The following is a 72,089-nucleotide window of genomic DNA, read 5'->3' as shown; positions in this document are numbered from 1 at the left end:
CTTGAAAACATTATGCTATGTGAAATAAGACAAAAACACAAAAGGACAAATACTGTATGATTCCACTTATATGAGGTACCTAGAATTAGCAAACTCAAGAGAGACAAAAAATAGACTACTACTCACCTGAGGGTTGGGGGAAAGAAGGAGTAGTAGTAGCTATTGTTTAGTGAGTACAAAACTTCTATTTGTGATGATGAGGATTTAGAAAGTTCCAGAAATGGGTAATGGTGATGGTTGCCCAACACTGTGAATGTATTTAGTACCATTAAATTGTACAGAACTAAATTGTATTGGCTAAAACAGTAAATTTCCTTTCGTATATTTTTGTTAACAATAAAAAATGCATGTATGTTCATTACAGCTTTATTTACAACAGGCAAAACTGGAAACAACCCAAATGTCCTTGAATGGTAAAGGGATAAAAGAAATTGGGATAATATACTAAATGGAATACTATTCATCTATAAAAAAGAACAAACTGTTGATATATTCAAGAACTTGGATTAATCTCAAGGTCATCATCGTGAGTGAAAAAAGCCAATTTCCAAATAGTATATATATGATTCCATTTATACAACATTCTCAGAGTGAAAACATTATATATAGAGATTGCTAGAGGTTGGTGAGAAGACTTGATGATAAAGCCTAAGGGAGTTCCTTGTAGCGATGGAACATATTTATTTTGTGGTGGTAATTTTATCCATATATACATATGAAAATATTTCATATAACCATACACATGAAAAAGGAAGTATAAATGATAATTGATGAAATCTAAGTTCTGTGGTCTACTTAATAGTATTGTGCCTATGTCAATTTCCTGGTTTTGATAATTCTCTATAATTAACTAACTAAATGCACCATTAAGGGAAGGTGGGTAATGGGTACACATGATCTCTCTGTACTACTTATTCAACTAACTTATGAGCCTATAATTATTTCAAAATAAGAGTTTTTAAAATTCTGAAAGGAAAAATAATTCCTTTATTTAAAAAAGAACACATGAAACTTTGTGTCACATACTATAATAATTTAAAAAGTTCTTGGCTTCTAAAAATGCAATTATGTTTATAAGTACACAGTTCTATAGGAGGTGTGGTAATTAAAATTCTAGCAATAAATGATTAAACAAGATAATTGTTTATATAAAAGAACATATAGCTAAGGAAGCCAGAAATGCTCTAAATTTCTGTAATAGTAAATTTTACTGTTTCTAGATATGAAGGATAGCTGTATCTTTCATTTTTGGGAAAAAAATTTTTAAAAATTGATTGCAGTTTTCAAATAAATATTAACTAATTACTATAGGAAAGTCATCGTCCAAAAAGCAATAAGTAAAAAAAAATGAATAAATTTACAATTTAGTAATAAAAGTGTAAAAATAAATGTAGTAATATAGGGGCAGAATATATAGGAGTTCAGAGATAAGATATTTAAAACTGAAAGGTTCAGATAAATTTCATGGAAAAGTTTTATTTATATTTATATAACTTTATAAGCTATAGCTAAAATGGAAAAATTTTGATTAAAATGGACTGGAGAGTTTCCAGTTCAAGATGGAACATAGATCCTCAACTGACTTCCTCTTACAGGCACATTGAACCTACAGATTGTAGAATAATTTTCTCTGAAGAAAACTGTCAGAACAGCTCCCTCACATTGGGCAAGTAGGAGGGAAGCAATATCAAAGCAAGGTAGGGAAAAGGAGAGACACAACCTCACCATAAATCTCATCCCAGAACAGTTAACCAGAATTGGGAGAGAATTCAAAATGTACAGCTTCTCCCTGAGGAGAAGAGAGTCTGTACCCCACATCAGGCACCCCAACTTTTAAAACCAGCATCTGAGGGACAAGCTCCCAAAATATCTGGCTTTGAATACCAACAGGACTCTTGCCCAGGAAACCTGTGGGGGCAGTGGCCAACTGAAGAATAGTTTTCAAAGGGCTCATGCACAGACCCAGGTGTTCCAGGGCCCAGCACAGAAGCAACCTTTCACAAAGAAGACTCCTTAATTTTAAAGCACCAGTCTGAGGGTCAGGGGCTTTCTGGAATACTCTGCAGGGACAGAGGCTAGCAGGTGCCATGTTCTTGCTCTCCACCTGCCTTGCTAAAGTCAGTGAGTATCATCTTTTTTTCTTTCTTTTTTGCAGCAGGTGTGTCATCTTTGGCCTTTCTGCCTCATTCCAACCAAAACGTCTTTGTGTTCTCCCTCTGCCACACTCCAGAGTGGCAGTATCTCCTGGAATGGAGCTTCCACACATCTGGTATCCTTACGTTTACAGCTGGTGACAGTGTTTGTGGTTGCCACCCCATGCTCATCTGGTGCTTGTGGCTGGTTGTGGGAGGCAGGGGGAGCTTGGGGAACTTGGGATCCTGGGTTCTCTGGGACTGTAACAGTCAAAGAAACAGAGAAACAGTTCTTCGGAGGTTACCACTCCAAGAGCACTGCACTGATAGCAGACTAAAATACAAATAAAATACCCCCAGGCTTTCTGTGGAAGAGGCCTACTTACTAGTCCTGGAGTTTCAACCTTAGTAACAGGCTTCAGGTTTGGTATGTCTAGAGGCTACAGAGGTCATTTCAGGGAGCATAAATTGGAGAACACGGTCATTGCACTCTATCCCTACCTTGCTACAGCTCACTAGTATCTCCCAGAAAGGAGCTTATACACTTATTTGGAACCCCAATTTTTATGACTGCTGCCCAGAAGATACCCCCAGATTACCTGTCTCTGGGGCCAGCAGGACTTATGCTTGTAGTCACACATGACTATATATATTTATACATACATTTGAAGCTATTGCCTGAGGGGCTGGCTTACAATGAGATTTGAGATCCTCCATTGAGACACTGAAAGGTTTTAGTACACCCTCAACTACTGGGAGCTATTAAAAATAAAACAGAATTTCAGTAATGTACTGAAATAAAGCATACTTTGTTTATATGTGTGTGTGTGTATGTATGTGTGTGTGTGTGTGTATATATATATATACAGATTATATATATATATATATATATATATATATATATATATATATATAAAGTTTCCAGTAGTTGATGGTGTGCCATTAACTGGAATCTAAACAACAACTCAAAAACAAACTAAAAAATAAAACAAACAACCTTTAAAGAAATAGACTGCTTGGACAATCACAAAAGCTAGACAGTAAGAGCTAAGACAAGGTTGAACGATAAGTTTCATCCCTTACCCGAAGCCACTCCTACAATACTGTTTTATTTAATACACAGAAACCAACCAGAGATTCAAAAAAAATGAAGAAACAAAGGAGTATATTTCAAATAAAGAACAAAATGAAACCTCAAAAAGTCCTTAATGAAATGGAGATGTTATTTACCTGGTAAAGTACAAAACAATGGATATAAAAATGCTCACTGAGCTCAAGAATGAAAAAACAAAGTAAAAGTTTTAACCAAAGGGACAGAAATATATAAGACAGTACCAAAAAGAAGCCAGAGAACTGAAGACTACAATAAGTGAACTGAAAGATACAATAGAGGGACTCAATAGCAAACTAGGTAAGGCAGAAGAAACAATGGGTGAATCTAAACACAGGGCAGTAGAACCCACCCAATCAGAGCAGCAAAAAGAAAAAAGAATGAAACAAATTATGTCAGTTTAAGACTTGTGGGACAATCTCAAGTGGGCCAATATCTGCACTGCAGAAGTTCCAGAAGGAGAAAGAAAGGGTAAGTTATATGAAGAATAATGGCTGTGAACTTCTCCAACCTGAGGAAAGAAACAGACATCCAGACCCAAGAAGTCCAAAGAGTTCCAGCTCAGGTGAACCAAGAGAGACCACACCAAGACACATTATAATTAAAATGTCAAAACTTCCAGTCCCATCCATATGAGATTATGCTGAGTGAAAGAAGTCAAGCAGACAAAGTCAATTATCATATGGTTTCACTTATTTACATGTGGAACATAAGGACTCACAAGGAGGACATTAGGAGAAAGAAAGGAAAAGTGAAACGGGGGAAATTGGAGGAGGAGACAACATGAGAGGCTATGGACTCTGAGAAACGAATTGAGTGTTTTAGAGGGAAGGGAGGTAGGGGGATGGGTGAACCTGATGGTGGGAAGGAAGGCACATATTGCATGGAGCACTGGGTGTTATATGCAAACAATGAGTCTTGGACACTACATCAAAAATTATTGATGTACTGTATGGTGACTAACAACAATAAAAAATGTCAAAACGAAAAACAATCTGAGGGGTTTGAAGTGGAGGGGGGGTGGGGGTTGGGGTACCAGGTGGTAGGTATTATAGAGGGCACGGATTGCATGGAGCACGGGGTGCGGTGAAAAAATAATGAATACTGTTATGTCGAAAATAAATAAAAAATAAATTAAAAAAAAAAGTAGCAAGAGAAAAACAAATTGTTATGTATAAGGAAATCCCCAAAAGAGTATCAGCAGATTTTTCAGCAGAAAGTTTTGCAGGTAGAAGAGAATGGCATGATATAGTAAAAGAGTTGAGAGAAAAAAAACTTGCTAACCAGAAATACTCTTCAAATTGTTCTTCAGAATTGAAGGAGATATAGTCTTCCAGATAAGCAAAAGCTAAAGGATAAAGAAGTTCATACCACCGAACACCCTACAAGAAAGTTTAAAGGGATTTGTTTAATGTATATTAAAGGTAGTAGATTAATTTTAAGGATAAGATGAAGATTAAAAGACAAAAGTGGGAAAAATAACTAACTACAATAATTAGTTAAAGAATAAAAAGACGTAAGCTGTGACATCAAAAACATATAATGTGGGTTGGTGGAGTAAAAATGTAGAGCTTCAGAATGCTTTCAACTTAGGTTGTTATCAATTTAAAACAGACTGCTATAAATATAAGTTGTCATATATAAGATGGATTGGAGATACTGTTCTCACAGAGTTGAGGGAAGAGTATTAGACAATACAGCAGGAAAGACAGACTATATTTTTAAAAACCAGAATTATTCTAATTGGCTAAAAAACAGGGTATTATTAAAGAAGTGGGAAGTAGTAAATTAACTGAGTAACTGTGGTAGAATAAAAAAAAAAAATCAAGGATTTCCAACATGATAAAGAACACTGAAAGCAATGCCACCACCATATTTTTCAATTATCAAATATAGTAAAGTTTGACAGTGTCAGAGCTATAACATTCAAAGTCTAATTTGCAAATGATGTAAGACTGTACTTTTAGGTATTTTTCAATTAAAGAAATAATTTAAAAAAGTGGATAGAATAAAATTACTAAAATTTTGGAAAAGCGTCCACAGATGTAGCTTAACTATATTAAGTCGTATGTCCAAACAATTTACATATTAGAATGCTTCTTCTCTAACAGTGAATTTTCTCTATATTACAGTCAAAGTGCAAGGTAAAGCTCTGACAAGCATACTAATAGATGTAGAACAATTAAAACTATAACTCCTAGGAAATAATTCATTTTTAAGTTTTAAATGGTAATACCAACCTTCCAGGATCAGTATACCCTTTTCCTCCACGATTATGTAACAAATAAAAATTTTAGCTTCTATGAAAACAGAAAACAATCCAGACTTCAAATACTCATAAAGAAAGACAATTCGGGCTCAGCAGAATTTTTAACAGAAAGGTGTATGTTATTTCCAAACACAAATGTTGTTTTGGTCATCAGGATGTTCCTTCGGTACTACTAAGACAAACAAAATCAGTTATTTTTGGCATCTATTATGACATAAGAAGTGACAGCTTAAACTGCATTTTAAATCAACTTAATTTATAGGATGGTAACAGGATCAAAAGTTTGCTAAAGAGGAAATTCTCATGTTTCCTGTTTACCTAACAATATTCTTTTTCCTTTCTCACATCAATGAATGATTATCTTTATCTAGGACCATCAATTTCAGCTCATTCTAAAGAAAATAAACTTGCATTTGCATGTAATAGTGATTCTTAATTAACTGTCATTATAAAGCTTAACATTCATATCTAGTCCCCATCAATATTTTCAAAGTATTTGTACATATTTAATACATATATTTTACTCAAATTACTTTTCATAAGGTTCATCTAAGGCTTCCTTAAAGTAATGTTCAGTTGTGTGACTTAACCTTATGCGCAAAATGAAACAGAATTATCTAAAAGTACCACCCAGGGGCACCTGGGTGGCTCAGTGGGTTAAAGCCTCTGCCTTCGGCTCAGGTCATGATCCCAGGGTCCTGGGATTGAGCCCCACATCGGGTTCTCTGCTAAGCAAGGAGTCTGCTTCCTCCTCTCTCTGCCTGCCTCTCTGCCTACCTGTGATCTCTGTCTGTCAAATAAATAAATCTTTAAAAATAAATAAATAAATAAAAGTACCACCCAACCAAGAGCTTCCTTTTTTTTCCTTAAAGGGTTTATTTATTTACCTGACAGAAAGAGAACACAAGTAGGCAGTGGTAGGCCGAGGAAGAGGAAGAAGCAGAATCCCCACTGAGCAGAGAGCCCAATGTGGGGCTCCCTTCCAAGACCCTGGGATAATGACCTGAACCAAAGGCACACACTTAACTGACAGAGTCACCGGGGTACCCCTCCCCCCACCAAGAAATTGTTTCGATTGTTTCTAACACAGATATAAACAAATGTCTGTTCTATTCCCTAGAGGTAGTGGTTTTTTTTTTTTTTTTTAAGATTTTATTTATTTATTTATTTATTTGAAAGAGAAAAGAAAGCACAAGCAGGTAGAGCAGCAAGCAGAGGGAGAGAAAGAGAAACAGGCTCCCCTCTGACCAAAGAGCCTGACGTGAGTCTCAATCCTAGGACCCCGAGATAATGACCTGGGTAGAAGGCAGATGCTTAACCTACTGAGCCACCCAGCTGTTCCAGACAGCCTTAAGACATGATCAACACCACATTTTTTATTAAGAAGTTTAGGAAGCTGTGACCATCAGGACAATATGGTACAGGCACAAAAACAGACACACAGATCAATGGAACAAAATAAAGAACCCAGAAATGGACCCTCAACTCTATGGTCAATTAATCTTTGACAAAGCAGGAAAAAATATCCAAAGGGAAGAAAAGACAAATTTCTTCAACAAATAGTTTTTGGAAAACTGGAAAGAAACATGCAAAAGAATGAAACTAGACCACTTTCTTAAAATCATACACAAAATATATTCAAAATAGATGAAATCCCTAAATGTGGGACAGGAATTCATCAAAATCCTATAGGAGAACACAGTCAGCAACCTCTTTGACCTCAGCCTCAGCAACTTTCTACTGACAGTCTCCACAGGCGAGGGAAACAAAAGTAAAAATGAACTATTGGGATTTCATCGAGATAAAAAGTTTCTGCACAGCAAAGGAAACAATTAAGAAAACTAAAAGGCAACCTATGGAATGGGAGAAGATATTTGCAAATGACATATCAAATCAAGGGCTAGTATCCAAAATCTAAAGGGAACTCACCAAATTCAATACCCCAAAACAAAACAAAAAAAACATCCAGTCAAGAAATGTGCAGAAGACATTCACAGACATTTCTCCAAAGAAGACATACACATGAAAAAATGCTCAAGACCACTCATCATCAGGGAACCTGAAATCAAAACCGCAATGAGATACCACCTCACACTGGACAGAATGGCTAAAATGTAAAACTCAGAAAGCAACGGATGTTAGTTAGTGAGGATACAGAGAAAGGGGAACCCTCTTGCACTGTTGGTGGAAATGCAAACTGGTGCAGTCACTGTGGAAAACAGTATGGAGATTCCTCAAAAAGTTAAAAAATAGAGCTACCCTATGACCCAGCATTGCACTACTACATATTTACCCAAAGGATAAAAAATAAGTGATTATAAAGGACATATGCACCCCAAAGTTTATAGCAGCAATATCCACAATAGCCAAAATATTGAAAAAGCTGAGCTATCCATCAAGGGATGAATGGGTAAAGAAGTGGTGTATATATATAGATACACAGATATGGGAATACTACTTAGCTATCAAAAAGAATGAAATCATGCCATTTGCAACAACATGGATGGAACTAGAGTGTATCATGCTAAGCAAAATAAGTCAGAGAAAGACAAATAACACATGATTTCATACATATGTGGGATTTAAGAGACAGAACTAATGAACAAATGGGAAGGGAAGGAAAAATAAAATAAGAGAGAAACAGAGAGGGAGGCAAACCATAAGAGACTCTTAACTATAGAGAATAAACTGAGGGTTGCTGGAGGGGAGGTGAATGGGGAGATGGGGTAACTGAGTGTTGAGCATTAAGGAGGACACTTAATATAATGAGCACTGGGTGTTACATGCAACCGATGAAACTAATAATACAGTGTATGTTAACTAAATTGAATTTTTTAAAAAATCTTTAAAAAAAATTTAGGATGCTGTCTTCTAAATTTTTCATACCACGGCACAGACAAGAAAATGGCATTATTGAACATAGGGGCAACAAAAGTCTGCCTAAGGCCAGGGTTGACTGTCCAGAGCTCTAGCTATCCCTGGCACTACAAAGATCCTTCACAGAGTGAATGAACACTAAATCTCAATTCATAAGCTATTTTTTATGCCTAGATTTCAACTAATAACTGGGTTAGATTGAAGGTGAAGCCTGACAAAATACAGGCCAGAATGTTAAATACCTATGAGTTTGAACTTTGAAAATACCCTGAATACAATCTCCTGTTCTCTTATATTCGCATTCTCAGTGAAACTGCTTTACTTCCACTTAATTCTATGTACTCATAGTTTATTCCACCAATTTTGGCTTGAGCCATTTCAATAATACATTCATATCACCCAAAATTCTCTAAGCAGAGTTGATCGGATTGCAACCAGGCCAATTATCTGAACTGACATCCACTATTCTCCCCCCAAGGTCATCAATATCACATTAGATGGCTCTACTGCAAATTCATGCACTTTGATGAACTATCCATCTTACAGCAAAAAGATCCAAAAAACCCAAACACAGCCATATTAGTCTCACCACCACACTACAAGAAAGAATTGAATTCAATCACTGACTCCAAATCCTCATCTCTTATTTATTCCTTAATTGTGGCCAATCTTTCTGCCACCACCAATGTTTTATTACTGTGCAGGGTGGTGTTTTTCAGTGTGGTCAATGTACTACCCACATCAAATTATCTGCAATAACTTGTTAAAATGTAGATTTGGGGGCTTTTCCAAGATCTGCTCATCACCCTGGAGTGATGCCTCTTCTTAGCGATTAGCTTGGGAAACTGCTATTTTAGCCATTTGTGACAACTGTGGTTGCCAATTCCAGTGATATTTTTGTAGTTCTCATTCTCCTTGACCTGTAGAGCACCTGAGAATGCCTACCCTATTCTTTGAAATTTCTCTTTCTGCCAACCTCACTCTTCACCCATCTGTTGCTTCCTCTTATTTTTCCAAATGCAAAATATAAGACTTTCTTGGGAATCTAGCCCTAATATTTTTTTCATGCTCAAGAAAAAGCAAACATCTTTTCTCACAATTTGAGAACTGCCTCTTTGCAAGTGATTCCTAATTTTTTATCCTTAATCTAAAATTTTCTCAAAGGTCTCTATACCTGTATTTCCAGTTGCTGAGTATCTCCACTTGAGATACAAAATGATATTAGGTTCCAACTGACACAAGAGAACAATATGAATATGAATTGTAATGAGTGAAACACAAATATGTTTGAATTCATAATGATACTGAAAAAATTCTCACTGTGAACTTTAAAAAATGATAGAGAACCAACTATTTCAAAAACATAAAGACAGAGAGCCAATCGAGCCTTTGTGTGCTAACTACACCACAGGTCAAGTCATCTATAAGCAAACATTTCTTTTAACAGAAGCATTCCATCCAATGAGAGAACTTATCAGCTGCAATCTCCATTGAAATAATGGCACTGGGCAATGATCAACGACTGCTAATACTACAAAAAGAGAAAACCCGCACATTGTGTCTTGTGATGAATGTATACAATACTACCTATATTTTTGCAAAAAAAAAAAAATTGAACCTCTATTTGAAAGCATCTAGATTTAACTACTTTTTTTTGGAAATACAGATCACAGAGAAACACACTAAATGACATCATGGAAATGTTAGCAGCAAAAATGAGATCGTGCTTAAGACTGCACTAAAATGTAGTTTGTTTGTTTGTTTTCCAGGAACTAATTAAAAGAAAAGAAGTGATAGGAAATCTGTAGATTAACAGACATTTAACAAAGTCCAACATATGGATATTGGTTTTCATCTTGATTCCAACAATCTATACACCCCTTAAGAGATACTGGGAGAATTACTATTAATTTTTAAGGTGTGCTAACTGGATTTTGGCTATAAAGGTGTGTATGTGTGTATTAAAGAGTTCGTATGTCTCACAGATGTGTATCAAAGCATTTTCAGATGAGAAAGAAACCAAGAAACAGACTCAACTATAGAGAACAAACTGGTGGTTACCAGAGGAAAGTGGGTGGGGGAATGGGTGAAATAGGAGAGGGGGATTAAGGAGTGCACTTGTTGTGATGAGCACCAAGTGACACACCAAAGTATTAAATCACTATATTGTACACCTGAAACTAACATTACACTGTGTGTTAACTGGAATTTAAATAAAAACTTGAAAAATAAAACTAAAAAAAATAACTTGTCTGGCATTTTTTCTAACATAATCCAACATATACAAAATAAGACTGCTATGCTTTAATAATTACTAAAGCTGGGTGATGGGTACATGGGGATTCATTTACTATTCTATTTTTTTATGTTTGGAAATTTCCATAATAAATAAAAAAGTGTTGTGGAATCGTGCCTTAATGTATGTCACTTTCCTACACAATATCCTTCAAGGTTTCCCATCTGACTACCCAAATGAGAACATCTGCTAGACTCAACCCTCAACTTTCCCATCCAGTGTTCTATACTCTAGCCTCAAACACTGTGACACTTCCCATCTAATCTTTGGATTATTATTTCCAACTTTAATATATCCTCTCTCCTATTTCAGCTTTCTCAATTTTTATCTATCCTTTAATGTTTATCTCAGATAACAGAACCTGAGAGCTAAAAGAGGACTTAAATTTAGAAGTAACTAGTTTAGTGGCTTTTGAACAATTTTAAAAGTTGAAGTTTAGAAGTCTGAATTTAGAAGTTTGCTTTTCTTCAAGCAAATATCTCATATGACCATAATACATAAAAGAGGCAATAAGCATTGCCGCTTTTCATGTCAGGTAGTCTAGAGTCCTTTTATCAAGCTTCTACTCTGAACAAAGAATGCCAACAACTAGTATCAATTTGTCTTGCAAAGATATTTTTAGAATAGGCAAAACAAAACAAAAAACTACACAGACCTTAACAGAGATTATAAAGACCCAAGCTAAGAGGAATAAAGTCTGAGACCAATAATGCTTAAGTCATCTGTGAATGAAACTAAGGAATAGGTTTAAGAGGCTGAAGTATGGAACAAACTCACAATTTCACTGAAGATACATTAGCCTAACTCAAGTATAACCAAACTTTGTCTTTTGATCTAATCACTGTATAAACAAATATAAATGTAAAGCTAAATAATATTTTGTTGATTATCAGAAATCCCTACTTACCAAAATTATAAATATTAAATCACATTTGGATGGATCTTACACAACACTTGAAAATGGTCAATCTTATTTAAAGCATTTATGATGACTTTTAATCAGAATAACTAATTTATGAAATTATTCTCTAACATGTTTATATTTTTCTGCATATATATATGTGCAGTTTGCATTCATAAACTTCTTGGACATGAGAAATGGTGTTTTTCACTATCACACAAGCATGGTGATTGGCAAATATTAGGCACTCATATGTTTATTGAATTAATCAACACATGAGCAAAAATTACTATTTGTATTCCTGGATTCTAATTCCTAATTTAAAAAGAAACAACCTGAGTGAGATACCCAGAAAAAATGTTGAATATATTTGCTAAATAGCTTAAAAGAAAAAACTTTAAAGAAATTTTCTTTTAAACTATAAAAAGGGCTTTATAATGCCTGTAAAAACAAATGTAAAATAGCTGCATATTGACTCAGGTAATAATTTTTCCAAAAAAAAAAACAGAAAAAACTCAATATTTTAATATAAATTATTATTTTCAGCAATCTCTGGACACTGCTGTTGCAAGACTCTGGTTTTGAAAGCTGAAAACCACCAAAATTTTTAAAATATATTTACTAGTCAAAGACACCAAAAAACAAAAGATTTTTAATATGACAATGGATTGCCTAAATCACATACTAAATTGCTCTATACAGGGAGATTTCACAATCCAGGAGCCATAGCCATGTTGCTGCAAGTACGATTTCAGCAAAGTTTTAGCTTCTTGATAGGATCCAGACATACACTATAGAAAGAAAAAAAATTGAATTATAGAATATAGGCAGAATTTGGCTTATGAAAAGTTAAGTAACCCTAATCTTGCTTAAGTTTGACATTTTAAAAATTAAAATATTTTTGAATTCCTATTTTTCTCATTGTTTTTGAAACTAAACATTTTCCTTTCCAACACTCCTTAAAGACAACTTTTTGAACATTTCTTATTAAAATAATCATACTCATCACAGAAAATTTGAAAAGTAGAGAAAATATAAAGAAGCAAATAAAATCTGTGTGTAAGGCACAAATAATAGATAATCACCATCATTTTGGTTTCTTTCGTTTTCTAGAAATCAACATATAGATGAACTTTAAAAAAAAAGCTTTACTAAAGTATAATTACATACCATAAATTCACTCACAAGTATACAATTTGATTTCTAGTAAACTCATAAAGGTATGCAACCATACCACAGTCAAGTTGTAAACCAATTCTATCACCTGCAAAAAAAGTTCTACTGTGCCCATCTGCAGTCCAATCTGTTTTCCCAGATCCAGCCAGCCATGAATTTATCTGTCTTTAGAGTTTTTCTTTTTCTAGAGATTTCCTAAAAACTGATGGAACACAATATGAACTCTTTTGTGTCAGGCTTCTTTTGATTAGCATAATGCTTTCAGATTCATTCATATTGTTTCATGTATTTGTAGTTTGATCTATTTCATTGCTGATTAGTACTCCATCATATGGATTTATCATATTGTTTATAGATTCACCAACTGATGAACAACTGAATGTTTCCAGTTCTGCACTATTATGAATAATGCTGCTATAAACATTTATTTATAAGTTTCTGTTCTTCCTAGACAGACACCAGTGAAAATGCTGGATCACATGGTAACTATATGATTATTTTTGCAAGACAGCCAAATTATTTTCCAAGGAGACCACACTATTTTACATTCTCATTGGCAGTGCAAGAGTTCTCCAGTTTCTCTGCAACAATACCTAGTATATAGTGTTTTGGAGTTTAGTGCATGTATAATATGGTCAACACCTACTGACCGATGAGGATGAGCATCTTTTATATGTGTATTAGCCATTTGTATATATTCTTTGCTACTCTTAAAAACTGGGTTGTTTGCCCTCTCAATATTGATTTTTAAGAGTTCATTATGTATTATTACAGATACAAGATCTTTATCAAAGGTATGATTAGTCCATTTTTTCCTCCAGTCTATGGCTTGAATTTTCATTAATGATGACTTTTGAAAAGCAAGTTTTACATTCTGGAGTCCAAATGATCAATTTTTTCTTTTATAGACTGTACTTTTGATATCACACCTAAGAAACTGTTTCCTACCCTAAGAATACAAATATTTTGATACCTTTTGGGAAGTTTTAAGTTTTAGCTCTCTCAGAAATATGATCTATTTTAATTTTTTTGTATGTATGTATAGTTAAATTTTTTTTTGTCCACAAATATCCAACAGTTCCAGCACCATTTATTAAAAATAAAAAGACTATTCTTTCTCCTATTAAGTCACCTTGGCACCTTTATATAAAATTAATTGACCATAAATGTGTGGATTTATTTCTACCTCTTATTCTGTTCCATTAATCTATATGTCTATCATTACGGCAATACATTGTCTTGACTACTGTGGCTTTATGATGAATTTTGAAAGTAGGTAGGGTAAATCTGCTTTTAAGAAATTGATTTGGGGGGCGCCTAGGTGGCTCAGTCATTAAGCGTCTGCCTTCAACTCAGGTCATGATCCCAGGGTCCTGGCATCGAGCCCCACATCAGGTTCCCTGCTCAGTGGGAAACCTGCTTCTTCCTCTCCCACTCCCCCTGCTTGTGTTCCCTCTCTCACTGTGTCTCTCGCTGTCAAATAAATAAAATCTTAAAAATGTTTTGGTTCTTCTATGTCCTTTAAATTTACATTTCAATTTTGATCAGAACAGCTCATCAATTCCTACAAAAAAGCTTGCTGGGATTCTAATAAGAGTTTGCCTTGAATCCATAGATTAGTTTGGCAAGAAGTGACATCCTAAAATGTTTTATTTCCAACCCATTAAATGGTACATTTCTCCATTTATTTAGGTCTTCAATTATTCTCAGCAATGTTTCATCATTTTCAGTGTATAGATCTTATACTTGGTTAAAATCACCTCTAAGCATTTTTTATGCTATTCTGGAGAAAAGTTTTCCCAATTAAAAAAAAAAGTGTTCATTCCTAGGAATGAACACTTTATATATATATATATGTATATATATATATATATATACATATATATATATATACACACAATTTGTTTTTCTCTATTGTCCTTATAATGTGTACTAAACTCACATATGATATAGTTGTTTTTAATAGATTCCATGGGATATTTTGCATACAAGATTACATTTAGAAATAAAATGAGTTTTTCTGTTTCTTTCTGTCTCAACGCCTTTTCTTTTTCTTAACTTGCTGAACTTGCTCGGACATACAGAGTATTGTTGAACAGAACTGAGATGAGAACAGACATTCTTGTTTTCTTCCCTAATCTTGAGAGGGGTGAGGGGAAGAGTATTCTTTCACCATTAAGCATGATGTCAGCTGTAGGTTTTTCATTGGAGGAAATTTACTTATATTTCTTATTCAGTATTTTTACCAGGAATAGCTGTTGGATTTTGTGAAATACATTTTGGACATCTTTTGAGGTAATTATGTGGGTTTTGAACTTGACTTTATTCATATAATGGTAGTACATCCAATAATTCTTTTCTTTTTTTTTTTTTTAAGATTTTATTTATTTATTTGGCAGAGAGGCAGGCAGAGAGAGAGAGAGAGAGGAGGAAGCAGGCTCCCCGCGGAGCAGAGAGCCCAATGCAGGACTGGATCCCAGGACCCTGACATCATGACCTGAGCCGAAGGCAGTGGCTTAACCCACTGAGCCACCCAGATGCCCCATCCAATAATTTTCTGATGTTTAATCAACCTTGTATTCTTGGAGCAAACCTCCTTTGTCATGGTGTATAATCCTTTCTCTGGGCTGCTGGATTTACTCTGCCAATATCTTAAAAATTTTGCATTTATGTTCTGGAAAGATAAAGTTTGTAGCCTTCATTTTTTGTGATGTTTAAATCCTGTTTTGGTATCAGGGTTATAGTGACCTCATAAAAATTGGCAAGTGTTCTTCTCTTCTATTTATTAGTTTTTTGTAGGATTTGTGCTTCTTTTTTTGCATATAGTTTGATAGAATTCACCAGTAAAGCTGTATCTGCACTCTGCTTTTCTTTAGGAAAAGAATTTTTATTTTTAATTCCAGTTAACATACAGTGTTTTATTAGTTTCAAGTACACAATATAGCAATTCAACAATTCCATACATTACTTGGTGCTCAAGACAAGGGCACTCCTTAATCTTCATCTATTAACCCATACCCTCCACACCCTCTGGTAACCATCAGTTTGTTATTTATAATTGAGTCTCTTTCTTGGTTTGTCTTTTTAGAAAAAAAAATTTTAATTAATAATTCAACTACTTTATTTCAATCTGGATATTTTCTTTAGTCACATTTTATAATTTGTCTCTCTCTAGGAATGTGTTCATCTAACTTGTCTTTTTTGAAAAAAAAAAAAAACGTTGCTTATATTGGATGCCTGGATGGCTCAGTGAGTTAAGTGTCCACCTTCGGCTCAGGACATGATCCCAGGGTCCTAGGATCAAGTCCTGCATCTCACTCCTTGTTCAGCAGGGTGCCTGCTTCTCTCCCTCTGCCTGCCACTTCCCCTGCTTGTGTTCTCTTCTGACAAATAAATAAAATCTTTAAAAAAAAAAGTTCATAATATTATCTTATAATTATTTTAGCTCCTTGGGGTCTGTAGTAAGGACTCCTCTTTCATTCCAAATTTTGATTGCTTGTATTATCTCTTACTATTTTATCAGTTAGTCTAAAGGGTTATCAATGTTGGTTTTTTTTTCAATGAACCAACTTTTGATTTCATTGATTTTTTTCTATTTTCTATTTTTATTTTTTGTTTTCTAGAAATTTCTATACCATTTTATATTATTCCCTCTCTACTTTTAATTTGCTCTTCTAACATCTCATGGTGGAACTCAAATAACTGATTTTTACAATTCCCTTCTTTCCTAATATAAGTGAATAAAGTTATAAATTTCTAACCACTCCTTCGGTTACATTCCACAGATTTTAATATGTTGTATTTTCATTCAGTTGATTTTTGATTGATTCAGAAGATTTTTTTTTTAATTTGCTTATAATTTCTTCTTTGACTTACAGGTTATTCAGAAGTTAAGCTGCTAATTCTCAAATGGTTAACTTCCCAGATTTCATTCCACTGCCGATTTCTACTGAGACTTGCTTTATTGCCAATACTGGAGAATGTTCCAAGTGTACTTGAAAATAAAGTATATTCGGTTATGCAGTGTTTAATACAGGCCAGTACAGGCACTGATATTTAAGCCTTTTATATTCTTATTTTCTGTCTAGTTGTTTTATCAACTGCTGAAATAAGACTATTAAAACCTCCTACATAATTGAAGGGCATTAGGAGAAGGGAAAAATGAAGGGAAGGTAGAAATCAAAGGGGGAGAAGAACCATGAGAGACTGTGGACTCCAAGAAACAAACTCTGGGTTTTAGAAGGGGAGTGTGCACTATGGGTGAACCTGGTGATGAGTATTAAGGATAGCATTGGTTGCATGGAGCACTGATATTATACATAAGCAATGAATCATGGAACACTACATCAAAAACTAATGAGGTACTGTATGGTAACTAACATAACACAATAAAAAAATTAAAAAGTACATTTTTCTGGGAAAAAAAACCTCCTCCTGTAATTGTAGAATTATCTATTTCACCTTTCAATTCTGTCAGTTTTGGCTTATGTATTTTTGGGTTCTGTTGTTGCCAAGGCATGCAATTATTACATAACTATTTGTTATATGTTTCAATGCATTAGCCTTTTTACTACTATAAAACATCACTCATTGTCTTATATTTCTCAACATATATTTGATATTAATATAAACACGTCAGCTCTCTTTATTGCTACAGTTTACATGTGTTTTTTCACTTTTTAGTTTCAACTTATTTGTGTTTTTGAATTTCATGTGTTTCCTGCAGACAGCATAGAGTTGAATCTTGCCCCCCCACTTTTTTTTTAACCCACTCTGATTACCTCTGCCTTTTCTCTGGAGCATTTAGTTTAATAGAACCTAATGTGATTATTGATAAAGTGGATTTATGTCTGCCATTTCACTGTTTTCCAAGTCCCATGTCTTTTATTTCTCTGCTTCCTCTTTATCGCTTTCTAGTTTTTTCAAAAATGAATTTCAATATACAATTTTAATTCATGTGTTGATATTTTGAATATAGTTTTCAGTTATTTTCTTCATGGTTACTTTAGGGATTACAATATGTTTCTGTATCTTTTTCTTTTTAGAGATTTATTTATTTATTTGAGAGAGAGAGAGAGATATCACAAGTAGGGAGAGAGGCAGGCAGAGAAAGATGGGAAGCAGGCTCCCTGCTGAGCAGAGAGCCCAATGTGGGCCTGGATCCTAGGACACTGGCACTAGGATCCTAGGACACTGGCACCAAGACCTGAGCTGAAGGCAGAGGCTTAACCCGCTGAGCCACCCAGGTGCCTTATGCTTCTGTGTCTTACTGTATTCTACTTCATATTCATACTGACTTAATTTGGTAAAGTACAGTATCTTTGTTCCAATACTGACTGATTTCTTTCTCTGTCCTTTGGTATACTATCACTGTCTATATTGCATCTACCTTTGTTATAAATTAATACACTGTTAAAACTGTCTTAAAGAATTTCCACTTTCTAAAGAAAATAAGAGGAAACACACACACACCCTTTTATATTTATCCCATGATTAGCATTTTCAGTATTCTTTGTCCCTTTCTGTAGATTTATAGGTCAGCTCATGTTATTTCTTCCAAAATTCAAGGGTTTCCTTTGGGATTCCTCTTAAGGAAGTTATACTAAAAACAAATTTTCTTTATTTTTGTCTGCCTGGGGATTTTTTTATTTTGCTTTTAAGAATTATCTTGCTACCCCTGGGGATAAAAATATATTATATGTTTATAAAAAATTAAAAATTTAAAAAAAATTAAAGAAAAATTATCTTGCTATACAATTCCTGGTTATCAGGCTTTTCTTTCAGCACTTTAAACATATTTTTCTTTTCTTTCTTTTCTCAAAATTGTATTTCAGTTAACATATCATGTAATATTGGTTAAGAATTTAGTGATCCACCACTTATGTATAACACCCAGTGGTCAACATAAGTGCCCTCCTTAATACCCACCACCCATTTAGCCCATCCCTCTGCTGACCTCTCATCCAGCAATCCTGTTTGTTCTCTGTAGTTAAGAAGCTTTTATGGTTTGCTTCCCTTTTCTTCCCCTTCCCTTTGTTTCTTAAATTCCACATATAAGTGAAATCATATATTTCCTTCTTATTTTGATTAGCATAATACAATCTAGCTCCATCCACATTGCTGCAAATGACAGGATTTCATTCTTTTTGATGACTGAATAATATTCCATTATATATGCATCTATCTATATAGACACATATATAGATACATACACACACACACACACACACACTATCTTATTTATCCATTCATCAGTCAATGGGCATTTGGGCTCTTCCCATAATTTGACTATTGTTGATAATGCTGCTGTAAATATCAGGGTATATGTGCCCCTTGAACCAGTATTTTTGATCCTTTGGGTAAATACCTAGTAGTACAATTGTTGGATCATAGGGTAGTTCTATTTTTAACTTTCTGAGGAACCTCTATACTGTTTTTCAAAGTGGCTGCACAGTTTGCATTTCCAACAGTGTAGAGGGCTCCCCTTTCTCCACACCAACATCTCTTGTTTCCTGTATTGTTATTTTAGCCATTCTGACAGGGCTGGCGTGGTATCTCATTGTGGCTTTGATTTCCCCAATAATGAGTGATGCTGAGCATCTTTTCATGTATCCATTGGCCATCTGGATGTCTTCTTTGGAAAAGTGTCTATTGCTGTCTTCTGTCCCATTTCTTGACTGGATTTTTTTGGGTTTGGGGGGATTGCTGAATTTGATAAGTTCTTTATAGATTTTGGGTATTAACATCTGATATGTCATTTGCAAATATCTTCTCCCATTCTGTAAACTGCTTTTTGATTGATTGTTTCCTTCACTGTGCAGTTTTTAATCTTGATGAAGTCGCAATAGTTCACTTTTGCTTTTGTTTCCCTTGCCTCTTGACAAAGATCTAGTAGGAAGTTGCTATGGCCAATGTCAAAGAGGTTGCTGCCTGTGTTCTCTTCTAGGATTTTGATGGTTTCCTGTATCACTTTTAGGTCTTTCATCCATTTTGAACTTATTTTTGTGTATGGTTTTAAAGGTGCTCCAATATTGCCAACATCATTTGTTCAAGAAACTTCTTTCCTTACTGTTTCTTGCTTTGTCAAAGATCAGTTGACCATTTCTGGGTTTTCTATTCTGTTCCACTGATCTATCTATCTGTTTTTGTGCCAGTACCATACTGTCTTGATGACTACAGCTTTGTAATATAGCTTGAAGTATGTAATTCTGATGCCTCCAGCTGCTTCTTTTTCAATACTGCTTTGACTATTTGGGGTCTTTTGTGGTTCCATACAAACCTTAGGTTTGTTCGTTCCAATTCTGTGAACTGGTGGTATTTTGATAGGGATTGTATTAACTGTGTAGATTGCTTTGGGTAATATAGACATTTTAACAATATTTTTTTCCTCCAATCCATAAGCACATCAATTCACTGTATTCTAACAGATTTGTTAAGATATAATTCATATATCATAAAATTCATCCTTTTAAAGTATACAATAAATAAATGGTTTCTAGTATATTCACAGAATTGTATAACCACTACCAGTAATTCCAGAATTTTTCATCACTCCAAAACCAAATCCTATACCCATTAGCAGTCAATCTTCATTCTCTCCTCCCCCCAGCTCCTGGAAACCACTAATTACTTTCTATCTTTATGAATTTGCCTATTCTATACACTTCATATAAATGAAATCATATTATCTGTGGCCTTTTGTCTGGCTTCTTTCACTTAACATAATGTTTTCAAGGTTGACCCACGTTGTAGAATGTATCAATACTTCATTTTCTCTTTTATGGATGATTAAAGATATATGCCACATTTTGTTTATCCATTCATCACCTGATGAACATTGGGTTGTTTCCACCTTTTGTGAATATGAATACAGCTGCTACAAACAGCCGTTTACAATTTTGGTGTGAATATGTGTTTCCAATTTTCTTAATAATATACCTAGGAGGGGAATTCCTGGGTTACATGATAACTCTATAATTTTTTTAAAGTTTATTTTTAGTAATCTCTACATCCAGTGTGGGGCTCAAACTCACAACCCTCAAGATGAAGAGTCACATGCTCGTCCAACTGAGCCAGCCAGGCACCTCTCAATATTTAACTTTTGAGGAACTGTTGAATTGTTTCCCAAAGAGTCTGCAACATTTTACATTCCTACCAGCAATGGTGATGGTTTTGATTTCCTTACATCCTTGCCAACATTTAATATCTTTATATATCCTAGTATGTGTAAAGTAGCAAATCACTGTTGTTTTTATTTGTATTTCCCTAATGATTAATGATGTTGAACATCTTTTTATATTCTTATTGGTTTATTTTACTTATAGAAATGTCTATTCAAATTCGTTGGTCATTTTTAAAACTAGGTCATGTATCTATTATTGAATTGCAAGAGTTTTTATTTATTCTGGATACAAGTCCCTTAACAGATATGTAATTTGCACATATTTTTTCATAGTATGTAGCTTGCCTTTTCATTTTCTTAATTTTTGAAATGCAAAAGTTGTTACTCTAATAAAGTCTAAAATACCTTTTTTTTTCTCTTTTGGATTGTATTTTTGGTATCAGATCTAAGAAACCTTTCTCTAAGAAAACACACATTTTCTTATTTATTTATTATTTATTTATTTGTTTATTTTCGGCATAACAGTATTCGTTATTTTTTCACCACACCCAGTGCTCCATGCAATCCGTGCCCTCTATAATACCTACCACCTGGTACCCCAACCTCCCATCCCCCTTCCACTTCAAACCCCTCAGATTGTTTTTCAGAGTCCATAGTCTCTCATGGTTCACCTCCCCTTCCAATTTACCCCAACTCCCTTCTCCTCGCTAACTCCCCATGTCCTCCATGCTATTTGTTATGATCCACAAATAAGTGAGACCATTCTTCTGTTTTCATTCGGTCTTTAAAAAATAACTAATGATTTATCTTCAAAGTTCACTGATTTTTATCTGCCATCTGAAATCTGCTGTTGAGCCCATCTAAAGAATGTTTCACTTGTTAAATATTGTTTTGATTCTAAAATTTTCATTTGGTTTTCTTTTCTTTAGTTTGTTTCTCTATTGAGATTGCCAATTTGTTGGGGCCCCTGGATCGCTCAGTCAATAAGTGGCGCCTTAGGCTCAGGTCATGATCCCAGGGTCCTGGGATTGATCCCTACATCTGGCTCCTTGCTTGGCAGGGAGCCTGCCTTCTCCCCCGCCCTCTGCCTGCCTGAAGTTCCCCCTGCTTGTGTGCACGCTCGCTCTGTTAAAAAAAAAAAAAAATCAATAAAATCCTTTAAAAAAAAGAGATTGACTATTTTTTGATACACTTATATTTTCTTTTAATTCTCTGAACATATTATAATAGCTACTTTGAAGTCTTAGCTATATTTAACATTTGGACCCACTTAGAACCAGTTGACTATTATTTTTTCCTGAGAATAGATTTCACCCTTCTGGTTTTTTACATATCCCATATTTTTTGGTTAAAACTTAAACTTTCTAGACAACATATTGTAGAAACTCTGGATGTGGTTTTATTTTTTTCTGAAGTTTTTTATTTTTAGTTTGCTTAAATTGTGAGATCTGTTTTCTCCATGGGGTGCAGCTGCTGTTGTCCCTTCCCAGTTTTTTTATTACTTATTTTTATATTTTAGCCTGGTTTACTAATGGTTATGCTATACCTGCACAGCTTAATGATAAATGATTTCAGTAGACACTGCTCAAACACCTTAAGCTTATGCATCTACCTTCTCATCAATTTGTGTGTGTACTGGTGGGGGAGGTGGTGTACATAGTCCTTCAACCCTATCCATGACATTGCTTTCCCTGGTTTCCGTCACCATAGTCAACCAATCTGGATCCCTTTTATGATGTATCAGGAGGTCAATAGTTAGCCTCACACTATGTCACAATGCCCACATCACTCACTTCACTTCATCTCATCAAATAAGCATTTTATCATTTCATTTCATCACAAGAAAAGGAAAGTTGAGTACAGTATGACTAGACTTTTTGAGAAAGAGATCATGTATCTTTTATTACAACACACTGTTGAAATTGTTCTATTTAAATCATTGTTGTGAATCTCTTGTGCCTAATTTATAAATCAAACTTTATCACAGATATGTATATATAAGAAACAACAGTAGATATAGGATTCAGTATTACCTGTAGTTTCAGGCAGCCGCTGGGGTTCTTGGTAGTATCCCCCAAGGATAAGGAGGGACTATTGGATTTAATGTTGCAGCCAGTTCTCTTTTACAGTTTCACTCTTTACTGGGTTCTCTAAGGTCTTCCCTGTACAAGTGTAGGTTCTCATTCAGCCAAGGATATATGGAGATTTTATCTCAGCCCTTCCATGGCTCTTTCATTTTTAAAATTACCTAAGTAAGTTACTAGTTGGTTCATCACTTGCCCCAACAAAGACTGCAACCTGGGGGCAGCAAAATTATTGATTTTCCCCATTTGTTTCCTACTAGGTTTGGCACTTTTAGCTGACAAAGCTTCCAGTTTTTACCCTCTGCCCCAAATCAAGTCTACCCTCAAGCAGCAAAACTACTACATCCTCACTCTAGTAAAAACTATAGTTCTTGCGATTTAAACAAGCAGAGATGAAGGAGAAAGAACAGGAACAGCCCTTGGATGAAGGTACCACAAACTCCAGTTGTTCTTATCCAAAGCCTGAGCTGTTTTTCAATAATACACACTTCTGTCTTCAATTTCCAGAGTTGTGAAAGGTGGTTTTTTGACAATTTTGTCCAGTTTTTATACTTGCTTTTCTAAATAGGATCTGTGACTTCATGCCACCAAAGACAGAAATTGCCTAGATAAGCTTTTATTACTTAAAAATCTATGTACATACCCACAAATCTGCAGTAAATTGTTTCACAGGTTGGGAATATACAGTCTGAGCATTAAGATATTGTTGAAATTTAAGAGACTTTCATACAATACCAGATTACTGACTGAAACTAAATTTAGGTTATCAGAAACAATTTGTATTTAATAACTTGATGTCTTGTACATGTCATATTATAACATGGTTCATCTCAGACTATACCAAACAAAAAAAGCAGATAAAAAACACATCCAGTATAATATTCTAAAATATATGCATACATAAACATATATATATATATATATATATATATGCAAAACACAAGAAACTGAAATAACATGCTTACAGGATTAAGGGCATCATAATTTGAATAGTAGGAAGAATTACAAGTACTATTTTTCCTCTACATTTAGAAAAACTGCCATATTCTGTAAATATGAATTGTGTTTGTAATACTAAAAAATAAGTATTTTTAAAGACAGAAAAAGGCTATATACATCACCTACTTAATCAGGCCCAAGTCATACACTGAAATTAAAGCAGTTTCACATCTTTAAAATAGGAAAATTAATTTATATGGAAATCATATTGTATTATTTTAGAATACTTCTAAAGTTACAAAGTTAATACATACAGAAAAAATTTTATCCTTTTGTTTCTCTGGGTATGAAAGCAGGTTTTGATAAAATATCGTCAAAATAAGTACACACCATACTAAAGAGGCTACTGTAGGTGGCAACATTCATTTACATATTCAATTTCTGGCATATTCATTTAAAAATTAATTCTACCAGTACATGGAAGTATCTTATATTTAGTTAACTATTTCATGCAACTTCTCCTATAGCTCATTATCATAAAAGTACATTTTTGTTATCTTAAATATTATTTCTATAATCAAATTCATTCCTTTAAGGACTTACCTTTGCTGCATGATATGTACTAGCTTCAAGTAAATCTTCTTTTTTAGCTTCTTTGGCAAGGAGGTTAAATCGACTTAACATTGCAGCTTTACAAAGCCGACTTGCCATTGACACACCACTTTTAAATGGGGAACTAAAGTAGAAAGGAATGAAACATCCACTAATTATTATTCAAGAATTTATGTTGACAATTGTAGAGATTAAAATCAACACAGAATCTACAAATACTTCTCTAAACTATATACAATGAAGATAGTGATTTTTACACAAAACTCTTTGAATATTTACTTTCTTTTATTAACTTACAGCTTAAATTATTATAGTGTTGCATTAAAAATTAAAGATGGTGGATACTGGAACAGTTTATTGTTTGAAGCAAAATTAATCTATGTTGATCCAAATAAGGAGAGTGGTTGTAGCAGAATTGACTGGAAAAAAGGCACAGAAATATTTTCTGGAATGATGAAAATGTCCTATATTTTAATGGGGTGGTGGTTATACAGGTGTATACATATATCAAAAATCATTAACTATATAGTACATTTCACTGTATGTAAATTTGAACTTACTATATATATATATATATATTTATTTATATATTTATGAACTTCCTTCCACCTATGTATACATATGTGCATGAAGATATATTTTTTTGTTTCTAATAAAAGTGGATCCATAGACCATGAAATTTTTTGCTATAACTCTCTTCATTATCTTATTAGTTGTTCTTGTATTCACAAAAATTGTCCAAATCCTTCACTAACCCCCATACTTTATTTATTGTGTTATGTTAGTCACCATACAGTACACCATCAGTTTTTGATGTAGTGTTCCAAGATTGTTTATGAATAACATCCAGTGCTCCATACAATATGTGTCCTCCTTAATACCCACCATGAAGCTCACCACCCGTCGAGACCCTCAGTTTGTTTGAGTCCACAGTCTCTCATGGTTCATCTCCCCCTTCCAATATCTCCTCCCTTCTCTTTGTCCTTCCTTCTCTAATGTCCTCCATGTTATTCCTTATGTTCCACAAGCAAAACTATATAATTTACTTTCTCTGCTTGACTTATTTCACTCAGCATAATCTCGCCCACTCCCATCCATGTTGATGCAAAAGTTGGGTATTCATCCTTTCTGAAGGATGAGTAATATTGCATTATATGTATATATGGACCACATCTTCTTTAGCCATTTATCTGTTGAAGGGCATCTTGGTTCTTTCCACAGTTTGGCTATTGCGGATATTGCTGCTGTGAAAATTGGGGTACATATGGCCCCTCTTTTCACTATATCTGTATCTTCAGGGTAAATACCCAGTAGTGCAAATGCAGGGTCATAAGGTAACTCTATTTTTCATTTTTTGAGGAATCTCCTCACTGTTCAAAGTGGCTGCACCAACCTGCATTCCCACCAACAGTGTAAGAGGATTCCCCTTTCTCCACATCTTTTCCAACATTTGTTGCTTCTTGCCTTGTTAATTTTTGACATTCTAACAGTGTAAGGTAATAATTCAATGTGGTTTTTATCTGAATTTCCCTGATGGCTAATGATGATGAACATTTTTTCATGTGTCTGTTAGCCATTTTTATGTCTTCATTGGAGAAGTGTCTGCTCACTTCTGCGCGGCAAAGGAAACCGTCAACAAAACAAAGGGGTAACCCACGGAATGGGAGAGGATACTCATGAATGACACTAGAGACAACGGGTTGGATATCCAAGATCTACAAAGAACTTCTCAAACTCATTACTCCACACTCTTTATAATGTGACTTTTCACATTCTCTTTTCAGTAACTTGTGGTTGATTTCCATTCCCCCTGAATTTGGGCTAGCTTTGTGACTTATTTTGGTAAATGGAATAGAGAATGTGTCAGTTCTGAGCCTGGGCCTCATAGGTTTGTGTGCATTCTCTAGGGAATGCCAAATGAGCTAGCTGGGACTAGTCTACAAAATGGTGAGACAACACATGGACCACAGCCCTGTCCTAAGTTGAATTTCAGTTAACCTAGAGTTAACCCCAGATGAATGAGGGAGCACAATAAAATCCAACTCAGTTGACCTTAAAACTTGTCATCAGTAATAAATGTTTATTTTTTAAAAAGATTTTATTAATTTGGCAGAGAGACAGAGAGAAAACACAAGCAGGGGGAGAAGAAGATGGAGAAGCAGGCTTCCCACAGAGCAGGGAGCCTGATGTGTGGCTTGATTCTAGGACCCTGGGATCATGACCAGATCTGAAGGCAGATGCTTAACTGACTAAGCCACCCAGGCACCCCATAAATGGTTATTTTAAGTCACTAAGTTTTGAGGTAGTTTTATATAAAAAATTAGTTAACATCTGAGCCTGTGTATAAAATATATTGATCTCTCTATTAATATTTTCACCATGATACCTTTTGTTGTCATTTTCCCAATGATTCTCCTGGGCTTTTCAGGTACAATATGATACCATATGCAAAGAATGGTAATTTTACCTCCTCCCTTCCAATATTTTATAATCTCTCATTTCTTTCTATTATTCAAATGCTTTAAAAAATATTAACAATAGTAAACAATCGTGTCTTGTTCTGGATATTATCATCAATCATGATGATCCTTTGACTAATAAACACACATTTTAAAAAAAATTTATTTTATTTTTTTTTTTACACTTGTATTTATTATTTATTAAGTAACCTCTACCCCCCAACATGGGGCTTGAACTCACAACCCTCAGATAGAGAGTCTCATGCTCCACTGACTAAGCCAGCCAGGTATTCCCCCAACTTGCTCTTCAATACCTCTTATTTTAAAACTACTTTTGCATCTTTTCTTCCTGGACTATATTTGTTGAATTTGTCTTTTTTCCCCTTTTGTTATTTTTTTTTTTTAAAGATTTTATTTACTTATTTGACAGAGAGAAATCACAAGTAGATGGAGAGGCAGGCAGAGAGAAAGAGAGAGGGAAGCAGGCTCCCTGCCGAGCAGAGAGCCCGATGCGGGACTCGATCCCAGGACCCTGAGATCATGACCTGAGCCGAAGGCAGCAGCTTAACCCACTGAGCCACCCAGGCGCCCCTCCCCTTTTGTTATTTTTTTAAAATTTTTTATTTTTTATAAATGTATAATATATTCTTATCCCCAGGGGCTGTCTATGAATCACCAGGTTTAGACACTTCACAGCACTCACCATAGCACATACCCTCCCCAATGTCCATAAACCCACCAACCCTCTCCCTACTCCCCTCCCCAAGGCAACCCTCAGTTTGTTTTGTAAACACACATTTTTATCCTTAACAAAAGTATTGAACAATTTCCTTTTTATTATCTTTACTTAGACTAGCTGAAGTGCTATATTATATGCTTTCTTAGAATTTTGAGCCATGAATGTGTGGTATCTCTAGATCAATTAATATGATAATTTTATAAGAATTCCTAATCTGGTATTATTTCTATTATGTTACTATCCTCAGTCTTACAAAAAATACCAATTGGTATTATTGTATAAATATATATATTTTTAATGTACTGCTACATTCTGTTTCCTAATATTTTATCGAGATATTTTGCTTGGATATAAAACAAAGTTTCATGTATAACTTTTGTGGAGAGAGGGCAGCAATGTTCTATCAGATTTAAGTAGCAGTGTTATACCTGCTCCATAAAAAGATTTTAATGTTTTAAATCTTAGATAACACTGGAAATTTCTGCTATTTAAAAGTTTAAAAATTCCTCTGAACCTCCTCAGAATGGTACTTTGAGAATAGTTACAGAATAGTTAAGAGTGCCATCTTGATAACTTTCTTAAGAAAATAATCTGTTTAGGTTTTGTACCATTATGGAAATAATTTTTCCTAGAAATGTATGTATTTCATAAGGTTTTTAAAGATACATGGTTGAGCAAATAAGCTTTTATGATTATCTTAATCTTCTATTTGTTAATTACTACTTTATTAAATGAGATTAGCTAGTGACATTTTCCCACAGAATCAGATTTTTATTACTTCTAACTTTTCGTTATTTAGCTCTTTAAATTATATTTCAAGTTTTGCTGATTTCTACATTCTCCTAAGTTTATTTCCACTATCCCTTGATCTAAGCATCTGAAGAACTGGCTTTTCCATTCAGCTTTGCTTTAGCTGTATATATCTTGTAAGTTCTGACATGAAATGCTTTCAAAATTCTTGCTTTCTAAATATCCGCAGTTTCATTTTATATTTCTTCTTTAGAGCCAAAAGTTAGAGGACTTTTATCCCCAATGAAAGAAATTCCTAGTATACTGATTCTTTGGAGACTTAACTATATCAAAATCAGAAAATACTATCTACATTGCTTCTAACCTTAACTTAAATTCACGTTAGTTAACATACAGTGTATTATTAGTTTCAGGGTAGAGTTTGGTAATTCATCAGCTGTTTATGACACCCAGAGCTCATTACATCACATGCCCACCTTAATGTCCATCACCTAGTTACCCCATTTCCCTACCCACTTCCCCTCCAGCAACCCTTAGTTTGTTTCCAACAGTTGAGAGTCTCTTATGGTTTGCCTGTTTTTATCTTATTTTTCCTTCTCTTTTTCTATGCTGTTGTTTCTTAAATTCCACGAGTGAAATCATATTGGTATTTGTCTTTCCCTAATTCTGCTTAGCATAATACACTCTAGTTCCATCCATGTTATTGCAAATGGCATGGTTTCATTCTTTTTGATAGCTTAGTAGTATTTCTGTGTGTGTATGCGTAACTCTCACATCTTCTTCATGGATTCATTTCCTGATAGACGTTTGGGTTCTTTCCATAGTTTGGCTAGAATGGAAATTGCTGTTATAACTTTGGGGTGCATGTGCCCCTTTAAATCGCTATTTTTGTGTCCTTTGGATAAATACTTAGTAATGCAATGCTGGGTCACAGGGTAGCTCTATTTTTTAACTTTTTGAGGAATCTCCATACTGTTTTCCACAGTGACTGCACCAGTTTGCATTCCTACCAACAGAGTAAGAGGATTTCCCTTTCTCCATATCCTCACAACATCCACTGTTGCCTGAGTTTTTCATTTTAGCCGTTATGTGGTTTTGATTTCTATTTCCCTGATGATGAGTGGTCTTGAGCATTTTTTGATGTGTCTGTTAGCCATTTGTATGTCTTCTTTGGAGAAATGTCTGTGAATGTCTTCTGCCCATTTCTTGACTGGATTTTTGGGGTTGGGGATGTTGAATTTGTTGAGTTCTTTATAGATTTTGGATATTAGCCCTTGATCTGTCATTTGCAAATATCATCTCCCATTCCAGGCTGCCTTTTAGGTTTGTTTCCTTTGCTGTCCAGGAGCTTTTTATCTCAATGAAATCCCAATAGTTCATTTTTACTTTTGTTTCCCTTGCCTATGGAGACTGTCAGTAGAAAGTTGCTGAGGCTGAGGTCAAAGAGGGGGCTATCTGTGTTCTCCTCTAGGATTTCAATGGATTCCTGTCTCATATTTAAGGCTTTCATCTATTTTGAATTTATTTTTTATATACGGCTTTAAGAAAGTGGTCTAGTAGAATTCTTCTGCATGTTTCTATCCAGTTCTCCCAAAGCCATTTGTTAAGGAAATGGTCTTTTTTTCCCTTTAGATATTCTTTCCTGATTTGTTGAAAATTAGCCGGCTGACTATAAAGTTGAGGGTCTACCTCTGGGTTCTAACACATTGCTTCTAACTTTTAGAATTTGAGATTTTCTTTGTGTCCTAAAATAGGATCAGTTTTTTTCAATATTCTATATTCAATATCCTATAGGTTCTGTATTTTATGTTTTTACGGTGTAGAGTTTTGTGTAAGTTAATCAAATCTACCTTTTTGTTATTTAAAACCACTATATCCTTCCTTATTGTGTTGTCTATCTGATCATGAACTTAAAGGTCAATTACTGTCTCAACTAGTAGTGGATTTCTACTTTTCCTTCTCTTCTGTAACATATGCTTTATGAATGTTGATACTATGCTATTTGTTGAATAGATAACCATAACTATTCTTTCTTCCTTGTGAATTACACATTTTAATAATAGTTTCCTCTGCCTTATGTAATGCTTTGGAGCTTAACAATGTCTTGTCTAATATTTAGATCACATCTGCTCTTTTCATTTGTACCATTTAGCTATAATAAGTTAATTAAGCTCATTTTACATTAATTTCAGCTTTGTTACGCTCATATTTTATCTGCTCTCAGTAAGGCTTTTTAATGTTTTATCAAAGAATTGTTTTGTCTGTTTATAGTTTGTTCATTAACAGCTGATTCAAGGTAAGAATAGTGTAGTTCACACTAGCTGAAGTAATCAATAGTATGCCTAAGTTCATAACAAGAAACATTTGTATGTAGTCTTAGTTTAAACCCATCTTTCAGAAAGAAAGCAGTTTAGGCATTTAAAATTTTAACATTATTTATTACCTCATTATAACTGTATGGTCACACTAAAAGTAGTTTTAGTTTTACTTGATAACCAATGGCAAGGATGTTATAAAGAAATGTCTAAAAGGCATAGTATATTATGGTTACTGACAAGGGCTTTGGAAATAAAATGTCCAGATATCAATCCCAGGTGTGTTACTATTTGGGAGACTTTAAAAAAGATACTAAACCTAGCTTGAATCAATTTATCTGTAAAAAAGCAACACTACCGCCTAATCTACAGAGTTATTTTAAGCATAAACATAGTATATTAGTTCTCACATTCAAGTATATATAAGTAATATTTGAAAACACATGTCAAAATACAGGTACTAGAATTAGATAAATTCAGATTCAGTAAGAGAAAATAAATTTTTAAAACAAAACATTCTATGATTCTAGTGTTAATTAAAATCATGAAATGATACTTAGAAAAATATAGGTTCTGGAGACTGATTTTAAATACTCTCTCCGTTCAACTTACTATGTAATTTCAGTAAGTTACAGAACTTCTCCAGGTCTGTTTTCTCAACAGGAAAAAAAAAAAAATGTTCATTTTTTTTTTAAATTAGTACAATGCCTACAAAATAGTCACACTCAATGATTATTATTGTTCAAAATTCAAAAAACTGAATTTAGAATAATTTTAAAAGTTCCATTAAAATGAATTTTTTCTTAATATTTTTAAAGGTTCTGTTTTGTTTCTATTATAGTATAGATAGATGGAGGTAGATTTATTGTGAAGCTTAACCTTCTGGGCCCCTTACACTTGCATAGGACTCTTCCAAATACAGTTGACCCTTGAACAACACAGGTTTAAACTGCACAGGCCCATTTATATGCACGTTTTTTCCTGATAAATACAGTACTATAAATATATTTTCTCTTAAGATTTTTTTTTCAGTTTTTATTTAAATTCCAGTTAGTCAAAACAGTGTGATATTAGTTTCAGGTGTACAATTTAGTGATTCAACACTTATATCCAACAACCAGTGTTCATCACAAGTGTCCTGCTTAAATATATGATTTTAAAAGAAATTAATAATGCTAACCTTTCAGTGATCTTTCCACTTAGACCATCCACAATCTCCAAAGAAATGTCTCCCTGAGCCCAATTCAGACTCAGGGATTTATATTCCAAGTTCGTTTGAAGTGGATATGCAGCAGGTACTAAACTAACATGAGGTCTGTTGACCAAATAAAACATTGGAAGTTTTGAAGTGAGTGCATCATCAACACGTTGCTTTATAGCAATTTCTAAACCTCTAGTATCACTGCAATTCCCATCACCTAGAAAGTAAAAACAAAACACCCAGAAGTTCAGTATCAACAGACAAGAAAAAAAAAGGAAACAGTCTAAAGTTTATTTATTTTTTTCTTGCAATCTATTCTTTCCTACTTCTCAGCAACTACTTCTGTATTTTTTACCAGAACCAGGACAAAGTAACAATGGTCATAATTTCCATTAAAAAAAAAAATTCTACAGAAAAAAACAAATCGACATTCCAGTGACTAAAAGTGAAGAGCCAGAACTGACCCAGAAAAAAATATAATGCTTTTTACAAAGTTCTGTCAGAGAGAACTGGTTCATCCTGTCTTGAATTCTCAGATTACAGCAAGAAACTAGCAAGTAATACAAGAAATAAATGAGGCTGAGAAATGGTGAGATTAAGTTATTTTCCCACATCTATGACCACAAATTACAACTATTCCAGTACCACAGTGTTCCACTTTCACAAAACAATTTAAATAATGACCATTTCTGGTTACAGTTGTGGCTAATATCAAAATCTTTGAGTTTTCAGTTAAAATAATTATTGAAAGAATGCTAAAAAAGGTGTAAAATCATCAGTGTAGTATAATACAATGGGTTGATCAAAATTAAAATAGAAGTTGGACAAGTCATTCCTATTTTAAAATTAGTACAAAAATTGGAACTCTTTTCTCCTTAGAGGGTCAGAAGTTCTCTCAAAGACAGACACATTTTACATACCACTAGGCATTATATCACAAAGTTTTGTTTCCATATATTGGAACTGCTGAGGTGGCTAGTGGTTTTACACTCACTATAATTATTTGGAAACCAAAAAATGATGTAAAAAGAACATGAATTACTGTTGACACCCTTTTTCTAAGCACTCCTTTGTGTGTTTTTTTTTTAATCTCAGTATAGTTAACATACAGTGTTAAATTAGTTTCAGGTATATAATATATGGATTCAACAATTCTATATATTACTTGGCACTCATCAAGATTTGTACTCTAAATCCCCATCATGTATTTCACCCCTCCCCGCCACCACCTGCCACCCCTCCCCCCTCTCTCTGTTCTCTACAGCTAAGAGTCTATTTTCTGGTTTGTCTTTTATTTTTTCCTGCTTGTTTCTGAAATTACACATGAGTTAAACCATAGGTATATGCCTTTCTCTGATTTATTTCATTTAGCATTATACCCTCTAGATACATTCATGCTGTTGCAAATGCCAAGATTTCATTTTTTTGATGGCTGAGTAATATTGTATGTATATGCCACATCTTCTTTACTCATGTATCAGTAGACACTAAATATTCCTTTGAGCCACCCAAATTAAGAAATACTGACAAATTAAGACTAGTTAAAAATATGCTTGGGCACACACACACAAAAAAGATATGCTTGGGCACAAATAGTTGAAAAGAAATAAGGTCTAAGGAATAGTCACTGTGTCTATAATGAACAGAAGACATGGATTCAAAAGAAAATGTTACATATTATTACACACTGTGTTACAGAATAAATGTGTCCCAATAAAATTAATAGGTTAAAACCTTTCCAATGAGATAGTAGGCCTTTGTGAGGTACCCTTAAAAAGAGGCTCTCATCCCTGCTTACACTATCAGTGGAATTTTTATTGTAGCAGCCCAAACAGATTAAGACATACTGTAATGAGATAATGGCACTGTTTGTGCCCAAAATAGCAAGATACATGTGGAAAAAAACAAAAAAAAATGGAATTTGTAAGTCAAATTCCATTTGGAATTTTTTTTAAAATTTTTTTAAGATTATTTATTTATTTATTTGAGAGAGAGACAGTAAGAGAGATCATGAGTGAGGAGAAGGTCAGAGAGAGAAGCAGACTCCACGTGGAGCTGGGAGCCTGATGTGGGACTCGATCCCGGGACTCCAGGATCATGACCTGAGCCGAAGGCAGTCGTCCAACCAACTGAGCCACCCAGGCGTCCCCCATTTGGAATTTCTTACCTACCAAATTGTTTCGCCAAAATGTTTCAATATGGTAGTATAACAGCAGTAATGTAATAGAAAAAAATATATTAATATTAGAAATTTTACTTTTTCCCTTTATATGTGTACATTTTAACTACTAACTACATCCAAAGTATGGTTTTAGTTATACCTTGAACCTACATCTTGTTCCTGGAAAAATACAGCTCTAAAAGTGTCATATAATAGGGTAAGCTTGATTTATCTCAAGTCATCTAAAATAACATGAATTCCCAAGGTAAAGTCAAAAATTAAATCTAATCAAAGACCATAGCTGACCTGACTGGACACCTTTTTATACAGAAAAGATTCTGAGGAGATTAATCTACCATAAGTGCATTGTAAGTCGGCAGAAATGATTGCTGAAACAGCTATTAAAAACTGAGAATGCGTAAGTAAGAATATAGTCGAAGGCAGAGGCTTTAACCCACTGAGCCACCCAGGTGCCCCTTTGAGTAAGAATATAGTATATAAATAAAAGAATCAAACATTAAAGAACTATGCACTGGTCTTACATCTGGAACATCATAATTAGTCTGAGGTATTACATTTTAACACCACCACCCATATATTACAGAACATCCAGAGAAACAATTCAAATTCCTGTGAAACACAAATGTGTGGCTAGGAGAAGACATAAAGGCAAGAAGTATCTTGCCTTTGTATTCATAATGCTCACTCTATATTTTATTGCATGAATGGTACCCCTGAGAATAATGTGATGTTACACAACCTAGCATACAGTGGGGGGCTTAATAAGTACCTGATGAAAAAAGAATATAAAAGATTAGATTATCAGAGACCAATAATTATCAATCCTGGATGCACATTAGAATCTTGAGGGGTTGGGATATTAATACCAATACCATTCTCACATTATCTTAAAAGCTTCCTGGGTTAGCATAAAATACAACAAGCATAAAAAATAAAATTTATTTCTCAGGTGTTCTGGGCAGAATTAGTTTTAAGTAGAAAAAGAGCACTTTCAAAAACAAAACATGCTGATTCAAACTGTTTATTTATGAAACATTTACTGACCCCCTTGCACAAACCAGACCAAGATGAGTGTGTCAAAGCACCTGCTTTCAAGAATGTCAAGTTTAACAGACAAAGCAGTGAGATTCTAGTCACTCGCTATGCTCAGACAAAGCAATCAGAGCTCAATTTAATACAAAAAGCAGTAGCATGAGAAGTTATAAAACTGGTTTTGAGTCCAGGCTCTGCCAATAGGCAGACTGACTGACTTGGGGCAATTATTTTACTAACACTAACAATTACTAACATTAATTAATTACTGATCTTAAAAAAAGAAGAAACAAATACAGAATCTCTCAGGTTATTAAATGTTTCTTTAAAGTCCATGAACTTTGTTTAAAACAGATTTTTTCACTAGGGAATTAGCAATTAGTATTCTTTATAATCCAAATGTACAATTCAAATCAGTGTATTAAAAGAACTGGACAGAAATACCTCTGTACAAACACTCTTGAAATTTTTAGACAGATGATCTTACCATAATAAAATACCAAATTTTCAAAATACACCTTAAAAACCTTGAAGTTAAAAAATTAAAATCCAGCTCTTAAGTACTTAAGCAAAGTATTTTCTTCCTTATATGGATTTTTCAAATATTTTTTCAAATAAATAAATATTTATTTGAATATTTGAATATTTTTCAAATAAATAAATATTTATTTATTTATTTTATTTAAGAGAGAGAAGGAGAGTACATGTGCATTAACAGGGGCCAGGGCAGAGGGAGAGAATCTCGAGCAGACTAGGCACTGAGCACAGAGCCCCATAATGGGGCTGGATAGCCACAACCCTGAGATCATGACCTGAGCCAAACTCAGAGTCAGACACTTATTGACTGATCCACCCAGGAAATCCTACTCTGGATTATTTTCTTTTCAATAATAGTAAATGTCTTTTTAGCAAGCCTAAGACTTTTTTACTAAAAAAGAATACTACCACCATTAAGTGATAAAATGAGTATCTAAGAACACTCACAGAATAAAATTGGCTTCTGTAAACTTTCTAAAAAGTTAAGTAAGTTGAAATATAATACTCTCCCCACTGGTAATAGATCTAATAAATAAGGTTTTTAAGAATTTTAAATAAAGACCTGTAAAAGATTTCATAAGAATTATGAGAGAACAGGATGATGTAATTATCCTCAAAGAATTAGATTTAACTTATATTGTCAGTACAGAATTACAAGGAAGCAAATTTCAATTCTAAATAAGGAGGGTTTGGTTTTTTTTCTTTTTAAACAACTGGGGCTGGGCTATTCAATTAATAGAACAGATTGGTTTTAAATCCTACACTTCACATTACATTTTAACACCACTACCCATATATTACAGTTTTAAAATAGGGTTGATGATACTCTATCAGGAATGGTATAAAATGAGTTTAGTTACTAAGTGAGAAGCTCTACTAGACTACAAATAAAGTTCGGTAAGATCTGAAGGTTCTTTTTGCTCTCTAAATTTCTCCTAGTGTACAGAAACTTTAAATGAATATTTCTCAGAACCATTCACATCATCTATATCAGAATCACCCAGTGGTGCTTTTACATGTATATTCCTCTCTATCAAAACTCCCTCCCCCAGAAACAGAATAGAGATCTTTAAGAGGTCCAAAAACTGGCATTTTTTACCAACAAATTGAACACATTAAAATCACTTAGGTTATACCAGGAAGAGCACCAATTAGCTTAAGGTGTGTCCCACAAAGATGCCAAGAAAGAGAACAGAAACAATTTTACAAGGTCTATAGTACTTTTATTGCTACCTGGTATTCCCCATTGCTAGGAGCAAAAGGACACTCCAAACGACAAGAGATTTAATTTTTAAGCTCCTGTCTCAAATTACTAGCTAAATACTAAATAATTTTACAAGAGCCTATATCCATTCTTTTAAGAAACTATGTATGGAGTTATGACAAGTTTTACAGTATTTTTTTTCACCAAACTCAAAGAAAGCTGTGATTCTAGAGACAGCATAGACAATTCTTATATACTTAATAGACATTCAATAAAAAAGGCCTTTCTTAAAGGAGATTGAGAAAAGTTTAAATCCTGAAAGAGTATGAGACCTAAAAGAATAACAAGGCAAAGAAATTCAGTAAGCAAATTAAATCTAAGAAATGTGCCACCTACAATATGTATTTGGAATAAGATTTAGAAGTAACTACTTTTGAGGGTAAGAATAACTGGCATTATCATATATTACCAGTGGGAATGTGACTTAACAATCTAAAATTCCTTCAACTTACAAGTGGTTAAATACATTATGATCCCTTTATACAAAGAAGTACCATACAATGAGACACAAATAATAATGAAGAAATTCTTTACATACCTGACATGGAAATATTTACAAGGTATTTATTAAACAAAAATAAAAACAAAATGCAGAAAAGTATGAACTGTATTATCTATTCATACAAAATACAAAAAAGAAAAGAAAAAGAATACACATTTACTTCTTTAAGTATAAACTATCTTTGGAAAGAAAAACAACAAACTAGGAAAAAGGAATGCCACAGAAGAAAAATGGGTGCCTGGGGCACTAGGATAGGAGGGAAACTTTTCACTAAAAACCCTTCTGAATCCTTTGAATTGTGAATCAAATAATATATTTTCTATACAAAGAAAATAAGCTTAATTAGAAAATAAGTAACCAATTTCCTTTTTACAGTTTATTAAAGCCAAACAAAAATAGCATCTTGTGACAAACCATAAGTGACTCTTAAGATCACACAAAAAACTGAGGGTTGCTGGGGGGAGGGGGGGTTGGGAGAGGGGGGTGGGGTTATGGACACTGGAGAAGGTATGTGTATGGTGAGTGCTGTGAAGTGTGGTGATTCATAGACCTGTACCCCTAGGAATAAAAATATATGTTTATAAAAAAATAAAAAATTTTAAAAATAGCATCTTGTATACACATGGAACTGAAAAAAATATTACTTGTAAGAGAAACTCCCAAGAAATGGGTATAAAATATATAAACAACAACAACAACAAAAAGAAATATCAAGGAAGAAGCAAGATGGTGGAGTAGCAGCAGACTGAAATAGCATTAGTTCCAGGAGTTCAGTTAGATAGTTACCAAACCATTTTGTACACCTACAGACTCAACAGGAAATAGGAAAGAAGAGCAGCAATTTTAGGAACAGAAAATCGACCACTTTCTAGAAGGTAGGATGTCCAGAGAAGTGAATCTGAAGCAATGTGAAGACAAACCACAGGGGGAGGGGCTGGCTCCTGCAAGCAGTGGAGCACAAAATCAGAACTTTTATAAGTCTGCTCCACTGAGGGATTGCTCCAGAGGCTAAGTGGGGGTGGAGACTTCACAGGGACAGTGTGATCTCAGGACCCATGGGGTCACAGAAAGACCAGGGGTGTCTGAGTGTGGCAGAGCCCCCAAGTATCAGAGCGAGGAAGCCAGCTAAAGAGATGGGAGACAAGGTGGGGACTCTCAGCTCAGGGTTACCTTAAATCCTGATCCAAGGCAGAGTCGGGCCACTGATCTTCAAAGCAGGGTCACCACAAGTGGCAGATCTGGAGAGACCCCCTCCCTCCTCCTCTGGAAGGAGTGGCATGTGGGAGCCTTGGTCACAGGCCGGGTAAACAGAGCGCCGCCAGAGACCATGGAGACAGGAGGGATTGACTGCTTTTCTCTGAGGGCACACTGAGGAGTGGGGTCCCAAGCTCTTAGCTCCTCCAGGCCAAAGACTGGAGCTGCCATTTTCATTCCCATCTGCCAAAGCTCTACAGAAAGCCTTCAGGGAACAAAAGCTACCAAGAGCAAACCCAAGCAGATTACTTAGCTTGGCCCCTGGTAAGGGTGATGTAATTCTGCCTCTGGCAAAGACATTTGAGAATCACTGCAACAGGCCCCTGCCCCAGGAGATCAGCAAGAACATCCAGCCAAGACCAAGTTCACTGATAAACAAGAACTGTGGAACTCCAGGGTTAGGGGAAAGGAACCTATAGAATTCATGGCTTTTTCCCATGATCCTTCAGTCTTGCAAAGTTAAATTTTTAAATTTTTTTTCTTATTCTATATATTTTTTAACTTTTCCTCTTCCTCTTTTAACTTTATTTAACTATTTTATCTTATCAATACTTTTTTTTTAAAAAAAGCTTTTTAAATTTTCATTGTTATAATCATATTTTATGCCTTCATTATATTTAACTTTATTTCTTGTATACATATAGGTTTTCTTTCCTTAAAATTTTGGGATAGAATTTCTTCTAATAGATCAAAAGATACTCTAAATCTAGCTCCAGCCTGATCACATTCTCTCCTTTTTTTTTCTTTTTCCTATAAACTTAGCTTATCAATTCCTTTTTAAAAATCTTTTTAAATTTTCATCTTTACAGTCATAGTCCATCCCTTCATCATGTTTACCCTTATTTCTATACATATAGGTTTTTCTTTCCTTAAGATTTTGGAAGGTAGTTTCTTCTAAGAGACCAAAATATACCCATAATCAAGTGGTGGCTCTGTTCTATTCACCAGTATAATAAGTGTATATATATATATATTTTTTTAACTTTTCCCCCCCTTTTTTTCTCCTCCCAGTTTCAGGTCTCCTCTTATTTGGTCAGCTATTATTTTTCTGGTGTCCCTGCCACCCTTTTAGTATTTTATTCTCTCATTCATATACTCTTATCTGGATAAAACAATAAAGCAGAAAAACTCACCACAAAAAAAGAACAAGAGGCAGTACTGATGGCTAGGGACTTAATCAATATGGACATTGGTAGTATGTCAGAACTAGATTTCAGAATGATGATTCTCAAGGTGCTAGCTGGGCTTGAAAAAGGCAGGGAAGATATTAGAAAACCCCTTTCTGGAGAAATAAAAGAACTAAAATATAACCAAGTTGAAATAAAAAAAGCTATTAGGGAGGTGCAATCAAAAATGGAGGCTCTTACTGCTAGTATAAATGAGGCAAAAGAGAGAATTAGTGATATAGGAGACTAAATGATTGAAATAAAGAAGTTGAGCAAAAAAGAGACAAACTACCAGACCATAAGGGGAGAATTCGAGAGATAAGTGATACCACAAGATGAAACAATATTAGAATAAATGGGATCCCAGAAGAAGAAGAAAGAGAGGGAGGGGCTGAAGGTATATTGGAGCAAGTTATAATAGAGAATTTCCCTAGCAGATCAAAGGGAACAAGAATCAAAATCCAGGAGACAGAGAACTCCCCTCAAATCAATAAAAATAGATCCACACTGATCATCTAATAGTAAAACTTCCAAGTGTTAGTGACAAAGAGAAAATCCTTAAAGCAGCTAAGGACAAGAGGTCTGTAACATACAGTCGTAGAAATATTGGACTGATAGCAGACTTATCGACACAGACTTGTCAGGCCAGAAAGGACTGGCATGATATACTCAGAGCACTAAATGAGAAAAATATGCAGCCAACAATACTACATCCAGCTAAGCTGTCATTGAAAATAGGGGGAGAGATAAAAGCTTCCAGGACAAACAAAAATTATAAGAATTTGAAAACACCAAACCACCCCTACAGGAAATATTTAAAGGGGTCCTCTAAGCTAAAAAAGAGCCTAAAAGTAATAGACCAGAGAAGAACAGAGACAATACACAGTAACAGTCAATTTACAAGCAATACAATGGCACTAAATTAATATATTTCAATAGTTACCCTGAATGTAAATGGGCTAAATGCCCCAATCAAGACACAGGGTATCAGAATGGTTAAAACAAACAAACAAACAAACAAATAAAAACACAAAAAACAAAAAAAAACAAACAAACCACTGATATGCTGTCTATAAGAAACTCATTTGAGACACAAAGGCATCTCCAGATTGAAAGTGAGGGGATGGAAAACAATTTACTATGCTTATTGACATCGAAAGAAAAGTGGCAATCCTTTTATCAGTTAAATTAGATTTTAAGCCAAAGACTATAATAAGAGATGAGGAAGGACACTATATCATACTTAAAAGGACTGTCCAACAAGAAGATCTAACTATTTTAAATATCTATACCCTTAACATGGGAGCAACCAATTATATAAACCAATTAATAACAAAATCAAAGAAACACATCGACAATAATACAATAATAGTAGGGGACTTAACACTCCCCACACTGAAATGGACAGATCACCTAAACAAAAGATTAACAAGGAAATAAAATTCTTAAATCACACACTGGACCAGATGGACATAACAGATATATTCCGAACATTCCATCCCAAAGCAACAGAATACACATTCTTCTCTAGTGCACATCAAACATGCTCCAGAATAGATCACATCCTTGGTCACAAATCGGGTCTCAACTGGTACCAAAAGACTGGGATCATTCCCTGCATATTTTCAGACCATAATGCTCTGAAGCTAGAACTCAATCACAAGAGGAAAGTTGGAAAGAACTCAAATACATGGAGGCTAAAGAGCATCCTACTAAAGGATGAATGGGTCAACCAGGAAATTAAAGAAGAATTGAAAAAATTCATGAAAACAAATGAAAATGAAAACACAACTGTTCAAAATCTGTGGGACACAGCAACAGCAGTCCTGAGACAAAAGTATATAGCAATACATGCTTTTCTCAAGAAGCAAGAAAGGTCTCCAGTATACAACCTAAGCCTACACCTAAAGGAGCTGGAATAAGAAAGCAAAGAATGCTAAACACAGCAGGAAAGGAGCAATCATAAAGATCAGAGCAGAAATCAATGAAATAGAAACCAAAAGAACAGGAGAACAAATCAACGAAACTAGGAGCTGATACCTTGAAAGAATTAGTAAGATTGATAAACCCCTGGCCAGACTTATCCCAAAGAAAATAGAAAGGACCCAAATTAATAAAATCATGAATGAAAAAGGAGAGATCATAACTGACACCAAAGAAATACAAACAATTATAAGAACATATTATGAGCAACTATATGCCTGCAAATTTGAAAATCTGGAAGAAATGGATGCACTCCTAGAAACATATGAACTACCAAAACTGAACCAGGAAGAAAGAAAAATCCTGAACAGACCCATAACCAGTAAGGAGATTGAAGCAGTCATCAAAAGTCTCTGAACAAACAAGAGCCCAGGGCAAGACAGCTTCCCAGGGGAATTCTACCCAACAGTTAAAGAAGAATTAATACCCCTTCTTCTCCAGAAACTATCCCAAAAAATAGAAATGGAAGGAAAACTTCCAAACTCATTTTATGGACCAACATTACCTTGATCCCAAAACCAGACAAAGACCCCATCAAAAAGGATAATTACAGACCAGTATTCTTCATGAACATGGATGCAAAAATTCTCACCAAAATACTAGCTAATAGGATCCAACAGTACATTAAAAGGATTGTTCACCACGACCAAGTGGGATTTATTCCAGGGCTACAAGTTTGGTTCAATATCCGCAATCAATAAATGTGATATAATACATTAATAAAAGAACAAGAACCATATAGTACTCTCAATAGATGCTGAAAAAGCATTGACAAAGTACAGCATCCTTTCTTGATCAAAACTTGTCACAGAGTAGGGATAGAGGGTACACACCTCAATACCATCAAAGCCATCTATGAAAAACCCACAGCCAGTATCATTCTCAAGGGGGAAAAACTGAGAACTTTTCCTCTCAGTTTTCCTAAGGTCAGGAACACAGCAGGGATATCCACTATCACCACTGCTATTCAACATAGTACTAGAAGTCCTAGCCTTGGCAATCAGACAACAAAAAGAAATGAAAGACATCTGAATCAGCAAAGAAGTCAAACTCTCACTCTTTGCAGATTATATGATACTTTATGTTGAAAACCCAAAAGACTCCACTCCAAAACTGCTAGAACTCATACAGGAATTCAGTAAAGTGTCAGGATATAAAATCAATGCCCCCAAATCAGTTGTATTTCTATATACCAACAGTGAGACAGGAGAGAGAGAAATTAAGGAGTTGATCCCATTTACAATTACACCCCAAACCATAAGATACCTAGGAATAGACCTTACCAAAGTGGCAAAGAACCTGTACTCAGAAAACTATAAAGTATTCATGAAAGAAATGGAGGAAGACACAAAGAAAGGAAAAAACGTTCCAGGCTCATGGACTGGAAGAACAAATATTGTGAAAATGTCTATGCTACCTAAAGCAATCTACACATTTAATGAAATCCCTCTCAAAATACCACCAATTTTTTCCAAAGAAATGGAAGAGATAATCTTAAAATTTATATGGAACCAGAGAAGACCCCAAATAGCCAGAGGAATGTCAAAAAAGAAAGCCAAAGTTGGTGGCATCACAATTCCAGACCTCAAGCTCTATTACAAAGCTGTCATCATCAAGACAGTATGGTACTGGCACAAAAAGAGACACATACATCAAAGGAACAGAATAGAGAGCCCAGAAACAAACCCTCAACTCTATGGTCAACTAATCTTTGACAAAGCAGGAAAGAATGTCCAATGGAAAAAAGTCTCTTCAACAAATGGTCTTGGGAAAATTGGACAGCCGCATGCAGAAGAATGAAACTGGACCATTTCCTTACACCACACATAAAAACAGACTCCAAATGGAATGAAAGACCTCTATGTGAGACAGGAATCCATCAAAATCCTTGAGGAGAACACAGGCAGAAACCTCTTTGACTGCAGCCACAGCAAATTCTTCCTAGAAACATTGCCAAAGGCAAGGGAAGCAAGGGCAAAAATGAACTATTGGGACTTCATCAAGATCAAAAGCTTTTGAAAAAAAAAAAAAAAGACAATGGACAGAATGGGAGAAGATATTTGCAAATGACATATCACATAAAGGGTTATTATCCAAAATCTGTAAGGAACTTCTCAAACTCAACACCCAAAGAACAAATAACCCAATCAAGAAAGGTCAGAAGACAAGAATAGATATTTCTGCAAAGACATCCAAATGGCCAACAAACACACGAAAAAATGCTCAACATCATTCGTCATCAAGGAAATACAAATCAAAACCACAATGAGATACCACCCCACTCCAGTAAGAATGGCTAAAATTAACAAGTCAGGAAATGACAGATGTTGGTGAGGATGCGGAGAAAGGGGAACCCTCCTACACTGTTGGTGGGAATGCAAGCTGGTGTAGTCACTCTAGAAAACAGCATGGAGTTTCCTTAAAAGTTGAAAATAGAGCTACCCTATGACACAGCAATTGCACTACTGGGTATTTACCCTAAAAATACAATGTACTGATCCAAAGGGGCATGTGAACTTGAAAGTTTATAGCAGCAGTGTCCACAATCGCCAAACCATGGAAAGAATCTAGATGTCCATCAACAGACGAATGGATAAAGAAGAGGTGGTGTAGATATACAATGAATACTATGCAGCTATCAAAAGAAATGAAATCTTGCCTTTTGCAACAATGTGGATGGAACTAGAGGGTATTATGCTGAGAGAAATAATCAGAGAAACACAATTATCATATGGTATCTCCAATATGAGGAATTTGAGAGGCAAAGCGGGAAGTTGTGAGGATAGGGAAGGACAAAAAAATGAAACCAGATGGGATCAGGAAGGAGACAAACCATAAAAGACACTCAATCTCACAAAACAAACTTAGGGTTGCTGGGGGTTGGGGGGTATGGATAGGGTGGTTGGGTTATGGAGACTGGAAGGGTAGGAGCTATGGTGAGTGCTGTGAAATGTGTAAGCCTAATGATTCACAGACCTGTACTCCTGGGGCAAATAATACATTGTATGTTAATAAAAATAATTTTTAAGAAAAAAGGACTATTGGGTCTTCTAGGATGGTGTCCCAGATGCTACCCCAAATGGTCTTTCAAACAGTGAGCATATTGGGATATCGGGATGCTTGGGTGGGGCTCAGTCAGTTGAATGTCTACTTTTGGCTCAGGTCATGATCCTAGGGTCCTGGGATCAAGTCCCACATTGGGCTCCTTGCTCAGTGGGGATCCTACATCTGCCTGTGCCTGCTGCTCTCCCTACTTGTGCACTCTCTCTGTGGCAAATAAATAATACCTTAAAAAAAAATAACAGAAATATCACCACCTAAAAACAAAAATATTACCTATCTGAGGATCTCAAGCTTACAGAGGCGATTGCTTTCAAAAGGGAATGGCAAGCAAAGAAGAACCAAGTAACAGCAGTATTTAAAGTGTTTCACAGGTGTAAATCAAAGTTTTGCAACACTCAGGGTTTTATGAAAACTATACAAATGAGTCCCCTAATTGTTTACTGACAATGGTTGAAAATCATTCAAATGTAATTACATAATTTGGTAACACCTCCCACCAAAGAATGAATTACTAGTTCCCATTATTTATCGTGTGTTTTAGTTACTGCCTACTCATTTGACAACTTCAAAGGTCACAGATCATAACCAAATATGTGAAAAATGTAGCTAAAAAACCAAATGGGCATTTAAGACTTTTCTTATTTTAAAGATAATTAAATATAAGCTTTTAGACTTGAGAAGTTCAAGGAAACATCTTTCTCCCAAAGAAAGGGAAAAAATTGAAATATTGTGCAAACAAATGTGTAAGTTCAAAGTATAACACATCTAACTGGCTAATTTAAAATATTATTTGTCCTCCTCCTGATAAGAAGATAGATGTCGAATTACACAAAGTATGATCACAAGTTACTATGAAACGAAAATCTCAATGAAACAATTTTTTTTTTTTACCTTAAAGGATCATGTATGCAAAATCTCTATTTATTCTGATTAAGTAAAATATATTTACTTAGTAAGAGAGGCCAGGAGGTAATAAAATCCCACTCACCAACAAGTATACTGCTGATATAAACTGGCTGTATAAAGTGACTCAGCAATGCTCCCTGTACACCAAGCACTTCCCATCTTGTCAATTTGTCACTTGAGGACATACTGCTTACTCTATTAACAACATCTGCAGGACAGTAGACAGTCAGATAAATTTTGCCTTCAACAGCCACATGGAGACTCAGTTCTTCATTGGCTTCAAATGCAGATATAGAATGTGGATTAAGACGCCTAGAAAAAGGAAAAGTTTTTTCCTTTAAAAAACAAAGTATACACAATGGAATATTACTCAGCCATAAAAAGAACAAAATCCTGCCATTTGCAATGATATGCAGGGAGCTAGAGTATACTATGCTAAGTGAAAGTCAGTCAGAGAAAGACAAATACCGTATGATTTTACTCATGTGGAATTTAAGAAACAAATGAGAAAAAGGAAAAGGCGGGGGCAAACCAAGAAACAGATTCTTTTAACTATCATCAACACACAGATGGCTTCCAGGGATGGGTGAAACAGGAGACAGGGATTAAGGGGTGCACTTGTGTTGAGCACTGGGTGTTGTACAATAGTGTTAAATCCCTATATTGTACACCTGAAACTAATATAACACTGTATGTTAACTAACTGGAATTTAAGTTAAAAATTTAAAAAATTAAAAATTAAAAAAATAAAATCTATATGTACTTAAGAATTGTTTTCAAACATGCCTAACTTGCCAGTGTACATTTAATTCTAGTAATAAAAACAGATGCAAAACTAAAACAAGTTTGGGATGGAGTGACTTGGTCCCACATGATAAATACCAAACAGAAATTAACCATATTTACAGCTTATGGCAAAGATAAATTATTTTTACTGCCTTTATGTCCCTTAAAAATTTTTGTTCCTACCATAGGTCTTATTGTCTTTCTCTATGGAAATTTCTAAAAACTACAAAAAGAATGAAGGCAAAAAACACTGACAATTTGTATTCAAGATTCTTCTCCAATAAAATATGTTAAAAAAAATTAAATGTAAAATCACTTGTCTCAGGACAAGTGATTTTTCTCCAGAAAGACTCCTTGCCTTTGTCTTCAAAGGTGTAACTGGAAAAATCTTTAGCAAAGTATTAACCATGGTTATCTCTAGATAGTCAGACTTGCTTTTTCCTTTGTGCTTGTCTGTCCTGTTTAAATTTTATGCTGATGCTACCCATTCATCAAGATAATGAAGTTTTAGCTACAGATTGACCAGAAAAACAAATGGAATTTCTTAGCTCCTGCATTAGTATGTGATAATGCACAAATCTATGCTTTCCTAACATTTATGAAGTCTTAAAACTTGACAGAAAAAAAAATTTCAACAGCATGGAAAGAAAGTGGTAAAGTACATGGAATATTTAAGTAGTTGTAATAGATCAGATTGAGTGGAGGGGAGGAGTGGAGAAGTAGTAATAGATCAGATTATATCTAGCGGCCCTCTAAGAGGCCACAAGCCAGAAAGAGAATTCAGATAGATATGAATTTCCATGTTCTATTGCTCTAGGGATTCAGAATATATGATACAGCCATTCTGATTGATTGCTTTCACTTTTTTAAAAGATTTTATTTATTTGACAGAGACACACTGAGAGCAGGAACACAAACAGGGGGAGTGGGCGAGGAAGAAGCAGGATCCCCGCAGAGCAGGGAGCCCAATGTGGGGCTCGATGTGGGGGTTGATGTGGGGCTCAATCCCAGGACCCTGGAATCATGACCTGAGCCGAAGGCAGACACTTAATGACTGAGCCACCCAGGCACCCCTCCTGACTGCTTTTAAAAACAACTCCCATGATACTTACAATTGTGACTTAATCTGGGCTGACCCTTTAGGCAACTGGTTCATATAGAGATAAATGTTGATAATCTGTTTCAGAGTGAGTAGATTAGAAGCTGGTTCTATACAAAATATTGATTTTTCCATCATAGCAGGATTTTTGCTGTAGAAGAGTAGAAGTTGTCTATAAAAGTACCTAAAATAAGAAGATTATAACTTTATCAAGTCATAAAATTTTAAAGTAATTTATCTTAAGCATCCTATTTGTAACTGTTGTGAGCAACGTCTCTCCCCATGTAGAAAGTGATAAGAACTCCTAAAATAACTTGAGCCTTATTTAATGAAGAGTTAAATCCTGTAAGAAGTCCTCAACTGGAGCTGAACATGACCTGCTTTAAAGCGCCACTCCTTGACTACCACTCTACTCATTTCACATCTGGGTCCTCAACTGTCATATCCTCATTTCTCTACTGACCCCTCTATTTGTTCTCAGACAGTTCTGCTCTCAGTCTCCTACCTGAAGTGTCAAAATTCTGCCTTGCTTCTATTTTTCTTTCCCCACCAAAACAGACAAACAACAACTGTGGTTCCTGCCCCTTAGTGGTTTTAAAGACAAAAACATAGAAATACAAGAACAATACAATGAAGACTATAAGTTATACTAAAAAGTGAAAAATTTATACTAATCAAATCAAGGGACAAATACTATTTTGATTAAATAAAAAAACGTGATTTTAGTCCTTTCATCGGAAATAAGAAGAAAATTCAGCACAAGCATATAATAGGGCCAAGCATGGGAAGAAATAAACGTAAAAGAGGTAATCTTAGAGAGGTCAAGTAATTCAATAAGCACCAACGAGGATTAAAAGACAATGACTTGCATTACCTTCATGGATTTCCTCAAAACCTTCCTTTTAAGATTAGAGGATTCTTTCCTTAGAGATGTGTACTTAAAGTTTTTCAGGCACAATAATGTTTAACTTGGTTTAATATACTCTACCAAAGAAAACAGCACCATCAAAAAGTGTGGATGCATAGGTTAAATAAGAACAGCAGAATGCTGGTAACTGGATATGATCACTGGATACTGGAATCAGAATGCTGATAACTGAATGGTAGAATTCACTATCCTTTTCTTACTTATGTTTGAAAATATCTATTAAAAAGTTTTATAAAATGTAAGCTCAATGCCTTAGAACCAAAATCTGGTGGATCCTGGAGAAAACAACAGATTTCTCACTTTTTATACAAAGAGACTTCTAAGGAGTAACATTCCTGGCTTCTCTCTCCCACCTGCTAATCACTCCTTTTGTAAGGAGCAGAGTAACTACTGAAGAATTTGGGAGAAGAAACTAGGTATGCTCACCTCAGCCCTTTTCTCCCTCCTTGAGATCTGCCAGCCTGTATAAACTTTAGTTATAGAACAAGTCAAGAGGATGAAAAATATAGCACAGGAGTATAGTCAATAATACTGTGATAATATCATATGGTGACAGAAGATGACTACATTTATCATGGTGGTGAATGTGGTAAGTGTTGAACATAAACATGTTTAACATTGTATGTCAACTATACTTCAGTTAAAAAAAAGAATACCATATCTACATTCTGCTATATGGTAAACTTTGCATAGACCTTATGAAAGGAAACTTTCCAGCTTCAGGTGATATCTTTGGATATCATGACTATGATATGACTAACTATGACTAACTTGGAAGGGGGTGATATTACCAAGTCGACTTGGTCCAGATATAAAGCTATATATTCCAATTACTTTGATAAAAAAGATGATACATTTTTTTAAAAAGCTGTAGAACTCTGGAATCTGAGTTCATAAGGTATTGATAATAGAAGCCACTAAAATCCACCAATTATAGACACTGTAGTTACTGTAAGATTTTTAAAAATGACATGGAAATAATAAAATGACTTGGATAAGTAAAGGACAGTCCTATCCATGGCTTAATGATCAGTAAAATTCCATTTGTAAATAAAGACACTGTTATGTGGTTACTTTGGACTGAAAGCATTAACATTTGGTGGCATTAAATGTATGTGTTACCTTACCTAAGGAGAGACCTTCTTGCTGTTACAACAGCATGAGTGTCATGCAACACTCTTCCATTTGGCTTAATGCACTGGCTGTAATTGTATTCACCTGTGCCTACAGCTACAACTTCATGCTGTCCAGCTGAAAGGAAAAGGTTAACAGTAGCAGGTTATTTTGACCTCCTTCTTTCATATGTTCAACCTCTACCTTACCATTTTAAAGTTACTTATATTGACCAAAAAATGGAGAAATTTCACAGTTTCAAATAAGGGTTTGAGAGTCTTCTAGCAACCAATATTTTCAATACTCCAATAATATTTCAATTAAAAAGACATAATAGTTCATCTAAAATTTTACCACAATCAACAGAATCATCAGATATCCTTAGTTTTCAAACATGCATTTATTTCTTCTACAGCTAGATATGTTTGGCTTACTAGGGACTTCATTTGGTATTTTACTTTTGCAAATTAAGTTATCTACAGTGGCTCTCTTTTTTTTCTTAATCCACTCAAATTCTCTACAAATCATAGTTTCCCTGTTCTACACACTGCTTTTTCTTTTTAATTTTTAATTTTTCAGCATAACAGTATTCGTTATTTTTGCACCACACCCAGTGCTCCATGACACTGCTTTTTAAAAGACTTTATTTATTTGAGAGACTGTGTGTGTGAATGAACAGTGGGGAGGAGCAGACAGAGAGCCTGATCCAGAGCTCAATCCAAGGACCTCAAGATCATGACCTGAGCAGAAGTTAGATGCTTAACTGAGTCCTCCAAGCACCCCTGAAACTGTTTTAAAGAAAATAGCACCTTACTCTTTTTCTAATAGTTTTGCTCCATTTGCTTTTTGCTGAATGAGTTTCCTTATATAATTCTTTTTTCCTTTCACATCCTAAGTATAAGGCCTTTCTAAGAATAGTCATTAAACTCATTGCTCTTTTTGCTCTGGAATATTCTCCTCTTGCTTTTTCTATTACATCTGTGTTCATGATCTCAGAAAGTCTCTTAGACTTTCAGATAAAGTTCAGTTTCAGGGGTGCATGGGTGGCTCAGTCAGTTGTGTCAGGACTCTTGATTTTGGCTCAGGACATGCTCTCAGTCAGGGTCCTGAGCTGGAGCCCCACAAGATGATTCCCTGAGTCGGGAGGTTCAGCAGGGAGTCTGCTTGAGATTCTCTCTCTTCCTCTCCCTCTGCCTCTCCTCCAGCTCACATGCTTGCACACTCTCTTTAAAACAAATCTTTTAAAAAAGAAAAAAAGTGTCACATTTGCAAATACCTAAAGGACTTTCATTAATTTGACAAAAACTGTTGAGGTCCTATGAAGTTCCAGGCGCTAAGGCAGATGCTAGGAATAAAATGTTGAGCAAGACATGCCCTCATTAAGCCTCTAATAGGAAAGACAGAAAAAGACTAAACAAACCACAAACTTTGATACATGCTTTAAAGGAAAAAAAATATGGGGCCAATGTAAAGAATAATGGCGGGGGGAGAAGATTACCTATGCAAACTAGTTGGAGAATCTTTCCTCATGAAACTAAAATTTAAGTTTCAGTATGAGGAGTGAGCAGCATGAGTGAGGTAAAGGGGATGCGGTCAAAAGAAAAAGCTTGTGCAGACCTTGGGCAGAGGGAGACCAGTATAGCTGCTGCAGTAAAGAATGAAAGGAATGGCATAAGATGAGGTTAGAGAATAAAGCATCATAAACTATGCTAAGGAGTCTGTGGTTTTACCCAAGAGCTATGGTGAAGCTACTGAAGGTAAGAGAGTGAAAACAATATTGGTTTACATTTTAAGATCACTTCTTTATGTGGAGAATGCTCTAAGTCCAAGAAGCTGAAGACATAATGACTTAAGATTTGAGTAACGAAGGTGGTTGGAAAAGAATAATCAGATCTGAGAATTTGGAGACATAATAGAACTTAGAGATAAATTGTAGAGTACTAGGGAAAGGACTGAGCCTTTTAGTCTGTCTGAGCAAATGGGAAAATGCCATTTATTCAGATGGAGAAAGCTGGAGGAGGAGTAAAATTAGATGGGAAAAATATAAAGTTCCATTATCACAAACAAAGCTGCTCCAGTAAGGAGAGGATGGTGATGGTAAAAGGGAATTATACAGTGTCAGTGTAAGTTCTGAAATGGTGATGTAAAGCTGAGTTACAAATAGAAACTCAGTTCCTACTTCAACTCTGTAACTCGACCTGCCATGTTTCAGTGAGATACTAGTTGGATAATGCAAGAAAAAGAGGAGAAAACCAAAAGAAGAAGTTCAAGATATAATAGGGAATAGAACCAAAATTTAAATGAAGGGATTAGCTATAAGAGGAAAGATCCTTCCTTCACTCACAGTGGAGAAGATGAACACAAATGCAAGGAATTACATAGACTTGGTGGTGGAGAACAGAAAGAAGTTTGGATTTTATAGTTTCTTACAGACAAAATTAAAAATTATGAGACATGGCCATTAGCTGAAGCAAGATGAAAGAGAGGATGTAGGATATTTGAGGACAAAGAAAAGTATGAAATGGACATTTCAGGGAATGTGTGAGCAACCCTACTGGAGACACAGGCTGGTTGGGCAGTGAGGAATACCCATCTGAGGTTCCTAACACATTTTAAGTATGTACTGATTATCTGAGTTACTCCAGGAACACGTACTTAACCTTACTCAGTCTTTTCCTACCCCTAAGTATATTCACAACTGTATTTCCAAAACCAGATTTATTACTCTCATCCACGCTATTCACACTTCACATCAGCTTTCAGATTCCTGTGTATGTGGAAGCACCACTGTACCATGTAAATTTGAAATGTTATGTTTTATTCATTCCACTTTATCTATCATTTGTTGTCACATTCATCTTATCACATCAATTTCTAGACTATGGACTCTGAAAAACAATCTGAGGGGTTTGAAGTGGCGGGGGGGTGGGAGGTTGGGGTACCAGGTGGTGGGTATTATAGAGGGCACGGACTGCATGGAGCACTGGGTGTGATGAAAAAATAACGAATACTGTTATGCCGAAAATAAATAAAAAATAAATTTAAAAAAATATTTTCTTTTCCTGTTCATTTCTATCTCAACTCTAATGTAAGCAGCTGCATCACAAACACCTAAATTATGATTCCTTAATTCAGCCCCAATCCTTATAGTATTTAAAAAAAAAACTGTTGGCAATTATTGCTTAAACATCAACTTATTTTAATCATTACAAATGTAATTTAAGCTTTTCCTAATTGCCAAGTACTGTCAAGTATTTATATTATCACATCTAATCCCAGTAACTTCATTAAGTTATTCATTAGAGATTATTTCTACTTTTAAGAAATTCGAAGAAAACTGAAAGAGAGAATTATAGATCATGCTCAAAGTCATTTAAATAGCAGAGCTAAGTCTCGTGCCATTCCCAACAATTAGAATCAATCCCTGCAAAAATCTTTCACCATTACTATCTTTCTCATTAAACCCAACTTCTCACTGGATTTTAAATGACTCCATAATCCAGTAAATCTTATCAACCTAAGTATATTCTGTATTACTTTATTTATACGCACACACAGACACACGCACATATGTATGGACTACATATATATATTTCTGCACCAGTAATATATTTATTGTTCTATAAACAATTGTCACTGTTCTCATTGCTTTCTTCTTTCTCTCTCTCCTCTATTTCTCTCTCTCCTCCATTTATTCAAGTCTTATTAACTTAAAACTTAAAGTTTCAGTATCCAAATATTTGAACTCTGTCCGCTCTCAACTGTCTATGAATTCTCATACATGTTTGGAGATATATATATACACTTTAACTCTAAAAGCCTTTGTATTTAATGATCCACACCCACTAGAAAAGGCCACTTCAAATCAATCAAAGCTACACCATTGTAAAAATGGCCAAAGATAGTCAGTTAAAACACTACTATTTACAGCTCAAATGATTAGGATATTTAATACTTTTTCCACAAGGCCAAATACTTGGGACTTACCTCTTTCGATTATAAAAGCAGCCAATGAATTGCTACATTTCAGATATTCTGAATGATTGGAAATTAGTTGATTAAATGTTTCTTTAACAATTTGTGAAATCTTTGCATACTGAATATGTCTCCCTTCTGGAAAAAAAAAAATCAAATGGAATATGAATTTGAAGAACACACTGCTTTCCTCCCAGAGGTCTCTATTATTCCTACTATAACACTGCAATTGAGTGACTTTGTTATTTATAGGTAAGGGAGTAAATTATAATTTATGTCACGATTGATATTTTAAAGCATTCAATTCTATAAAAAAACTTCATTATTCAGCTTTATGGAAAAGGCCTTGTAAAAAAAATTCTTAATATTACATATCAAAGAATTATTGATATTTATGAAATATTCAAAAGTCCTACAAGACACAAGTCATTATTCTTTGAATAAGATGCTCCCATATTGCCAACGTACATCTCAATGAATGCCAGTAGTCTTCCCTCAACACTGTGATAATTAAAATACACTCCTTAGTATTTGCCCCACTAATAACTACTGCATAGCACTAAGCACTTAGACCCTTGATATAGTCCATGTTCCTACTAAAAAAGTCCTGAACTTTTTGAAAGGGGATAAAGATAGTTTTAAGTAACTAGGATCACTAGAGGACAGTTTATAACCAAGAATATACATCAAAGTTACCCATGTATTTTAAAAAAAATGACAGCGCTTAAAATTAAGATTCTGGATAGGGCCGGCCCTGGCCATTTGTTGCTTTGGTATCCCTACTGAAGAACCATTGTTATGGAGAATGAGAGGTTGCAGAATGACCTAATACAGTGTTTCTCCAAGTTTAGTTGTAAGCCACTGATAGTTCCTGGTGTTTCATGAGGTTGCTCAGTAGTGTATCAAGTCGATTTCATATTTTTAGAGTAAAAAAAGCAATGAAACAACTTTGCTGTCATATATTATATATGAAATGAATACAATTTTCACAGAAATTCTTTCTACCTGCTTAATAATCATTAAAAAAAAAGTACACAAATGATAAAAGTATATTTTGGCAATCTCAGCTAACATTCTGCTAACAGGACACAATACCTTTCAGTTAGGCCATTTACATATTTTTGTTTATATCTGTTAAGCTTTTTCTCTTAATATTGTTAATACTATCTTCTTGCCAAAAACAAATTCACATTATCAAGAATGTGAACAATCACAAAATTACAAAATGAAGCTCTGAGAGCAAAAAGAATGAAGTAATAGTTATATTATTCTATCTCCTCACAAAACATATAATGTGGAGGTGCCAATTATTACCGTAATTGCATGCTAGCATATATTTCACTAAAACTGATATTGACAAAACCATCATTGTGTGGTGTACAAATTAATTTTTAGTCCTTATGTAGTAAAAATATGAGAAGTACTCACAACTTCTCTCTGCGTACCAAAAACTCATGATACAGAAGAAGCAGTATCCATTTAATGATATTTAACTTTTTAAAAAAATATTTTAATCTATTTTTTAAAAGATTTTATTTTACTTATTTGAGAGAGAGAGCTCGCATGCAAACGAGAGGGAAAGAGCATGAGCATAGGGCATGGCAGAGGACAGAGAGATGCAGACCCCCTGCCAAAAAAAAGCCTGATGTTGGGTTCCATCCCAGGACCCTGAGATCATGACCTGAGCTAAAGGCAGATGCTTAAGCGATGAGCCACCCAGATGCCCCAAGATTTTATTTATTTGAGAGAGACACAGAGAGAGAAAGAGGGCACAAGATGGGGGAGGGTCAGAGGGAAAAGCAGACTTCCTGCTGAGTGGGGAACCTGATGCAGGGCTCCATCTTGAGACTCCAGGATCATGACCCGAGCCAACGGCAGAAGCTTAACTCACTGAGCCACTCAGGCACCCCCGATTTAGCTTTTTTAAAAAAATTGAAACAGCAATATAAAAATATACATTCGGAAGTTGCATCACCAAAGGCAGGCAATGATACCAGTTTCTAATAGAAATTTTGAGTATCTATAAGTATGTATCACTTCAAAAAACAAAAAAAATGGGACATGTTGAAATGCACTTTTTGTATTTACTTGCTCTTGAACATCACTCAAGGGTAGACATTAGTATTACCTTATCCTTCTTAATGGGTCCATAGAATGAATGAACTGTAATTTGTTTGATCATATCATATAGAGTTAGCAAGTACTGGATTATGATATAGAGTAGAAAAACACACTGTGATTAGTATAGAACAAGAATTGAGTATGGGGCAAAACAAAACAAAACAAAATGTTCTGCTACACATTAAAAGGTTGTATCTAAATATCATAAAGCACATTTGGGACTTAACAACATACCAGTATACCTCTTGATCTTAATTCAGTGTTGAAGGTAAATAATATTGTGAATATAACCAAGTCTCAATTACTAGATATATCTCTTCTAAAAAACAGAAAATGCAATATCATTTTCCTTATACATGTATATGTGTAATGTACCATTAAGGAAATAAAATGTTCTCCTGAATTACTGAAAATGAAAGATAAGATAAAAATATGACATGTATAATGCCATTTAACATTTCTTTAATTTCGAGTAGCTAATTTCAAGTGACCTTCAGTATCATGAGTAACCTAAACCTATCTTCAGAGTCAAAATACCACTCTTTAAAAATTTCTATTTATTTATTTGTTTATTTATTTAATTTTAGAGAGGGGGCAGGAAGTTCAAAGAGAAATCTTAAGCAGGCTCCACACCCAGCATAGAGCCCAATGCCGATCTCCATCTCACAACCTGGAGATCACCTGAGCTGAAATCGAGTTGAAGCTATGGCCTGAGCCAAGCAGGCACCCCAAAATATCATTATTTTTAATGAAATATGGTCCAGTTAGAAATGCAGACAGGCTGTGAAATAATGATACACTCTATAACTGGCCCAACCAGGATCTGTTTTGAAATTACTGTGGGCCTCAAATCTTTTTTCTCCAAAGGCAACATCATTTAACTCCTGTGTTTACCCATAAGCTGGAAGGATGAGGTTTGCTCTACATGTTCTGACAACTTGACTCCTGTCTCAGCCTACTAAACTTGGCTCTAATCATGCATTTCCTTAACATACTGTTAACCACATTTTCTTTCTTCCTCACAGATTTATCTGTTTTCTCAGGGTAATATTAAACTCTATTGTCAGTCACTGATCAGAGTTTTTATTCCACTATTCATTAAAGTTGCCCACAGAGGCTGAAAAGACAGACTAGAGCCCTCTCCCACGTTGAGGGATGATTACTTCTAGATTCACCTCACACTTCCCTTCTTTTCTTCAATTCTTAGGACTGTTAGATCAAATTACTATACTAAACTTTGATGAATTTTGCCATTTGAATAGGCCTATTTTTCCTGGTCTGGTCCATTTACTCCAAACAAGCTTAGTCTTTCTCTGTTTTAGAAAGATAACGTAAATTTAAGAAAACAATGCACAAACCAAGTCTGAAGAGGCTTAAAGTTTATTTTTAAATCCTAATCTCCAGGAGTGCCTGGGTGGCTCAGTGGGTTAAAGCCTCTGCCTTTGGCTTGGGTCCTGGGATTGACACCTGCATTGGGTGCTCTGCTCAGTGGGGGGCCTTCTCCCCCCTCTCTGCCTACCTGTGATCTGTCTGTCCAATACATGAGTAAAATCTTTGAAAATAAATAAATAAATAAATCCTAATCTCCAGATTTAGAAGAGAAAGAAAGGCACATTTTCATTTTAAATCTATAAACACTCTGAACTTGAAGATGGAAGTGTTAACCACTATGTAAACAATGGAGAAATAATTTCCTGACTTTCAGAGGATTCATAATCTGACAGGAAACGGATAAAACAACATATGTTGAATATGACAAAGTGATATTAAAAAAAGGTTATTATTTAGGAAGCATCTACTGGCACTGATTTAAATATTCCACATATATGAATTCATTTAATCCTCATAATTACCAATGCTGTAATTATTGTTATGGCCATTTTATAGATGGAAAAATTAATGTGCATGGAGAAATAGCTGATTGTAGATACAATTAGTAACTGCAATTGTAGTTGTAGTTTTCTTGGGCTTGAGTGATAAGTAATTGCCATTAAAAGTAAATATTTATTTATCAAATAATTTATTTAATAAATAAATTTATTAAATTTATTAAAGATTTTATTTATTTGACAGAAATCACAAGTGGGCAGAGAGGCAGGCAGAGAGAGGGGGGAAGAAGCTGCCCACTGAGCAGACAGACTGATGTGGGGCTCTCCTGGACCCTGAGATCATGACATGAGCCAAAAGCAAAGGCTTAACCCACTGAGCCCCCCAGGCACCCATGTAAATAGGTTATTTAAAATGAATGTCCCAACCTTTAACCACCAGAAAGCCATTGTTTTTCATTAATGACAAGCCTACCAAAGCAAAACATTCTCAGAAGAGCAGCTATACAAAACTGATGAACCACCTCCTTATAGAAAAATAGCCATTTCTTCAATTTTTCCTCTCCCCTCATTTCTCTTTTTTAGCAGAATACAGAAGGAAAATCTCCTCCTTGTAGAAGTGTGACAGTTTTGAATGATAAAATACTATTGTATATGTTAATACCTAAAGCATATTTTTATTATATGTTTTATTATATGTTTTATTTTTATATGTTTTATTTTTTACTGGGTTACTCTTCTAAAAAAGAACATCATAAAGGACTTTCCTACCATAATGTACTTTTGAGACATATGCTGGTTCGGGTGAAACAACAGGTTCTGCAGGGATAGGAGGAGGACCTGTAAATGGGGGAAAAAAAAAAAAAAAAAAGCATAAAGAAACATGAAACTTCAATGTTCCAAAGAGCAGGTACCCTAGTATTCTATAATAAACAGCAATCTTTAAATGATTTTTTTTTTGTATAGGCCACCAAATATTAGCTCAGTCTTGATAAATGTCTTACCTATAATGAAATTATACACACACAGCTCTGGATTTCCTTATCTTATGCTGCTATACAGTTTGCATTGTCACAGATGCCATATTTTCAAAGAGTTAAGAACGAAACCTTGTTTCAGATGCTCATGAACAATTTTCTATTTACACTACTATGCAAAATATTTAGAATTAATATCCCATCACAATTTAGTAAGTAAAAGTTACCATTTTTCCTAGGGAGATATTTATTACATTCAAAATTTTCAAAGCTTTTAGACTCTTTGCAATGGTTTTCCAATTTGGATCACAACATGGGGAATCCAGGAAAAAAAAAAACAAACAAAAAAGAACATGACATTAAACCAAAGAAAAAACAACAAAAAAGATCAGAAAAGATTAAAAGAAGAGTTTCCGGGAGCAAAGTTTCACGAAAATTAATTAGTATCTCTCAAGAATCATTCATAAGAATGAACAAAGCAGACAATACTGCGACTCATGTCTTAATTTTGAGTAAGACAAAATACTGACTGAACATATCACAATTAGCAAGGAAAGACTGGCAATGTCATCTTGCAGTTTACATTAGTTAAGCAAAGGCTAATAACTAGAGTTAGATATATACACTCTGGACTTTAAGCAGAGTTTTAAAAACTCAGAGAAAGATGGATTTTTTCCATTTACTCAGGAGAGTTGGGCTCAGGTAGAATGAAAACCAAATATATTAAATCCTGTTCTTCAAGAACAAATAATTTCAATAAAAAATGGGACTGTACAAGTTGGCCTGCATTTTAAAGTACCATGTTCAAATAGGCAAAATAATCTTGAAAAAGAACAATATTGGAGGACTCACACTTCCTTTTTTAATACTTAAAGTGGTAATAAATCGAAACAGTATGGTAATGGCATAAAGACAGACACATAGATTGATGGGATAGAGAACCCAGAAATAAATTCTCACATATTTTCTCAAATGATTCTTGACACATTAACAGTAACAAAAGGGGAAAGGGCAGGCTTTTCAATAAATGATGCTGCAAAAACTGGATAGCCACATGCAAAAGACTGAAGATGGACCACCACCTAACCCCATATACAAAAATTAACTCAACATGCATCAAAGATGCAAACATAAGGGTGAAAACCATAAAACTCTTAGAAGAAAGTCTAAAAGAAAAGTTTAAGGATGACACTGAATTTGGCAATAACTATCTAGATAGGACACTGAAAGTATATGTAACAAAAGAAAAAGTTGGAACTTCATCAAAATTAAATACTTTTATGAATCAATTGCTGGGTCATAGGGCAGTTCTATTTTCAACATTTTGAGGAACTTCCATGCTGTTTTCCAGAGCAATTGCACTACTGGGTATTTACCCTAAAGATACAAATGTAGTGATCCAAAGGGGCACGTGCACCCGAATGTTTATAGCAGCAATGTCCACAATAGCCAAACTATGGAAAGAACCTAGATGCCCATCAACAGATGAATGGATCAAGAAGATGTGGTATATATACACAATGGAATACTATGCAGCCATCAAAAGAAATGAAATCTTGCCATTTGCGATAATGTGGATGGAACTAGAGCGTATCATGCTTAGTGAAATAAGTCAAGGGGAGAAAGACAACTATCATATGATCTCCCTGATATGAGGAAGTGGCGATACAACATGGGGGCTTAAGTGGGTAGGAGAAGAATCAATGAAACAAAATGGGATTGGGAGGGAGACAAACCATAAGTGACTCTTAATCTTACAAAACAAACTGAGGGTTGCTGGGGGGATGGGGGGTGGGGTTATGGACATTGGGGAGGGTATGTGCTTTGGTGAGTGCTGTGAAGTGTGTAAACCTGGCGATTCACAGACCTGTACCCCTGGGGATAAAAATACATGTTTATAAAAAAAATAAAAAATTAAAAAAAATAATTTTATGAATCAAAAACCACTATTAACAGAGTAAAACTGCAAATCACAAAAAGAGAGAAAATACTTGCACATCACATACCTGATAAGGGATTGATATCCAGGATATATAGTAGTCTTTCCCTATAGAGGGGATTGGTTCCACAACAGATAATACAAAACCCTAGATATGCTATGTTTCCAATACATATGTCTTTATGATAGTTTACTGTATAAGTTGGGCACAATAAGAGATGAACAATAGAACATACATACTGTAATAAAAACATGAACATAGTTTCTTTCTCTCTCTCAAAATATCTTATATTGTACTCACCCATCTTGTAATGATGGGAAATTTTAAAATGTAATGAGAAGTGAGGTGAATGGCGTAGGCATTGTGACTAGCATTAGGCTACTACTGACCTTCTGATATGTCAGGAGGATCATCTGCTTCCAGACCATAGCTGACCACAGGTAACTGAAGCCGTGGGAAGTGAAACCATGAATAAGGAAGGAACTACTGTATAGAGAACTCTTAAAACTCAATGACAACAACAACAAAACAATAAGCCCTTTCAAAAATGGGCAAAGGTATTATTACCTTTCTCTGAAGAAGATATAAAATGGCACATGAGAAAATGCTCACCATCATTAATCATTAGGAAAATGCAAGTCAAAGCCACAATGAGATGCCACATCATACCTAGTAGAAGGGCTACTATCAAAAACAAAACAAAACAAAAAACCCATAAAATAACAACTGTTGGTGAGGATGTAGAAAAACTGGAACCCTTGTGCACTACAGGTAGGAATGTATAACAGTGTAGCCATTACGAAAAACAATATGGCAGTTCTTTAAAAAAATTAAATATAAAATTGCCGTATGATCCAGCAATTCCATTTCTGGGTATGAAACCCAAAGAACTGAGACCAGAATGTCATAGCTATTTGCACATCCACATTCATAGCAGCGTTATTCACCACAGCCAAAAGTTGAAGCAACTCAAGTACCTATCGACAGGTGAATAGATAAACAAAATGTGGTATATACATACAAGAGAATATTATTCAGTCTTAGAACGGAAGGAAATTCTCACAGATGCTACAATGGAGATAAACCTTAAGGACATTATAAGTGAAAAAAGCCAGCCATGAGAAGACAAATACTATATGATTCCACTTTGCAAGACCTTGAGTAGTCAAATTCATACAGACAGAAAGCAGAATGGTAATTGCTATGAACTTGGTGTCAAAGGGGTAAAAGGGAGAAGCGGAGATGAGGAATAATTGTTTAATGGGTATAGAATTTCAGTTTTGCAAGATGCAAAGGGTTCTGGATATTGGATACACAACAAAGTGAATGTACTTCACACTAAACTGTACACTTAAAATCATTAAGATACTAAAATTTGTTTTATATATATGCATTATAAAATTCTGTTTGACTACACTAAAAGCCTTTTAAATGATTTTTTAGTAAGGAATATTGAAATAAACTTAGAACCAGGTTTTTAACTCATTGTGTCAAAAGTGTTAGATTTTCAGGGTGCCGGGCCAGCTTACTGGGTAGAACCATGCAACTCAGTCTCAAGGTCATTGAGTTCATGCCCTAGGCATGGAGCTTACTTAAAATAAAAATTTAAAAAAAATTTTTTTTAAGAAGTGTTAAGATTTTCAAAACTTAAAAAATTAAAGAAGTTCTGTACAACTAAAAAAAATAAGATTATACTTTAAAAACACCACATATAAAATATGAAAAGATACAGATGGAAAATAATTCTGATGAGTTCAAAATTTAAAAAAAAATTAAGCTTTTAAGATTTATGTTATAAATGAATAGATCAGAATAACTGATATAAAGCTCACAGCAAAGAAATACTCACCTCTTATCTTCCATATCCCTTTACAAGTAAAACAAATCTTTAAACTCAGCTGTTTAGGACATTTTAAAGAATATAAGGGAAAAGGTGACCTAATTAAATTATTAAATTAAATTATTACTAGGCTCTGTTACAAGAGAAAATACATTATTAAAAATCCTTTAGTCTTAATTAAGGTACTAATTGGTACTCTTTGAGAAAACAATGGTGGATATAAACGGGGCATCAGTGGATATGGAAAAGTGCTACCTTAATTTTCAGAAAGGCAAAAGATAAATACTTAGAAACTAAAAACTGCAGCCCACCAGGCAAAATATTTGCTAGCCCTGGATAAGCATTTTAAAGACGCTTAGGGAAAAAAAGTATTTATCATTAGAAGCCAATCATAAACACCCATTTCTGACAATTAAATTCGTTGCTTGAGAAATTCTGTAGACTTATTTTAATGTAATTTCAACAAGCATTTTAGTTTCTTGAGGGCAGAGGACAGATCTTACTTGACTCTAAATTCCCAATACCTACCACAGTCCTTGGAATACAGCATATCCTGAAAGTACAGATTTACTGATTCTACTGCATGCTATAGTTGGAAGGAAACTGGGAAAATATTGCTAAGGATATACCTAGGTGGGTTAATAGCTGATACAATAATCACATATCAAGAATTTCCATTAATAAACTGAATAAGTGTCTTAAGAATATTTCTTGCCACCAGTTCTGCATTTCACATTAATTTGCTGAAGACTCTGGAAAGGCAAAGGCATATCTATAAAAGAAATAAATCACTTATCACATTAAGCGCCAGGTGAGTAAGATTTGTTCACCCAGAGGATAAATCAGTGAGACTGAATAAGGGAATGATGGACAAATATGAATATTGGTAAAGAAGCAAAATTATCAAGAGATAAAATCAAAACTCAAAATTATCAAAATTGAATTCACATCAGAAAGAGGAATTTCCAGGTTAAAATCAGTACATACCCTCCAAATATTTAAAGGAAAAAAAAGTCAAAGAAAACAGTATCTATAAGACAAAAGAAAAACAAATAATATGACACTTACCATTCATAATAAATGCAAATGTTAAAGTTTTTTTTTTTAAAGATTTTATTTATTTATTTGACAGAGCGATCACAAATAGGCAGAGCAGCAGGAAGAGAGAAGAGGAAGCAGGCTCCCTTCTGAGCAGACAGCCAGATATGGGGCTTGATCCCAGGACTCTGGGATCATGACCTGAGCCAAAGGCAGAGGCGTTAACCCACCGAGCCACCCAGTCACCCAAATGCTGAAGTTTTTTAATTGAAATATTCTTTATGTCAAAAAAATCTAATTTTATGTACAATAGAAAATTAAAACAGGATAAAGATATTAAACAAACACAAAAGGTAACTAAAAGTAGCACTATGAGAATTAAAAGAATTTTAAGACCGAAAACACATAACATATAAAATATGCAAGATAAAAAAGAAATAATTTTATATTGAATTTTTAAAAGTATACTCTATAACAAAATTAAACCACTGCATCATTGCTTTTTACAAGTCAAATAACAAGAATTTAAATATTTCAATAAAATAAGGATAATATGACATTTATAGTGCCAGCACGTATAAGACAAAAATCATACCTAGCCTTGAAAATTAACCTGAAAAATAGTAAACAGAAAATAACATGAAAGTTAACACAATACACTCCTAAGGACTTAATAAATCCAAAGTATGACAAACTATTTGAAAACAATGAAAAAACTCCACATCAAAACTTACATGTAGCAAAATAAATCATTTTTAATTACTAAATAATGGTTTTAATTGAACAAAAATAAAACATGTGTAATAAGATTTAAACTTAGAGAAAGAACAAAACAATATTAAGAATTAGAAAAGAAAAAAATGAATAGACTAAAAGCCAAAAAGCCCAGTAGTACAATAAGTGATAATTTGAATTTAAAAAGAATAAATTTATAATCACTGCTTAAATAAAATTTGTTTTTCTTTTTTAAAGTTAACTTATTTACAGATAATATAATGTATGATTAAGGGACCACTGACAAAAACTGCTTATTATGCTAACACATATATAAAATGGCAACATATAGAGGAATATGTTCCTCTATATGTTGCCATTTTATTTATGATTAATATTTAATAAGAGCTACTATTATTTACAAGTTATTCAAGCACTGGTTGAGAGTTCTGCATGCATATTTAATCCTAAGAACAGCCATAGAAGGTAGTCACTATCAGAGTCACCATTTTTTATTACTTATTTTTTTTTATTACTTATTTTTTTAATGTCCCCATGTTTTAAATGATGAAAACAGGTTTAGAAGGCAAATAACATACCTATCCAGGATCAATATTTCAACCTGCATAATCTATTTCTGGAGCTTGCTTTAGGCCATTATTTTCTCAAGTAGCTTTACCATTTCTGAATTTAATGTAGATAGGCAAACTTCACAAAAATTGCATTTAAAATCTCTATTAAATGTACTGTATTAAGAGCATAATAAGAATCCAACAAATTATAGAAAAAATCAAGTTTCTGGATGTGAAGCTACTGGGAATCTGACAAATTATGAGACAATTCACTCAACATGTTTATAGCTTATGGTGCTGAAATATACAAGAGTATTTTTTTCTTTTATATAAAACCTTTATTTCTTTATTCTTTTCTTGTTATTTTTATTTTTAATTCCAGTAAAATTAACATAGTGTTATATTAACTTCAGGTGTACAATATAATGTTCAACAGTTCCATATGTTACTCAGTACTCATCATCGTAAGTGTACTTTTAATCCCCTATATGAGAACATTTTAACAAACATTAAACATGTCAGCAACCAGCAATGGAAGGAAATAAATTCTGCAACTTCTATCTTGCAGTTGCCATGAAACTCTTCAAAAACAAATCCTTCAGGTGATTTCTTCTGGAAAAAGATACATTTTACAAATAATAATCAAGAGTATTTACCTGCTGTTTCTAAAACTCTTGGTTCAGGTTCATCCAATTGTAGAAGCTCATCAAGAGCTAATTTTGCTGCATTGGATCTAGACTCCTTTTTATTTTGTCCCAGTCCAGTCTTATATTGAACACCATCCACCACAGCACAAAAAGCAAAATATGGTCCCATAACGTTACCTTGAAAAAGAAGTCAGAATGAATGCTGCAATAATTCACAGTATGATCTTGCAAATGACATTTGATAAGAAAAATATCCCAGTACAAAAGTTGTGGAAAACGATTCTGGCCTATCAGTTTTGTGTTTTATTTTTTACAATGCAGTTTAAAAGTAAAGCTGGGTGAGCCCCTGAACTAGTTCTGAGGAACCTATCCAGCAGCCAGTTTGGCTCCAGATTCAACATGAACAGTAGAGACAGCTTTAGAGTACAGATCATGCATGGAGCAACAGTGTCTTGTATAATGAAGCCTGGCAATAAAGTAAGTAAATAAATAAACAAACAAATAGCTAATAAATAAATAAATAAATAACTGGATAAATAAATAAATAAAATAACTAATGAATGACCAATGAAGGGTAAAATGTGGAGACTCTGGCAACATCTCTCTTCTTTTGAAATTCAATAATAATAAAGCTCAATTTCTCCCGCCTTCTGAGTGCTCTGATACTCATATAAGAGTATAAGTTCCAGAGAAAAAGGGATCCTTTTGCAGAAATCTTGTGAATCTATTAGGGAGTTATGATAAGCTACTCACACCACCATAGCCTTGAAGGCAAGTGGAAGGGAGAGAATCCACAAGGAAAACCAAAACAAACAATAGAGAAGACATGCTAAAGAATTAAACTCAATGTCCAGCCATCCAAAATTCCTAGAAGGATTACCTTTACACAATTATTTTTACCTAGTTTTCATTTTTGCCTAATGAAAAATGAAATGGAATCATATAAATTTACAGGGCAAAGGTTTTTCCAGTTCAAGTTTTACTTGTTGGTAATTTTGGACTTCAGAAGACCTTTAGTCAACTTAAGGTTCTCCCCTGTTTATGGATGGCTAGGTACAATGTCACTCCACATAAGCCTTGTCATCATCACCATCATTATTACTTTCTCACATATTATACTAGTTTTTTTTTTTTTTAAAGATTTAATTAATTTTTTATGTCAGAGAGAGGAGCGAGAGTGAGCACAGGCAGACAGAGTGGCAGGCAGAGGCAGAGGGAGAAGCAAGCTCCAAGCAAGGAGCCTGATGTGGGACTCCATCCCAGGACGCTGGGATCATGACCTGAGCTGAAGACAACCGCTTAACCAACTGAGCCACCCAGGTGTCCCTGGGTTTTTAAAAGATGTACATCAAGGTTTTACAAGAAACTCCTCGCTGCATCTGAGTAAACTGATTTTCTCTAGGACTTCAGTTTCCCAAGTTCTTTCCTTATGATCACCTAGGTTCCAACCCAAATATACAAAACCTGAGAGTATTTTGTATATTTAACTAGTGGCCCTGATGATTTTTACGTGTGAGATAGCATCCATCAAATTTGTTAATTAAGTACTTGGTGTCAGAGTGCTGAGCCTTTAAGCTTCATCCTATCATACTTCAGATTCTCAAACGTTAGTATGTATTTAAATCACCTATAGAATTGTGAAAATATGGATACTCTGGTCTCATCATTAAACCTATTGATTCAGATTATTCAGCTAGTGCTGTGAACACAAAGTGAATACCATTACTAATCAGAGGAGTGTGTTTTTGAGTAGCTTTTACACAAATCAATAACGATTTGCCCTTACACACTTATTTTTCTTATTATGATCAAGAGTTTACATTTTCCAAGAACAGTCTGAGAAGAATGGAGGGAAAACTAGTGACACAAAAATTAAGTTCACAGTATTGATCATGAAGTAATCCAACCTACAGTAACTGTACCTAGAAAAACTCTACCTTCTATATTAAGACTCTATTTTTGTAACCTGTGTACTGTTTTTTCTTCCAAAACAACAGACTGGAGATGTGACTTTACTATGACAATCTTAGCTAAAATCTCAAAAGCTTCAAATTCTTTTACAAGGATGTCTTGAGACCCGTATTGGTGAAAGTTAGCAACGGTAAGAAAAAACTTTAAAAACCAAGCTATTTGATAATGTCTTTGTATATATAAACACACACACAAACACATATTTGTACACACATGTATGTATTTTTAAGGACTGTGTTTGACTCTCATACTTTCAGCTTGTCCATGTCTATTAAGAGCACTTAGTCTCTTATTCCTCCACTTTTCTAAAGTTCTTTCTAATCGCTGTTCATGACGTTAAGAGATTAGAGGATGCTTTTTGCTTTTATTTGATCTGTACTACTGTAGCCTTCCACAGGTTGGGAGGGAAGTTTAAGAGAGAATGGAGAAAATAGTCACAGACAAGTCTGCAGATAGAGTATCAATCATGGAAATGTTATTTTCACCTCTATACCTTGAATTTCAGAAGCTAAATTAGACCATAATTTTGTCTGGTATAATCATCACAGAATCCTTCTCATTAGAGAATCCAAATATTTAACAACTCTTCAAAAGCATGTTTAATCTACAGGTACTTACACCTGAAAATAATCCACAAGGCTGATGGGACTTCAGTTCAACTAGCCATAAACAAAAAAATTAAAATTCGATTATAAAAACTTTGTACATGTAAGTTATCTGCAGAAAAATATGAATATAAAAATTCCTGCGTATACTTGTTAAAACATACCAGTAGTTACCTAATCCCAAGATTATGCGAATGTAGAAAATAATCAAATTTAGTAGTATGTATATGCTCTGTTTTTAACAGGAAAATATCTTACAGCATTGTAATAACCAGGTACAGCTTGGCACTTGCCTGTTGTTACAGTTTCCTTAAGATCAAGGTGAACCCGCTGCATTTGTGCAAACTGGTGCAAAGCTGACACAGGATTTATCTCTCCACGTCTGTATTTCATTACGAATTCTTTAGGTATTTTTTTTGGAGGAAGGACAGGATTTGAAATAGATGAAAGGCCTTTGGAAAGCAATGGTTCTGGAAAATTACCTAAAAATATATGGTTAGAGTTGTCAGTTCAGTAAAATAAAAAAAATTTTTTTAAATTTTAAAAAAGCAAAAACACTAAACCCTCCCATAAAATGGAAGATTGTCCCTGATACATCTATTATATGTATTCTTCATTACAAGTAAGTCTCTACTAAAAATTTTTTGCACACATGACAAGTGTAACCTGTTGATGCATATACTTTTTGGAGCACCAAAACCATTTTTGCAAAGAAGTGCTATCACTGTCATAACATGAAGTGATATCAAAGAATCACAGAATTTTAATGATGTCAGAGTCTTCGGAGGCTCTCAAATCCTTTTTTTTTTTTTTTTTTTTTTTTATAAATACATGGTTTCACTAAGGTCTGGACTAAAGACACAGACCTGGGACTAAGGTCCATTTCTATTTCCTACTCACTATTTTATATTACTTTTAATATTGAATTCAATTGAATTTAAGTGTTTGTCTCTGCTTTACACTTATGCTAAGTGATATGTTGACTAAAAACCAGTATAAGTCCAGTCCTTTCCCTGAAGGGACCAACACAACCTTACCTTAAAAAGGCAAGACAGGGGGCACCTGGGTGGCTCAGTGGGTTAAGCCTCTACGTTGGGCCTAGGTCATGATCTCAGGTCCTGGGATCAAGCCCCAGATGGGGGGGGGGGGGCTCTGTGCTCAGCAGGGAGCCTGCTTCCCTTCCTCTCTCTCTCTCTCTCTCTGCCTGCCTTTGCCTTCTTGTGATCTCTATCAAACAAATAAGTAAAATCTTTAAAAAAAAAAAAAAAAAAGGCAAGACAGGCTTGAAGCTGTTAGAATAACTGAGCAGCAAGGAGGATTTCCACATGCCTCTTATGGTGTTCAGAGGCAAATTGGAGCTCCAGGAGGGACATAGCCCCTGGTAAATGGATATGTATCCAGGCAACATTTAAACTGGAGGCTCAACAGTGCTTATTGGCCATTCTAGAATCTCAAAGAACCAAGGCATTATTGCAAATGAAAAACTCATACCCGTCACTTGGGTAACCTTGGAAGCCATATTCGACAGGCTGTATCTTTCTGAAGAATATCCTGTGGGTGTAGTTACCGTCTGGGTTGATGGCTGAGCTGGCAAGTTCTTCTTCAGCATTTGAGCAAAGCTAGGGACCCGGGAACTCTGAAACCAGTCATTGTTGCCAGACATTTTCTCACCTGCAAATCGTTAAGAAAATTGGCAGAAAACAAAAAAAGTACTAGATAAAAATACTCTGAAATTTCAAATACACCTACATGGCTTAAAGTCACTCACACGACACAGGACTAAACGTCTTAACTCACGTCGTGACTGCTTCGTGACTAGAGTTTTAACAGGTACGGGGCTCATCCCTCCTACATCCCTTCCAAAGCACTGCTACAAAAGGGCAAAGAAGGGTCAAAGCGGTCCGCAGGGACGGTCCTTACAACTACTCGGGGCTCAGGGACAAAGAAAAAATAAATAAATAAAAATAAAAACAGGATTCCCTCAACGGCCCGATTCCCAGCCCAACTCCCACCCACCAAAACTGTCCTTCCTGCCGCGTAGGCCGGAGACCGAGCCACAGGCCCGGGGCTCGCCGGCCCCAGCCGCCGACGCCGTTGCTTCCTCCTCCCGCCCTCAATCTCTGGCTTTGGGACACTCTGCGTGAGAGCCACGCGCCCCAAGGTTGCGTCTTTCAAAAGCGGCCTCGTGGCGTCCCCACAGTACCCGGACTAACACCCCCACACCAAGCCTCGTCCAATCACCAACCGTCTACGCGGCCGGGCTTCCGGCCCTGCGCTCGCGCCCGCGCAGTTCCCTTCGGGCTCTGCCGGCTGGGCGGGCTCCGCGCTCTACGGCCTGCGTCAACAAGCAGAGAGACGTCAGACGTCATGCGCGCGCATTCGAAGCCCTGTGAGGTCGGCCTTGTTTTGGGAGCCGGAGCACTCAAGCTTACTGCGGCGGTCACTGCCGCAGAATTCGGATGAAGGTTGTTGGGTGCGGCCCGTTCGCCGTCCTGCCAAATGCCCTCCACACCCCGCTCACCACTGTACTCACAAGCACTGTTTTGGGGTGTCCTTCAGGGTGATTAGAGGCTGTCCTTGGGGTGCCGTGTGTGGATGGTTTCAAGGAAACCTTGGGCTCTAACCCTGGTTATACTCTGAGGAGGCCCCTGTGGACAAGGTTTGGCCTCAATCGTGTCTTTAATGTTTACAGAAAAAACCGCTTTGGACTCCTGCCTGAGTTTCACAGGAGGAGCCAAACAGCGAACAGTCGAAAACAGGCGGGGAGGTTGAAACCTAATGACAAAGCCATCGTGGGTGTTTTCAGTTCTTTGCACTCGTGAAAGATGTAGGAGACCCTAATGGAGGTATTAGCTGACAGATGGTTAAATGTGTATATATATTTCCCTATGAAGGCAATTGGTTTTCTTATTTATACACATTGTGTTCTAGATAAGATTTCGATATGCGCTAGGTCAATCTTGGCCTTAGCCCAAATCCAAGGGAGCTGATTTTATTAAAATAACCTCAATTGCCTATGGTGGTGTAAAGTAATCACTTTGTAAAGACTCGAGCCCTCCCGTCCTGCTCAAGGAGAATATTAAAACAAGAGCACACTATACCTATGACTAATTATCTTCTGGCTAATGCCTGGCTCAGTTTCTCTTTAGTAAATTACCAAGTTTGGTTTATAACCCAGAAGGATAGCATTATAACAATATATAAATGTGTCCCTCCCTACTTTTTTTTTTTCTTCTAAGATTCTATTTATTTATTTAAGAGAGAGAGAGGACTACCAGCAGGGAAAGGATAGGGAGAAGCGACTACCCGCTGACCAAGGAGCTTTCTGTGGGACAGGATCCCAGGACCCTGGCATCATGGCCTGAGCTGAAGGCAGAGGCTATAACCCACTGAGCCACCCAGGCGACCCCTTGTTTTTTATATAGATAAGATTTCTCAAGGATTATATTGTTTTAAAGGAAAAAGGGAAAGAGAAAGAAAACAATAAAATTGATAATATTCTACCTCATTACAACAAGAGGTAATAGCCACCCCAAAACATATGGGCTAATTAGAAGAAAGAAAAGCTTCATTCCTCTCATAAAGCAATGCATTTTCCTTTCTTTTCTTTTTTTAAATTTTATTTATTTTAGAGAGAAAGAGAGAGAGAGAGCACAAGCAGGGGGAGGAAAAGGAAGAAGCAGACTCCCCAGTGACTAGGGAGCCAGATGCAGGACTCTATCCCAGGGTCCTGGAAACATGACCTGAGCCCAAAGTCCACACTTGAACAACTGAGGCAACCAAGTACCCCTAAGCAATGCATTTTCAATAAATCTTGTTTTTCTTTAGTGATTATAGAAATGTTTTGATATGTTGCTTTGATCAAATGCCCATTAATAATTGTAATGATAACTCAAAGCAGAACTTTTTCTTCTTAATGTTTGGAGACTTTTGCTACAACAAATTAAAAATTCAAATATTGTTGCCAAGAAGTATGATAGGGATAATGAATGAAAGTTCTGAGTACAAAAATAACACAATTACATTAGGATCAAATTTGAGGAGAAATGTAGAATGGAAACAAGC

The 72,089-nt window shown here is 35.0% G+C and overlaps 1 protein-coding gene across 2 annotated transcripts; it reads right to left on the bottom strand.

The window, feature by feature from the left end:
* Nucleotides 1-12,263: 12,263 nt before the first annotated feature.
* Nucleotides 12,264-69,687, bottom strand: ADAD1 (adenosine deaminase domain containing 1). Of its 2 annotated transcripts, none has more exons than XM_059395380.1 (11): nucleotides 69,516-69,687; nucleotides 68,318-68,506; nucleotides 65,458-65,625; nucleotides 58,492-58,560; nucleotides 53,786-53,911; nucleotides 49,813-49,936; nucleotides 47,771-47,941; nucleotides 45,955-46,184; nucleotides 31,963-32,200; nucleotides 24,511-24,643; nucleotides 12,264-12,377 (listed from the first exon to the last, which is right to left on the bottom strand). In XM_059395380.1, the coding sequence occupies exons 1-11, from the start codon at nucleotides 69,685-69,687 to the stop codon at nucleotides 12,264-12,266; spliced, it is 1,734 nt and encodes a 577-aa protein (XP_059251363.1). The 2 variants fall into 2 exon arrangements, with proteins under 2 accessions (XP_059251363.1, XP_059251372.1); XM_059395389.1 differs by having other exon boundaries at nucleotides 47,771-47,908.
* Nucleotides 69,688-72,089: the final 2,402 nt, after the last annotated feature.

Source organism: Mustela nigripes, chromosome 1, assembly GCF_022355385.1.
Source record: "Mustela nigripes isolate SB6536 chromosome 1, MUSNIG.SB6536, whole genome shotgun sequence".
Lineage (NCBI taxonomy): Eukaryota > Metazoa > Chordata > Mammalia > Carnivora > Mustelidae > Mustela > Mustela nigripes.
The sequence above is the reverse complement of the archived record's forward strand: the minus strand, read 5'-3'. Positions and strand labels throughout refer to the sequence as shown.

What these genes read in the sequence shown, in the direction of transcription:
- ADAD1 (XM_059395380.1), bottom strand. Translation starts at nt 69,687, where the DNA reads ATGTCTGGCAACAATGACTGGTTTCAGAGTTCCCGGGTCCCTAGCTTT. An exon ending in CAAGGTTACCCAAGTGACGG is followed by an intron (nt 68,507 to 69,515) that starts GTATGAGTTTTT and finishes ATATATTTTTAG; the next exon opens with GTAATTTTCCAGAACCATTG. An exon ending in AGTGGAAAGATCACTGAAAG is followed by an intron (nt 24,644 to 31,962) that starts GTTAGCATTATT and finishes TTTCTACTTTAG; the next exon opens with TTCCCCATTTAAAAGTGGTG.